Consider the following 69,475-nt stretch of genomic DNA (forward strand, 5'->3'; position numbering starts at 1 on the left):
GCAGCTCACCTGAAATAAAACCAGAAGTAGTGATGAGGAAGGGGCCTCTCCAAAGCCCGTTTGCCGGGCCAGGTTTAAGCACTGCTTGCCCTGTACCCCCCCAGCTCACAAGGGTGATACATGGGTACTCTACAGTTTTGGATCCCAGCAGCTGGGGAGGCTTCCACCTACTGCAGACTGGCCACACAGAGCCCTAGTGCCCAGGAACTGGGAGGAACAGGCCCTGCTATTTTTTTGTACAATGCAACAGCTCCCCCATCTTACAGACTAAAGAACTTAAAACACGGAAGAAAAAAAAAGAGTGCCTGGGAAACAGCACCAGGGAAGCTCAACACACTCCACTGCTGCTTCTGGAGGGAGAGCCCTGTGCCTGCAGTGTTCCCTATTCCCAGGTGCTCTGAGGAGAGAACCCACTCCAGACAGCATCACACTTGACATTTTGGTGATTGAGGCACTGAGGTTTCTTCTAGTAAGGATGAGTAAACACTGCAGTTTCCGACTACTCTTTGATGAGGTACAACAGTCTGCCCTGGAGAGACGCGCAGACTGCCTCTCGCCTTGGAGCTCCAGCGCGGACGGCACGGCGCCTCTGCTGCACTGCTGTCGCTGTCCTTTAGGGTGTACACGCAGCACGCTGTACTGCCACCTGTCTGAGATGCGTGGTGGGAAAGGGCCACACTGGCGGATGCCAGGCCTCTGCACAGCCATTCCCCACCCCTTACCCCTCCCCCCCCGGAAGAGGTATTTCTCCTTTCTTGACCCATGACAGTGCTCAGGTTTGCTTGTCCATCTTGAGGGTGCTCCCCTCTTCAGCTGCAACTCAAAGGATAGCTCCAGTTCATCAGCTGGGGCCAGGCAGGAGGTCTGAAGCAATGAGGGTACAAGCAGCCCCCTGTGCCCACCAAGGAGGGCAGATGTGTGGGTTTGAAAAGTGAGAGGAGCCAGCTCAGTGGGCTCAGCAGCACAAGCAGCCAGCTGCAGTGAGGTGGCACTGTGCCCAGGCCTGAGGTACCTCCTCTGTGAGGTGATTAAGGGTTAGGAAGCGTGCTTAAAAGCAGCTCTATGCATTATTTGTGCAAAGCTCTTTCTTTGGGAAGCTCTCCCTGTTTCAGCCAAAAAAAGAAACTATGAAATCACTTTAAAATGGTATCTGTACTGAAGGAAAGATTTTAGGTGACGGTGTTACTTGCTTAACCAGGAAAACGGCATCAATGATGTGCTTGGAGGCAAGGGTGACACACAACTCCCAGTAAGGCTGGTTAGGGAGGTAATAGGTAAGGTATGTGGGGCTTGAGCCCAGTGTGAGTGAGGGAGCCCCAAGGCAGGGCTAATCTTGGCCAGAGTTATGCAGGAGCTGAGCTGAGTAATCCTGAGCATCCTCAGACCTGGGGCCATGCAGGCTGGCACCATCCATGGGGATACACAGCCAGGCATGCTGTGGCTCCCTGGATGCAGACCTTCCGCTTCCCGGGGCACTGAGGTCTCTCCCAGAATAGCCAGGCTGGGGAACGTACAAGACCTGCAGCAGTCACATGTTGTCTCTTTGGCCAGTGTCCAGAGCCAGACTGCCCAGCAGCATCACCCACTGAGAAGCTGAGCTGAAGGCAAGTCACCAGATAACTATGGGTCCTCCAGACCCAGAGTCTCCAGTAGCTGCAGTGGTTTGCTTTCTGCAAGCAGGTCACAGCCAAGAGCATCACAATGCTTTTGGGGCTGCACTGCTTCCAAACCAAGCCCCCAGCATCAACTCCTGCTGCCCTGGGACAGTGCCCAGAAGGCAGCCCATTGAAGAGGGAGAGGAAGAGACATGTTGTGAGTACTCCAAATCAGAGTCATCATTGCTTACATCCATGACCTGATGGACTGTCTGTCCCTCTCACCCATCAGGGAGAGAACTTCTCCAGTGCATCCACAGCTCCCCACATGCCCACATGCTCCAGGGAGCAGCAGGTTTCCCATGGTATGTTAACAAGGCAGTGGCACCATTTCAATGCCAATGCCACATCCAAGGTGGCAAAAAGCTGCTGCAGTCCCCGCTCAGGAAGTGCAGGATATTATTATTGTAGCTGTCTGCAAAGACACATTGTTTCTGGGATGTGCTGTAAGCAGTTCAGAGTGGTCCTGAGCCAGTCCTCATGGGGTATTTGTGCTGGTTGGTAGCAAACCAAGGCGTCCTCAGGTATGTAAAAGACTCTGTCCGCTGAGTTTCCTGTGGGCTTTGCCATCTCCTTTTCCCCAGGGAAGCCATACCGGACTCCTGCTTGTTACCCCTGCCAGCCACACAGCTGGTGCCACCATCCCACCATTCATCCTGCTCCCTGGGTAGCAAAGGACAGGGCAGCACATGCTGGCACATGGAGCCTAGAAAGGCTGTCTGGTCTGGGAGACATCAGCTAAGGTAACAGACGTTGTGCCACAGAGCATCTTTTGCTCTCTCCAGAGGAAAGCACACTGTGGGAGCTGAATCACGGCCGAGCACAAGATCTTCTCCAGCTCCTGAGGACAGCCAAGCTACAGCTGTGTGTGAGGGAGAGGAACCTCAGAGCCAACCTTGACACAATAAGCTTAATGACATGAGCGCTCCCTCAGGAGAGCAGGAGATTCAGGCTAGTTCCCCACCCTCACCACCACTCCAGCCTCTCTACCCCTGTAATGTCCCAGACCAGCTCTTTGACACAGTAGCTGTGACTGCAGATGAGCACTAACCTAGAAGCCCCAGTCTGGTGGCCAGGCCCTGGGCTGTGCCAGAGGTGGTCAGAAGGGCAGAGGGTGGCTGCTGCTCTGGAAGGCGCCTTTGTCCTTAGACCACGGTCACAGGCTGCTGCGGAGAACACAAACCCAAACTTCCTTCCCACCTTGGAGTTTGCAAGGAAAGGTCTCCTGGGAGCACTACAGTGTTCCTTTTTCTCACCCATACTGAGACCAGACTTTGCATCCTGGGGCACAAACGTCTTCTGCACAGGATCAGCAGAGAGGCAAGGACTGTCACTGCTTCCTTTTCCTGGGATGGGGCTCCCCACACATGTCTCCCAGCAAAGCACCAGTGTATCCCAGCAGCATCCCTTTGAGCAGTTGATGAACTCTTCTCTGTGCCTGATGTGCTTCTCCAGCAGCAGCAGAGATCATCCTGAGTGCGTGGGCTGGCAGATGGGCAGCCCTGGGCAACCCAGAGGGAGGCTGTCCAAGGAGATGGGGCCCATTGCCAAGGTGGGTGCCCACGCCTCCCTTAAGGCCAAGGTCCTTCTGCTCCTCTTCAAGGCTTTGCAAGAACCATTCCTCTGCTGCGGATCCTTCCACATCACCAGCACCTTCCCACAAAGGAGCACCAGAGAAAGGCACCAGACAGCATGGAAGGGTCTGTCTCCTCGTCCGGGATCCCTGGGGACAGACAGCGACCTGGGCATCTCCACATCTCCCAAAGACTGACCCCAGAGCTGACCCAGCCTTCCTCTTCTGCCGGGATCTTCCTCTTCTGCAAGGCGGGTGTCTGGGGCCAGGTGTCCCAAGGCCGGGCAGGGTGCAGGCAGAGAACGATCAAAGTGTAAAGGAAGGAGCAGGCAGCTGCCCGCCTCCCGGAGGTGCACGGCAACCGATCCACTGCCATACAGGGCAGGGACGAGCCCCCTTTCGCTGCCCCGTGTCCGCTCCTGCCGCCGCCGGCTTGGTTCTGCGCTTGCGGGATAAAGAACCAGGTCAAACCCGAGCGCACTCGCACTGTCCCCCGTCCGGGGCCGCGTCCCGCCCGCCCCGGCGCTGATCCCCGCGGAGCTCCTGGCGGAGGGACGCTTGGTGAGCCCCGAGGACCGCTCGGTCCCCGTCACCTCAGCCCAGCCCGGGCGTGGCGGGGCAGGCGCAGGTGTGTCCGTGCTGATGCCCCTGTCCTTGCTGGTGCCCATGTCGGTTCCCATGCCCGCTTCCCGATCCCCGCCCGGCGGAGCGCAGCCCGACGCCTGCTCCCCGGTGCCGTTGCCCGCCCGGCGGAGCGCAGCCCGGTGCCCGGCGCGGCGGGGGGCGGCCCGGCGGCACGTCTGCGCGGCGGCCGGGCGGCTGCGGCTCAGCCGTGCGTGCGGCGGGGCGGGGAGGCGCCGGGCTGCTCCGGCCCGCCCCGGCGCGGGGGAGGCGGCGGCTGCCTCCATGCTGCAGCGAGCGGTGCGGCTGCCCGGGGCCGGGGCTGGGGCCGGGCGGCAGCCGGCGGCGCGGAGAATGGGCACAGCAGCCGCCGCGGCGGGGCGAGCCGCGGGCACCGAGCATCCCGCCCTGCCCCGCCGCAGCCCCCACCGCCGCCGCGGCCGCTCCCCCGCCTGAGCGCCGGTCGCGGAGCCGTATGGCCCCACCGCCGCCCGCTCCGCTGTAGCCGCCCCCCTGTCCCTAGCACCCCCGTGTCCGTCGGTCCGTTCGTCCGTCTGCCCCTCCGCCGGTCCGCCCGGCGCGCAGGATTCCGCCTTGGCGGCGCGGAGCCGGCAGCACTCGCAGCGAGGATTGCCCGGCGCAGGTACACGGCAAGGTCAGCGGCCGGCGGGCGCGGGGCCGGCTGCCCGCGGCGGGGCGATGCGAGCGGGCTCCCGGGGCTGCGCCGCTGCGTGCCCCGCGCCGCGCCCCCGCCTCCCGCCCGCCGCCGCCCGTGCGTGTGTGCATGTGCGCTGCCCGCCGCCCGCCGCGCCGCCGCTCAGCCGCATGGGGCCGTCCGAGCGGGCTGCCCTGCCCGCCCCGGCCGCGGGCCGCCGCCGAGCCGCTCTAGGATGCGGCTGGTGAGCGCCGGCACAGGGCGGAGAGGCGGCCAGCCTGCCCGCCGCCACGGCCCGCAGCCCGCCGCAGCTCGGCCGCACCTGCAGGGGAAGCGCTCCGGACGCCGTCCTTCCCCGGGAGGCGCCAGGTAATGGCGGGGGGAGGGGGGGTGCGTGCCGCGCCCGGCCCCATCTGCATTGCAGCCCGCGGGGCGCGGGGGAGGGGGGGGCAGGCGGGGGGCGGCGGGGTCCCGGGCAGCGCGAGCCGCAGCACCGGCACGGGGGTGGCGGCGGTACCGGGACGCCCCTCCCGGGAGGGCGGCGGCCGCGGGGTGCGCGGAGCGGCGCGGAGGCTGCGCGGCGGGGCGGGTGCCCCGCGGACGGGCCGGCCCGCGCTGCCGCTGCTGCCCGCGGGACGGCGCCGGCGGCCGCCCGTACCGGGGGTGCTGCAGGGCCGCGTGTGCCGCCGCGGCCGCCGCCCCCCCCATCCCTCCTCAGCCGCTGTGCTGCCGCCGACCGGGAAGCGCCGGCACGGCCGGGCCGGGTCCGGGGCGGGAGCGCGGCGGGGCCGTCCGCGTCTGTGCAATCTCTGCCCGCGGTGCCGCCCGTGGGGGCGAGGCGCGGCCGGCGCTGCCTGTGCCGGGACGATGCCACCCGGGTCCGGGGCTTTGCGCAGAGTCAGCCTTGGAGCTGCCGCGGGGCCGGGGCCGCGGTCGGCTCCCCGGCGGTGTGGGGTGCGGAGCTGATCCAGGGGGACCGGGCAGTTCGCGGCTCCGCGTCCTGCAGCTCCGGCCCCCCTAGCGGCCGCCCCGACCGGACCCCTGGCCGGGTACACGCCTCTCCCCGCTCTTCTGTCTTGGGGAGCTGCTGCGTCCCCGGCATCCCGCGATGGGGTACGCGGCTCTCCCTTCCTTCCTTTTGCCGGTAGCGAGCACTCAGCAGGAAGGCAAATGTAGGACAAGATGAGCCGCCTTTTCCTGCGGGAAGGTTCCCGTTTAGGGGCGATGGCAATGCCTGTGGCGGAGCTGGAAAGCCTCGCAGCCATGTTGATGTCGGGAGCACGCCGACGGCCTGACTCCCGGCAGCGGAGTGGGTACGGCCCGGCTCGGGGTGCCCGGGCTCGTCTGGGCTGGTGGTACCACGGACAGCTCCTCGGCGCTGCTGCCTGCGAGGCACAGGGTCTGCCGTGGGAGCCAGCGTGAGCAGCGCCCACCCTTGCTGCCAGCTGTGGCACTGTCAGCCGTGGTGCCACCCTGCACCTCTGCCTTCTTCCCCAGTCATGTCTCTGGGACAGGGGCTGCTCTTCACCATGCTGTGCGTCCAGAGCAGAACGTTGTATAGGTCTCAGCTGTGGCTATGAATGTGACCTCGCCAACTGCCCAGACAGGGGTGGGAAACTGGAGACCAGCAGTCCAGCCCTTGGTGGCCTCCAGCTGGCTGTCACAGAGCTGGACAGGCCAGGAGCCCCTGTGCCTTGGTCGTCATGCTGGCAAGAGTGACTGTTCTCACGCATGCTCACCCTTCATGTGTTCCTTCAGCAGCATGTTGTTGGCTCCTTCCTTCTGAGCATCCTCCGGTGGGAACTGGTGTGGCCAGGCCTGCTCAGGTCAGCACATCCAGCCAGCACACTAGTGGGGATGAGGTGGATCCATACGGGGTCTCTGGACCTGTTTTGGTCACCGTTTGGGTCTGTGGGTGTCTGACTGTGTGGAGGGCTTTGCCTGGCTCTGGCAGCACCCATCCTGTCTGTGGAGGTGTCCAGGAGCACAGTCCAGAGCTGCCCAAGTGGGCAGGATGTGCTGGACCAGTTATGCTGTCATATGGTGGGCTGTGCATGGGCTTTACCTAAGTGCCAGCCCCAGGTACTTCATGGTGCCACCACAGTGTGTCCTAGCAGTGGAGCTGTGATGGTGGTCTCCAGAGCAGGCTCCAGTGACCTTACTGCTGATCCAGGAGTTGTGTTTGATACTACACAAAAGCCATAGCAGAGGCTGAGTGTTCTCAGTGCCTAACACCTTCCCCATCTCCATTTCTAAGTATACACTGCACTCAGGGGATTGTGCATTTGTTTAAATGCATAATAAATGCATTTAAATGCGTAAGGCTGTATCAAAATACGTGCTGGAGCTTGCCAGCTAGGCCTCGAGTTGCAAGGCTCACTAAGAATCTTCTCCTGGCACATTAGCTTGCCTTTCTGCTTTCAGAAAGAGCAATGTCCATGGCCAAGTGGTGGCCAGTGACAAGCGGAGTCCCTCAGGGATCAGTACTGGGACCAGTCTTGTTTAACGTCTTTGTTGGCGACATGGACAGTGGCATTGAGCCACCCTCAGCAAGTTCTCTGGCAACACCAAGCTGTGTGGTGCAGCAGACACTGTGGAAGGAAGGGATCCATCCAGAGGGACTTTAACAGGCTGGAAAGGTGGGCCCATGACAACCTCATGAGGTTCAACAAGATCAAATGCAAGGTCCTGCATCTGGGTCAGGGCAATCCCAAGCACTGATATAGGCTGGGCAGTGACTTGAGAGCAGCCCTGAAGAAAATGACTTGGGGGTGCTGGTGGATGAGAAGCTCAACATGAGCCACCAGTGTGTACTTGCAACCCAGAAAGCCAATCACATCCTGGGCTGCAATCAAGAGAAGCACAGCCAGCAGGTTGAGGGAGGTGATTCTCCCCCTCTACTCCGCTCTGGTGAGACCTCACCTGGAGTACTGCATCCAGTTCTGGAGCCCCTATTACAGGAAGGACCTGGATATGCTGGAGCACATCCAGAGGAAGGTCACAAGGATGATCAGAGGGCTGGAGTTCCTCTCCTATGAGAACAGACTGAGGGAGTTGGGGCTATTCAGTCTGGAGAAGAGAAGGCTCTGAGGAGACCTTATTGTGGCCTTTCAGTATCTGAAGGGGGCCGCAAGAAGGCTGGGAAGGGACTTTTTAGGGTGTCAGGTAATGATAGGACTAGGGGGAATGGAACAAAACTAGAAATGGGTAGATTCAGATTGGATGTTAGGAAGAAGTTCTTCCCCATGAGGGTGGTGAGACACTGGCACAGGTTGCCCAGGGAGGTGGTGGAAGCCTCGTCCCTGGAGGTTTTTAAAGCCAGGCTGTATGTGGCTCTGAGCAACCTGATCTAGTGTGAGGTGTGCCTACCCATGGCAGAGGGGCTGGAACTAGATGATCCTTGAGGTCCCTTTCAACCCTAACAATTCTATGATTCTATGACTTAGTGGTTCGATCATGGCAGTGCAGTCAGTGGAAGTTAACCATGCATGCTTCAGGTGTCTACTGTGAGCTCACAGCCAAACAGGTTCACCTGTTCACCAGACCATGTGCAGAGGTGGACTCCAAACTGTGCTGTCCCAGTGAGAGCTGGTGGGCTGAGGGCTGCTGCCTTGGTCCAAGCAGAAGGTCTGGGCTCAGTGGTGGAGCACTGTGCAGGATGGCTTCCTAGGGGCCTGGTTTGAACAACTTGTACAACTTCTTGTCTGGAGAGACTCCTGTTTGCCACTAAAGGCATGAGTGGTGACAAACTGTGGACAAAGATGATCACAGATGGGTAAGGGATAGATGCCCAGCCCAGGAACCAAGAGGATGGGTGTAGGGGCCAAAATGAGGGAACCTAAGAAGAAACATGACAGAGTGGCATGGCAAGAAGAAACCAGATCTTCCCCAAACAGATCTCCTGTGGGCCACTGCCACTGCAATGGCTCAGTGTGTGGTTTCTGCCCCAAAGCCAAGGAGATGCAGAGGCCAGGCTTGGCAAGCAAGGGTTCCTGCAAGTACTGTGTGAAGATGGAGCACCCTGAGGTGTCTGCAGGGCTTGTCCACACCTGTGGCATGTGGAGATGTTTCAGGCATTGGAGAGCTAATGGCTTTCCATTGCTTATCAATACTGCTCTGCTTTCAGATGTGGTACCAGGCTGGTTTTACAGACCCAGCTTTTGAATATTCTCTGAGCAAGCAGCAGCTCCAGAAGATCGTTCTAATGGCTTTGCTATTAGCAGGCTGCAGAACCCTGGCCAAGTGGCAGAGGCTCCTCTAAGTGCTGCTGAAGCGTTCTGGGCCAGGCATACTCCATGCATTAGGGAAGATTTGTACTCCCTGACCAGACAGTGCTGAGTGTTGTCTATTTATACCCAGCTAAATATATCCTTTGCAGTCGTCAGACTTTTCTAGCTAGTAGTAAAATTACTTTTCAACATCTTGCTATTAAAATGTGCTTTCTGACACTATTTGGTGAGGTTTGTGCTAAGAGCCAAGTCTCTGTGTGTTTTAAATAAAACCTGTTCTTGAGGCAGCTACCTGAAACGCTTTGGAAGTAAAAGCATCTCGTCCATGTACATAGGTGGGCAGCAGGGAGAAATGTGGTTGAACAGAAGCATGGAGATGTGACTAAGCCTGGAAAGCCAAACCCACACCAGTGTCAGGCTTTGTTGCTTGTGAGTGAACCATTCTTTCTAGAAGTGTATGTCAAGTAATCATGTATGTGGCAACAAAACAGAAACATTTGCTTCTGGTTAGTCAGATACACCTTCTGGTGCCCCCAGGTTTGAGCTGGCAGGTGTCTTTGATTTGGGTTCTCCTGCCATGCATCCCATCCGGGGGGACCTCTGAGGTGAGACTCACCCTGTGGTGGAAGCGGGGATGAGAGAGGAGGGAGCAGCATTCTTCTTCATGGATGAGGTCAGTGGGCCATTCCCATAGAGCTGTGGGTCTTGCTGGGGAACTGCTCCTGGTGGAGCTGGTTTAAGCAGGAGCTCACTGTATGCTGGGATGGTAATGGCTGTGGACATGGTGTTACTGACCCAGGCCTGAATTCCAGGTGATCATAAGCATTCCCACATACCCCTGCTGCAGAGGAGTGAGCCTGTGTCTGTGTCTGCATTTCTCTGGAGCAAGCGAAGGCTTGAGCTCCTGAGAAGGTATGGAGACCTCTGAGGTGTTCCCAGGTAAGAAACAGGGTCCCTCATTGGGCTCTGGTGGTGATAGGAGTAGCAGGCTGGCCTGCCGCCTGTCCTGAGATAGCAATGACAATTGTTTTGTTTTCTCTGGCACCTCTCTGAGGGTTCTTTGAGGACTGAGGCTACAGAGGAAGGAAAGGGATTGGTATTCCCAGGGGAAGAGAGGTGAGGAGAGTGTGAAGGGAGGGCTCTCAGAGGAGCTCCTTGAGCTGGGTGGCTGTATGCCTGAGGTAGCCCAAGGACAGGTGCAATGCACCCAGGCTACGCTTCTGGCCCCTGGGTCTGAGCTCCATGAACCAGAGCTGGCTGGGGTGCAGGCTGGGCAGCTGCTCTCATGTGCCTGTGCAATAAATAACTCTACAAAGAATATTTGCCCTGAGCAGGCTGAACAATGCAGAAGGTAGTTTGTCAGCTGGCTTATGCGTGCCATCTTGGGAACCTCCGTGGATGCCTCTCTATTTGTGTAGCGTGTGGCCAGCACTGGTTCTGCTTGAGGCTGCGAAACCCCTGTCCAACGCCTTGCTTCGGAGGTTGCTCGTTTAGATGAAGTTTCTCACCAGGACCTGTCACTTGACAAAGCATTTCCATGCAACACGTGATCAGCTAGCTTTTCTTTAAGGTGGTATAGGGTTTTTTCTGTTCCATTGGAAATTTTGCTTAGGCTTCTCTGTCAAGATCACGTTGGACTTCTTTTGGATTGGAGACAGATGAGACTCTTCAGTTTTCATGGTCTCAGCTTTATTATGTTGCCAGATACCTGATACCCCCTGGGTATTTATTTCTGTCCCTTTGTTCTGCCTGGTCTCTGTGCTTGGCCAAGGGGGACAGAGAAGCAAAAGGCCTGAGCTTGGCCCAGGAACGCGCAGCAGTGAGCTGGGGCAGTCATGTGCCTCCCACAGCAGAAGGACTGACTATAAAGCAGATGTGCAAGGAAAAACACATGCAAGGAAGAAAAAGCAGGGTAGAAAAAGTCACACCCAGAGAAAGTCCCCAGATCTGTTTTCAGTACCCTGGTGACAATGTTGCTGCTCCCAGGATTTGAGAAGGTATTTCTTTAACAGCACTAAAAAGTTCTGCAATGGGGTGCATCAAGGAAAGTGTGTCCAGCAGGTTGAGGGAGGTTCTTCTCCCCCTCTGCTCTGCCTTGGTGAGACCACACCAGGAATATTGTGTCCAGTTTTGGGCTGTCCAAAAGAGACAGGGATCTACTGGAGACAGTCCAATGGAGAGCTATGAGGATGACTGGGGGGCTTGAGCATCTCTCCTGTGAAGACAGACAGAAAACTGGGACTGTTCAGTCTGGAGAAGAGAAGACTGAGAGGGGATCTTATTAATGTCCATAAATATCTGAGGGGTATGTGTCAAGATGAAGGTGCCGGTCTCTTTTTCGTGGACAAGGAACAACGGGTATAAGCTGGAACACAGGAAGCTGCACCTCAACAGGAGACAAAGTTTCTTTGGTGCTGGAGCCATGGAACAGGCTGCCCAGAAAGGTTGTGGAGTCTCCTTCTCTGGAGACTTTCAAAACTTGCATGAGTGCATTCCTGTGTGACCAGCCCTAGGTGATCCTGCTTTAGCAGTGGGGTTGGACTTGATCTCCAGAGTTCCCTTCCACCCCCTACCATTCTATGATTCTGGGAACACAGGGATGTCCTGATGCAGGTGGGTGAGGTGTGGGTTCAGCTCCTCAGGGTAGTTCCCCAGGGTTTTAGCCAGAGTTAGGAGCTGACCCCTTGGTGAAGCCTGTGCCCAGCAAGGAGAGGCATGTATAGCTGACAGCCCTGCTGGGGTGCGGTGAGCCCTGGTGTTTGAGTTTGCACCGTAGCGCTCTTCAGTGCTCCATGCAGAGCCTGGCTGCTGGGGCTCCGTGGGGGCGGGTCTGAATAAGGCGAGAGGGGTTTGTTGCCCTCTCAGCTGTGATTCGGAGGCTCTGCTGGGTACTGCCGTGTCACAGGCAGCCTTTCCTCTGCCGTGGTTTAGCGCCACCGTGCCTTACGTAGCTGTTTGCTGGGGGCAGTCTGCTCAGGGCTCCTCCAACGCCGCAGCCCTGCATCTCCGTCCCACCGGAGCCTGACTGCAGCAGTGCCGATCTGCTGGGCCTGGACCAGGCTCCAAGATGCAACTCCTGACAGGCCAGATGAGCCTCAGCCAGGGCTGTGGCTGCTTTGGGGACGACTGGCTGCTCTGCAGGCGTGCTGCTGGGGGTCTGCAGGCCAGTGGCAGCCGGGTCAGGGGAGTGGCAGGGCCCTGAATTCCACTGGCTTTGGAATTAAAAGCTGCAGAGCAATGGTTCTTTTCTTCTCCTGGCAGCATAAAGCAGTCCTCTGGGGTTTGTTCTTTAATAGTTCAATAGTTTAATAAAAACTTGAGCACTGTAGGGCGTAGCTCCTGTACCTCCAGTGCTGGCTGTAGTATAGCACTTCCACTGGAGGTGTTTCAAACTGGTGCAGGAGCTGAGAGTATGGCTCCTTGTCTCACTGCATCCTTGGTGAGGGCCCAGCTCATGGGTAGTATGGTCCTCCCAGTCTGGCCTGTAACATGCTTCTGTAGACTTGAGTCTGTAAGTGAGTGATGCCTCTGCAGTGGAGGGACTCTCAGAGAGCCTTGGGGTGTTTTGGGCTCAGTGCCCTCTCAGCTGTGTTATTGCCCTGCTGTCTGGAGGAGTGGTGCTGCCAGGATGTGTGGGGCCTTCTCTGACATCCCTCATTGTGGAGGAGCTCCTGGAAGCAGTGGAGGAGTTGTGCTTGCTGTAAAAGACTTGGCTCTTCAAAATTCCACAGAAAGACATAAAACATTGGCAGTGCCAGGTGCCTCTGTGGGGCGGGAGGTTTCTGGTGAAGTACATCTCTGCAGGGGCTGCCAGCTTAGGAGAAAGTTTCTTTGTGGGATGTATGATGGTCTTCAGTGACCGTTGGTCATTAATGTAGAGTCTGGAGGCATCTTGCTATGGTCCCCAGCCTGACTAGGAGCAGGGTGGTGCAGTGCACTGGCACATGCCCTGAGTGGTGACTCTGGCTGGCCTGCCCTGATGGACAGAGCATTAAGGGACTGGAGCATGTCCAGAGAAGGGCAACAAACCTAGTGAAGGGTCTGGAGAACAGGTCTGGTGAGGAGGCGCTTGGAGGAGAGGAGGCTGAGGGGAGACCTTCTGGCTTTCTACAACTCCTCAAAAGGAGGTTGGAGCCAGGTGGGGGTTGTTCTCTTCTTCCTCATAACAAGCTATTAGACAAGAGGAAAAGGCCTTAGATTACACTGGGGAGGTTTAGGCTGGACAGAAGGAGCAATTTCTTCCCCAAAAGGGTTGTCAAGGTCTGGCCCAGGCTGCCCAGGGCAGTGGTGGAATCCCCATCTCTGGAGAGGTTTCAAAGACTTGGAGGTGTGGTGCTGAGGTACATAGTTTGGTGGTGACATGGCTGTGCTGGATTAAAGGTTGGACTCCATGATCTTAGAGGTTTGTAAAAACAAAACTATGATTCCAACCAATTTCCAACCAGTTCCATGATTCTATGACTGCTCATCATGGGTGGGCACCCTCCTGGCTCTGCCCAGTGCTTGCCCCATTGCTGCTGTCCTGGGGATGCCAAGAGGGGCCCGGGGGTGTGGATGTCAGAGGGGACACAGCCAGGAGAGCTGAGGGCAGACCTGGCTGCTGCCCACCTCTGCTTCTCCCCTCCTGAAGCCCCTGGAGCTGCAGGGTGTCAGTGTTCTTGGGGCAGAGGTGGCCTCTGTGTTCATCTGCTGTGACACCTAGCTAAGTGTCCAAGGCATGTGTCAGGGCTGGGGATTCCCTGGGTGTTGAGTTGTGGTGCTGTGCTGTTCTCTCCCTGGCAGAGCCTGGGTGCTGGGCTGTAGGTGAGTGAGCAGAGCACACCCCAGAGCTGCTCCTGCTCCACCAGCCTGACCTGTGAACATTTTGATGCAGTGCTGGATACGGCAGGTTGCTTTCCCCAAGGCTCACATTTCTGTTGTGTTCATTATTGCCCATTACTGCCCTGGGTCAGACACTGCTGCTCAACTTGTTTTATTTAAGAAACATTCTACAAGCACCTTCTGAGGGCCGAGGTGATTCCCACGTCCTTCCCTGCTCAGAGAAGGAGAACAGGATAAATACTGCTGGAAAAGCCAGGGGAGGTCAGCAGGGGTGGCTGCAGCTGCCTGCCAGCTCCCAGCGACGGTTGTATTCATTTCTGAGGGCGGAAATTAGGGGGATAGTTTTAAACTGAGCTTTTCTGGCGTGGCACCGTGCGGCACGCAGAGATGAGCGAGAGATAAGCTGCTTAGGTAAATGCCCTTTGCTTGCGTGCGGCCGGGCCGCGTGATGCACGGCAGCTCTGCCCAGGCACCGCAGCCCGTGCTGCTCACCGGCGCTGGCATTGTCTTCTGCAGCCTCGCTGGGGGCTACAGAGAGCTGAGCTGAATAAGCTCAATTTCTCCTAAGCAGGGTTAAAGGAGCCTGCCTGATCCCCTGTGCCTGGTTTTTAAATGGCATCCGGAGAGCTCAAATAACAATGAGGGACAGAACTGTGGCCAGCAAGATGGGAATGCCATGCAGAGGTTGGACCCCCTCATCACCAGCTGAAATGAAGGCATGGAATTGGGTACCCAAAGGGTTCCCCCGTGGCCAGTGATGTGCTTTGAGTTCTACTGAGGGGTGAGGAGAGGTGAAGGACAGGAGAGGAGAGTGAAGGGCAGCAGTATTGCAGTTATCACACAGATCAGAATCAGTGGTACCCTGCAGGCAGGGTGAGTTCCTCCTGTAGTGCTGGACACAACAAACTCAATCCAGGCATCTCCCTGAAACAGGACATGTGTTCTCCAGGGAGTGGATGGCACCTGGTGCAGCATGGCATGGTAAAGGGCAGCATGGCAGACAGCTGGCATGTGGGGGTGCCAGCTGAGCCACATTGCCCTGTCCCTTCCTCAGTTTCTCCTTCTGGCCAGTGGTGTGAAGGTTGAAAGCAGTGCTGAGTGATCTCCAGTGTTCTCTGGAGAGATTCCAAATCCACCTGGACATTGTGATCCTGGGCAACCTGCTGTGGGTGATCCTGCTTTAGCAGGAGTGTTGGACGGGATGACACCGAAAGATCCCTCTCAACCCCCACCACTCTTCTGTGGTTCTGTGATCCAGATGTGAAAGTGGGGTTTTTATGCTAGAGGAGTGGCCCTAAGCTGATGTTTGTGTGTGCAGTGTGTCAGGGGGCAGAATACCAGGGTTCTGCTAAGCATGGTCATCCCTCTGCCAGGGCTCTGCTGCCTTTTCAAAGCATGCTATACTTTGTGGACATAGTCTTGGTTTAGGTTTGTGTAAGCAAGTTGTGTGGTGCAGCAGGAGAGCATTTTTTGGGTGAGAGGGTGGGGTGGTGAGCACCTGCTGTCCTCACTTGTGTGTGTTTGGGAAGTTAGGTGAGCTTTGTATTGGTGAGATCTGATGGACTGAGTGTGGATCCAGGAGGATGCAGCTCTCACTGACTCCATTTTGCCTGGAAGGACACCCATGTGCATGCTCTGGGACAGCTCCATGGTGTGCAATGCAGCAGTGGAGTTACACTGGGGTGGGCAGATGGCCTGTGATGGAGAGTGCCTCTGGCAGGTTCATCATGCTGGGGGAGAGGGTCTGCCTTGCCTGCTTAGTGGTGCCTGTGTGGCCCACGGCAGCAGTGCTGGTGCTGGGTGGCAAGGAGCGGAGCAGAGCAGGTGGGTGCTGGGTGGTGAGGAGCAGAGCCAAGTTTCAGGCTGTGCCACCCCTTATCTCTGCAGCTCAGCACTGCCATGCTTGGGGCACCCTGATGGATTTGTGACACTCCCTGTGGGACGTGTGCTCAAACCAATTAAGGGATTACATGGCTGTAATGTGGAGAGGGCTCTTTGTTTATTAAGCCACGCAGGTACAATTCAATTAGCGACAGCCTGACCTGCTGATGTCACCACATGGACGCCAGCCAGGCCTGAGTGCCCAGCTGGTGCTGTCTGCTCCACACACTGCATACCACTGCCCAAGGGAGCCAGGGCTGGGGGGACCTATCAGATACCCTCCTCGAATATCTGCTCCAGCTCCTAGCGGGAGGTGAGCCCAGTTAAGGCTTTGATCTGGTCCTGTCCCATTTCCCCGGCCCTTGCTCCTTGCCCTCCCGGGGGCTGCCCCAGACATGGAGGCAGCAGAGACAGAGAGTCATGGTTGTATCCAGAGGGTAGTGGTCAGTGGCTTGAAGGCCAGGTGGAGATCGGTGACAAGTGGAGTCCCTCAGGGGTCTATACTGGGACCAGTACTGCTTCCTATTTTTATCAGTGGTACAGACAGTACAGACAGTGAGATTGAGTGCACCAACAGCAAGTTTGCAGAGCACACCAAGCTGAGCAGGGCTGTCGATGTGCTAGAGGGATGGGATGTCATCCAGATGGACCTGGACAAGCTCTAGCAGTGGGCCCAGGTGAACCTCATGAGGTTCAGCAAGACCAAGTGCAGGGTCCTGCACCTGGGTCAGAACTATCCTCATTATCGATTCAGGCTGAGGGGTGAAGTGATAGAAAGCAGCCCTGCAGAAAAGGACTTGGGAGTTCTGGTGGATGAGAAGCTGGACATGAGCCAACAGTGTGTGCTTGCAGCCCAGAAACCGATGGTGTCCTGGGCTGCATCAAAAGAAATGTGGCCAGCAGGTCCAGAGAGGTGATTCTGACTCTTTGCTTTGATAAGACCTCACCTGGAGTCCTGTATCCAGCTCTAGTGCCCTCCACACAAGAAGGACAGGAACCTGATGGAGTGGGTCCAGAGGAGGGCCATGAAAAGGATCAGGGGGCTGAAACAGGACAGGCTGAGGGAGCTTGGGCTATTCAGCCTGGAGAAGAGAAGGCCCTGGGGAAACCTAATAGTGGCCTTCCAGTACCTGGAGGGGGCCTGCAAGAAGGCTGGAGAGGGACTGTTTCCAAAGGCCTGTAGTGATAGGAAAAGGGGAATGGTTTGAAATTAGAGAAGAGTAGATTTAGATTGGGTGTTAGGAGCAAGTTCTTTACCATGAGGGTGGTAGAAAACTGCAACAGGTTTTCCTGAGGGAGGTAGTTGAGACCCCATCCTTGGAGATACTCAAGGTCAGACTTGACAAGGCTGTCATCTAGCAGAGGATGTCCCTGCTCACTGCAGGGGGGTTGGACTAGATAACCTTCGGAGGTCCCTTCCAACCCAACCCATTCTATGATTCTCCAGTTTCTCCCCACAGGGGAGGTGTTTCAGCCCTCTGATCATCTTTGTGGCCTCCTCTGGACCTGCTCCAGTGAGTCCATGTCTTTCCTGTGTTAAGGGCTCCAGAGCTGGATTTGTTCCATGATCTTCCCAGGCACAGAGGTGAGGCTGACAGGTTAGTAGTCTCCTAGGTCTTCCTTTCTACCCTTTTCAAAAATAGGTTAAAAATAGGATAGATGTGACAATGTCTCACCCATCACCTCAACCTTCTGCAGTCTCTGGTGCTGCTGGGATGGGGAACCCCAGGTTGTCATAGAATCATAGAATTGTTAGGGTTGGAAGGAACCTCAAGGATCATCGCATTCCATGGGCAGGCACACCTCACACTAGATCAGGTTGCTCAGAGCCACATACAGCCTGGCTTTAAAAACCTCCAGGGACGAGGCTTCCACCACCTCCCTGGGCAACCTGTGCCAGTGTCTCACCACCCTCACGGGGAAGAACTTCTTCCTACCATCCAATCTGAATCTACCCATTTCTACTTTTGTTCCATTCCCCCTAGTCCTATCACTACCTGACATCCTAAAAAGTCCCTCCCCAGCCTTCTTGCGGCCCCCTTCAGATACTGGAAGGCCACAATAAGGTCTCCTTGGAGCTTTCTCTTCTCCAGATTAAACAGCCCCAACTCTCTCAGGCTGTTCTCATAGGAGAGGATCTCCAGCCCTCTGCTCATCCTCATGGTCCTTCTCTGGACACGTTCCAGCACGTCCAGTGCCTGTGGCCCTGGTGCCCTCAGTGGGAAGACGAGCTGCAGATGGAACTGCTCCAGCATGGGCTGTGCATACATGGAGTGGCAGAGGGGTGAGCAGGGCCTAGCCCTCCTGCTCTTCCAGAGCACAGATGTGCAGCCCCTGCAGCTGTGCAGCTTTGCTGGAGTACCTGTCCTGAGTTCCTGCTCAGCACCAGTTAAACCAGCAAGTTTTGTTAGGGCTTTTACCACCCTGTTCCTTTGTGAGGTGATTCCAAGGCAAGGTGGGTATTTAATGTTCATCATGGCTCAGAGTGTACTGTGCCACCAAACAGTCTCCAAACTGTGGTCTGCCTGAGGGCATGGCATGTACCCTTTGTACCCCCATATGACTGACCATGGCTGACTGGCTCCCTATCCCACTCCTGGCTCAGACTCTGCTGTTGGTGCTGCACCATGTTTGGCCTGCGGTACCAAATGCAGGCTTGGGAGCCACTGCTTGAGTGCCACTGTGTGGATGGAGATATAAACAGGGGCTAGAACATCTGTTCCCTCTGGTGGGGGCATAAATGTGGGGAACCCTTCAGGTCTGGGCCGTGTGATTACGTCCCAGCAGTCCAGGGAAGGCAGAGGGCTGTGGATGTGTCTCTCCGTGATTGTGTGGTCCTGCTCCTGGAAGGGGAGCTCAGAGGTGTGTGTTTGTGAGGTGTGGCACCAGGGCAATGAGCTAGGTGGGAAAGGGAAGAAATCCCTTCCATGAGTAAGATTGTACAGGAGTAACTCAAGACTGAAGCTAAAGACAGAGAGATGTGCTGCTTAGAGACGTGGTTTAGCACCAGCCTTGGTAAAGCTAGAGAATTGTTGGACTCCATGATCTTCAAGATCCAAAAAGGTTCTATGATTCTGATTACGTGGATTTGGAGATGTTTAAATCTTGGAGAGAGGCAATTTGCCCCCAGGCAAGACACATACTGTGAATCTTGGGCTGCACAACTCCAGTAGCTGGAGCTACGTGGGTGTGAAAGATGTCTCCAGACTACCGGAGCTTTCCAGAAAGGCCAGTAGGTTTCTCTGTTCAAAACACTGAATGCTGGCTAGAAGCATGCTCTGGTTTTCCATGCAATCCCATGCCAAAATTCCGCTTGATGTGTGGGACAGACCAGGGGAGAATTGTCTCTGAGAACTTGTAAGCCCTGGGATAGCTTGCTCTTGTTTTGTGGCACCCCCATTCTGAGTGGTGCTTTGTGGGGAGTTTGCTTGTCTGCCAGCTCCTGCCGGTCAGAGGGAGAGCCCAAACTGCAGCAGCATGGCAGCTGTCTGTGCAGCGACCCCAGTATGGGAGAGAGAGGAGGTTCCACCAAGAAAGTGTCCCCATGCCAAAAAAAGGGGAAGGCAGGGGTGCACAGGAGAGCAGTGATGGAATGATGAAATGAGAGGAAATGGCCTAAAATTGTGCCTGGGGAGGTTTTGTTTGGACATTAGGAACAATTTATGTCCTGCAAGAGTGGTCAGGCATTGGAACAGGCTGCCCAAGGGAGGTGGTAGTCACCAGCCCTGGATGTATTCAAGAAATGTGTGGACATGGCACTTGGGGACATGGTTTAATGGCCATGGTGGTGTTTCGTTAAGGCACTTGGAGCCATGGTTTAGTTGTCCTGAGGTGTTAGGTATTAGGGAATAGGTTGGACTTGATGATCTCTGAGGTCTTTTCTAACCTGGTTGATTCTGTGATTCTAGATCACTTGGTGATCTTAAAGGGCTTTTCCAACCCAAACCATTCTATGATTCTATGAGTGGGTTAGAGTGGCTGGGGATGCTTTGGAGCAGGAGCTGCCCTGGGCCCCACTGCCCTCCTGGCTGCTGCCCTGGCCCACAAAGAGAGGATGCCAGCCTTTATTTCCACCCCATCAGGCTGTGGGATGTGAGCTGGTGAGATCCTGCCTCTCCTTGCGGGCAACCCATGGCAGGAGAGAAGCCTGTACTTTTTTTGGGGAAATTACTGCTGATCTCCCAGCTGCTGTGAGGCTGTTCTGTGGTAACCATGGCAACCAGGCTTCAAAGACGAGGGGTTAAAATGCAGGTTTCCCAACTTCGGTATGGCAGAGGAGATGTCCTTTTGGTGCCTTTCCCCAGGAAGATGGGGGTTGTGGGGAGGAGGACGGGTGCAGGAGGGACAGCCTTCCTGGGACTGATGTCTGCCACGCTAGCAAATGGTGTAAAGCTCCCAGGTGCTCCTTCTCTCCATGAACCACAAGCAGCTCCTTCAAATCCTTTCCAAAATGACAAGATTTGAGCCCATTTCCTTGGAAGGCTGAAGTGAAAGCTTGGGCTCTGCATGGTCAGTCAGCCTGGCAGCATTCCTGTGGTGCTTGGTGCAAGTTCCATGTGCTGGCAGTGATCAGCTCTCCTGACATCCTTCCTTTTTCCATCCTTGTTTTCATTTTCCTCTGCCCTGCTGCTGCTTCCACAGTGTGCAGCTGGGTGAGTCTGTGATTGGACATGGGCTTGTTACCATGAAGAAGTCTTTGCACCAGTGTGGGACCCTTGTGTTGCAGCAGTTAGTAGCCAAGATGGTGGTGTATGAAGGAGTGAGTGATGGGGGATGGAGGTGGGAGACTGGCTACCAGCTAGTGAGGGGGAAGACAATGGAGGGAGGTTGGTTCCCCAGCAAATTAGGACAGGAATAAGAGCAGCATCCTGCTTATGTCCCTGAGTTGGTTTAACACTGATGTTCTCACTCTTGCATGGCACAGCTTGTCTCTGGGTTACTGGAGCAGTGGTCCCAGCTGTGCTGGTCCCATCTGCTTGTGTGCAGTTGCCTGTGTGTGCCCAGTCCCTGTGCTTCAGCCCCTTGCTCCCGGTGCCCACTCTGCGGAGCCAGAGGCTCACACACACGGGGCAGGGGGCTTCTGCATGACCATTCACTATGGGTTGGTGAGCTGAGCCTGAGCCTGGCTCCAGCTCCCTGCCTCCCACCAGTAGGCTTCTGTGCCAGGGGCTGCCTCATGGGGTGCATCACTCTCTGGGACAAAAGCTGTGTGTCTCCTCTCCTGCACCTGTCACCCTTGGGGACCTCAAAACTGGGGCCAGTTCCTGGGGAGAGCAGTCCCACCAGGCAACCAGAGAGCAGCCCTGCGTCTGCTGTAGGAGGGGAGCATGGCCTGGCACTTGGGGTTCAGCTGGCCTGGCACTCAAGGTTCAGCAGGTTAATCCATCTGAGGCTTTGGGCGAGGAGAGGGTCCTTGGGGTCCTGGAGGGCAAGTAGGATCTCAGAGGCAGAGCAGGATTTCAGCTGGTGAGCAGGATCCTTGCTGAGGTGGCAGGGGATGGCCAAGGCTTGGGCTACCTCTTGCGGATGAGCTGTGCTGGTGGGCCCTCCATGATGTTCCCACTCCTCTTGGCTTGCACAAACTCTTCCTTCCTGGCACTCTCACAGAATCCCAGCGTGGTTGGGGTTGGAAGGCACCTCTGGAGATCACCCAGTCCAATCCCTGCTATTAAAGCAGGGTCACCCACAGCACCTTGCCCATGATCACATTGTCTAGGTGAGTTTGGATTCTCTCCAGAGGAGACTCCACTACTGATCTGGGCAGTCTGCTCCAGGGCTGTGGCACCCTCAAAGGGTGAAGGATCTCAGACCAGGTTTATCCATGTTATCAACCTGGGGCAGGTGGCTGGAGTAGATTGCAAGCATTCGCTTCCTTCCTCTCCTTCAGCTCAAAGGGATCAGTTTTGTGTTCTAAAGGCCTCACTCCTGAGCAGGGCTCCCATTTTTCTGGGCAGTGTTCCTGGCAGCTCTCCTGCCTGCTCCTTCTAACAGCCTCCTTGTGGCTGCTCCTCTCCCAGCTCCTGCATAGCACTGGTGGAGTTTGGACAGCAATGGACCTGTTGCTGATGCCTCCAGGTCACAGCTCTCAGTGTAAGAGGGTGGTTCTGGGTTGCTGCTGTCTGGTGTTGTTCCTTGGCCCATCCATCACTGTCAAAGCTGAGCAGGTCCTTGTGCTGGAGCACGGACATACCTGCTGCTGTGGTGTCTAGATGTCACCCCATGAGTGGGCTGAGCAGTTGCTGCTGCTTCTGGTGGGGTTCTGAGACCACTGTGGCTGCTCTTGGTGCTGGTTGGGAGATGCTGGTCTGTTGCTACTGGATGTTTATGTGTTTCCATGGACGTTTCATGATGATTTTCAATGACTACAGAATCAGAATACATCTGGTTGGAAGAGACCTGGAAGCTCATCCAGTCCAACCGTTGACCCAATACTGGAGGGTCAACATTAAACCATGTCCCTAAGCACCAGGTCCACATGCTGCTTGAACACCCTGAGGGATGGTGACTCCACTATTGGCCTGGGCAGACCATTCTAATGTTTTATAATCTTTTCAGTGAAGAAGCATTTCCTAATATCCATCCTGAACCACCTCTGGCACAGCCTGTAACCATTTCCTCTAGTTCTGTCATTTGTCATCAAGACAAGACTAGATAAAAGCAAACCCAAGGGTCAGCTCATGCCCTGTTGTGTTTCTGATTCAGCATTGCTCAGCCTGGGCAACTCCATCCTTATGGTGGATCTTGGCTTGGGAGAAGTTTGTAACTGGCAGGTGCTGCTGGGGCTGTGAGAAGGGTGCTGGGTGGTTCCCTGGAGTGGTGGAGTGCTGGAGAGAAGGTGCTGATCCAGCATCCCATATTGGGAAGGGCTTGGACACTGAAAGGAGAAAGCAGTAGGCAAGATGAAGAGAGAGACCTTCTCACTCTCTGCAACTCCCTGAAATGAGGTTGGAGCCAGGCAGGGGCCAATCTCTTCTCCCAAGAAGCAAGTGATAGGACAAGAGGAAATGGCCTCAAGTTGCCTTGAGGAGGTTTAGGTTGGATATGAGGAGTAACATCTTCCCCCAAAGGGTTGTCAGGGCCTGGCTCAGGCTGCCCAGGGCAGTGGTGGCGTCCACATCCCTGTAGGAAATGAAAAGCTGTGTGGATGTGTTGCTGAGGGACATGGTTTAGTGGTGGCTTGGCAGTACTGGGTTAATGGCTGGACTTGATGATCTTAGACATGCCTCACAACCAAAATGTTTCTATGAGTCTGTGAAGGCAGTGGTGGGAAGAGGCAGACAGCCCTTCAGCAAAGCCAAGTGTGGCTGTTTCAGGAGCACATTGGGTCATTTCAGACTGGTGAGGTTTGTCCCCACCTGGCTGAGCAAGGCTGACGCCCAGCTGGAGCCTGGTACCACAGGGTGGCAGAGGCTATGCGGTGGTGGGTCAGTGTTTGACCCTGGACGGCTGAGGAGCAGTGAGGGACCTGGGCCTTGGCCACCAGCCTCTGGTTTGTCCCATTTGGAATGGCAGCTCCCGGTCGATCCTGATGTGACAGCCAGTCTCCTCTGTGGTGCCCTGCCAGTGTCAGCCTCTGTCTCCAGCCAGTTCCAGTATTAGTGGCCAGCTGGTGATGACTTCAACAGTGGTGGGGCTCAAGGCAAGGCTGGTGTGCAGGAGGGAAGCAGGTGGGGTGGCTCTTTCCCCATTATTAATTATGGAGCTACACAAGAGGGCCAGACAGAGATGCAAAAGGGAGAACTTTGATGTCAAAGCTGGAAATGAAAAAGACCTAAAGTTTTGAATCCCTTAAAATAGAACATTGTTGTCAGTGAGAGGGTTTCTATTAAAGAAATTCAATTAGCATCACTCCTTTGCAGCAGAAATTAAGCTCATGAGGAAGTATTTGCATATTCAGAGCTTTGGGTGCCACAGAAAGGGGAAGCTGCTCTTGCCTTTCTGTTGCTTTCTTTGGCATCATAAAACTTAGAGAAGAACCAGCAGCCAGCAGCAGAAATGGAAGTGGTGGCAAATGATTGTGGTACCTTTATGGTGGCAGAGGTTTGTGTCCCTGCCATGGAGGAGCTGGGCTTCCAGTTAAACTTTTCTGCCTGAGAAAGCTGTTTTCTGGAATACAGAATGCTCTGCTTGAATGTGTCCAGAGAAGGGCAACGAGGCTGGGGAGAGGCCTCGAGCACAAGCCCTATGAGGAAAGGCTGAGGGAGCTGGGATTGTTTAGCCTGGAGAAGAGGAGGCTCAGGGGAGACCTCATTGCTGTCTACAACTACCTGAAGGGAGGTTGTAGCCAGAAGGGGGTTGGTCTCTTCTCTCTAGCAACCAGCACCAGAACAAGAGGACACAGTCTCAAGCTGTGCCAGGGGAAGTTTAGGCTCAAGGTGAGGAGAAAGTTCTTCACTGAGAGAGTCATTTGTCATTGGAATGTGCTGCCCAGGGAGGTGGTGGAGTCACCGTCCCTGGAGGTGTTCAAGAGGAGATTGGATGTGGCACTTGGTGCCATGGTCTAGTCATGGGGTCTGTGGTGACAGGTTGGACTCAATGATCTTTGAGGTCTCTTCCAACCTTGGTGATACTGTGATACTGATACTGTGATACTGTGAGTGGTTTAGAGGTGATGACTTTTCCTTACAGCGAGGACAGGGTCTGGGATGAGGTGCCCCAGGATGATGGGTGCTGCAGGACCTGGCCACCACTCTCTGTGGATGCTGGGGATGGCTGAGCTCTTCCATTTCTGCTGCTGAGGACGCTGCTGTGCTGAACTCTGCCAGTCCAGAGTGGGACAGAGGTTAAAAAAACCTCGTGGCAAGATCCCCTGTTGTCATCCCTGTCCCACTGTGTGCAGTTGGGCCACATTCTGCTGCTGCAAGCACAAACAGGTGAAAGACTGAAAAATCAATCCCAGTAAAGGCTGTCCCATCACCCCTCTTGATTGCCAGCAACAACACAGGGTCAGAAAAGGATCATTTTTCATCCCAAACCCTGCAGGAGGTCCCTCTAGGTGGAGCTGGCTCTTCCCAGTCCCTTGATAGTGGGGTATTCATCTGCCAGCAGCAGGCTGCTGTCAGTGCTGCACCAGGGACAAGCAGTCCCATTTGGGTTTGTCTGTCCCTTTCTCTTGCTCCCTGATGTAAGTCTACTGGTCTCTGAGGTACAGGAGCAAGGTCTGGAATCATTTGGGTTGGAAAGGACTTTAAAGATCATTAGTTCCAAACCCCTGCCATGGGCAGGGACACCTTCCACTAGGTAAAACTGCTCAAGGCCCCATCCAGCCTGGCCTTGACACCTTCAGGGAGGATGCATCCACAACCTCCCTGGGCAACCTGTTCCAGTGTAAAGAATTTCATCCTAATCTGCTGTCTCAATCTCCCCTCTTCCCGCTCAAAACCATTGCCCCTCATCTTATCACTAGCAGTCCTTGTGAGAAGTCCCACCCCAGCTTTCTTGTAGGTACTGGAAGGCCAGTCTAAGGTATCCCTGGAGCATTCTAGGAAGAACTAGATGACTGGGCATCAAGGCTGGGTGCTGCTCCCTGTGCTGGTGCCACATGGGGCCACATGCAGCTGCTTGGGCAATGATGGTCAGTGGGTGACAGACTCTCCTGTGTGTCCTCCTCCTCTTCCTCCCTCTTGTTTAGCTCCTTTCTGAGGGGCCTGCTGGGGTGGGTGGGGAGGATGTGGCAAGAACCACATCACAGAGTGGTGCATCCCTAGCAGCCTGGGAGTGAAGTGATGCATTTGTAATGAGGGCCTTCTGGGGAGAGCCCAGAACCTCCTTTGATTCCTGTGCATAATTTAAGGGTAACTCAATTAGCCTCGGTAAAGTCATGCTAATTTACCTGAGGTGAAAGTTTGAGGTTTCTTGTTTCTACAAGCTTTTTCCTGCATTGTGCTGCTCCTTCTCCTTTGTGAAAAGGGAGCTGTGTAGTTTTCCTGATATTAATTAAGATAAGAGGGAATTAAACCTAAATCTGTTTGGTGGAAAATAAATCAGTTCAAAACACGCCCAAACTCCAGATTAAAATCCCTGGGTGATGGTGGAGCCCAGGCATCCTGAGCAGAAGGGTTCCTGTGGTGATGCAGCCAGGAGTACAGCTTGTGGAACTGCTTGGGAGCTACAGGGGATCCATTCCCATTTGTCTCTGAAATGGAAAGTGGGGAAGGCTCATGCAAGAAGTAAATGCCCAGAGAGTTGGTGGAGTCTTCATCTCTGGAGACACTGCAAACCCTCCTGTATGTGTTCCTGTGTGACCTTTATGTGAGCCTGCCTTGGCTGGGGGGTTGGACTTGGTGATCTCCAGAGGTCACTTCCAACCCCTACCATTCAGTGTAAGATGCATCAGAGAGCGGCCATGCTGTGACTGATGGGAGTTGGATGATGTCTGTGCTGAGAGGCTGCTGATGTCCTGCTGTGATGGTCCCTTGTGTGACAGTGCTAGGGGGGGGTCAGGGCAGCCCCTGGCTGCACCAGTGACAGAACAAGAGGACAGAGTCTCAAGCTGTGCCAGGGGAGGTTTAGGCTGGATGTCAGGAAGAAGTTCTTCACAGAAAGAGTGATTGGCCATTGGAATGGGCTGCCCAGGGAGGTGGTGGAGTCACCATCACTGGAGGTGTTTAAAAACAGACTGGATGAGACACTTAGTACCATGGTTTAGTTGATTAGATGGTGTTGGGTGAAAGGTTTGACTTGATGATCTCTAAGGTCTTTTCCAAACTGGTTAAGTCTGTGATTGTGATTCTCTTCAGGAGTCTCCCCCTGTGGGTGCACATTGCAGGGTGGTGGGCATGGGATGCCTTAGCTGGCGAGAGGTAAAGGTGCCAGCTCTGCTCCCAGGGAGCTGGGAGGTCTTGGGCAGCTTGGGCAGAGAAGTGAGCAGTGCCCAAGGAGGTGCTCCTTTTGGAGATTAGTGAAGGGTTTTGTTCTGAGCTGGCAACCTGCAGCTTGCAGAACAGTCCTGGCTGGTTTTGTTTACACCTGGTGTAATACAAGATCTGCCTTTCACCATTGGTCAGGAGTGTACCTTGCTGAACCTCTGAGCAGTGGAAATGCAGATTGGGAAAGTGTAGGGTTTTGCACCTGGGGAAGAACAACCCCATGTATCAGTATAGGCTGAGGACTGACCTGTTGGAGAGCAGTGAAGGGGAAAAACACCTGGGAGTCCTAGTAGATGGAAGGTTGACCATGAGCCAGCAATGTGCTCTTGTAGCCAAGAAGGCCAATGCCATCCTGGGGTGTATTAGAAGGGGTGTGGTCAGTAGGTTGAGAGTTTCTCCTTCCTGTCTACTCTGCCCTGGTGAGGCCACATCCAGTTTTGGGCCCCTCAGTTCAAGGTGGACAGGAAACTGCTTGTGAGAGTCTGGCACAGAGCCACAAAAATGATCAAGAGAGTGGAATATCTTCCTTCTGAGGAGAGACTGAGAGAGGTGGGGCTCTTCAGCTTGGAGAGGAGACTGAGGGGTGACCTCATTCATGTTTATAAATACATAAAGGGTGAGTGCCGAGAAGATGGAGCCAGGCTCTTCTTGGTGATGCCTAATGACAGGACAAGGGGCAATGGGTGGAAGTTGAGGCATAGGAAGTTCCATGGAAGCATAAAGAAAACTTTTTTCACTGTGGGGGAACACTGGAACAGGCTGCCCAGGGGGGTTGTGGAGTCTCCCTCTCTGGAGACACTCAAAACCTGTCTGGATGTGTTCCTGTGTGATCTGGTATAGGCAATTCCGCTCTGGCAGGGGGGTTTGGACTAGATGATCTTTTGAGGTCCCTTCCAACCCCTAACATTCTGTGATGCTGTGGGAAGGTGTGGGAAAAGGTCATCTAGATCTTCCAATATCTGTTTTCTCCAAGGCATCATCTAGACTGTGCTTTTGCCAAGAAAGGTCAGACCAGAGGATCCTTGAGGCCACTCCCAATCTGTTATTCTGTCATTCTGTGATTCTGTGAAACTCACCACAGGCTGTGGGGCATGTGCTGCAGTGCTTAGAGGCTGGCATGGTCTGTGCAGCTACTGCACAGGCTCCTGTACAGCTGGCCACAGGGAGATGATGGCATAAACCCAAGGTCTGCAGGTATGCAGCCCTTGGGAGGCATTGCTGAGGGCTCCAGCCAGGAGTGGCCTCAACCTGTGGTACGAGTGAGCTTGGAGAGGTGTAGGTGTCCATCTGTCGGCGTTCCTCTCCCGAGTTCAAGAGCAGTCTTGCAGCAGCAGCACGATTGATCAATCTTTGAAGCAGCAATTAAAATCTAAACTTCTTTGCCAGAACCTTAAGTATGTCTCTTATCTGAAATGCTCAGCCACATCGCTGAGTTAAGAACATTAGGACCAAGAGAGCCATTAAGTGATCTGGCGCAGGAGGTAGCTATAAACCCTGCCGGCCGACGGGATCCCGCCCTGCAGGTTTGGCGCTGTCTTCTTTAAGCACCAAAAGGTAGAACAGGAGGGAAAAGACCTTTCAGAATGACTCCTCTGGGCTAGCAGTTCTCAAAGCAGCTAAGGTTTTCTTCTTTCTCCAAAAAAATCGCATGGAAGATGGTTTTGAACTTGTCCAGCCAAAGGGAAACCCGCTCTGCTTGTGTTGGTTTTACTTCCTCTGTCCTACGAGATGTTAGATCTGGAAAGAGACAAAAAGGCACAGCATTGTTCTGTCAGCCCTTCCCTGATTAATTAGAGTGATCTGTGATAATTACATTTGGAAAGTGTTCAGAGCTGTAGCTGAGGGATGAGGTGAGGTCATAAAGATAAAGGCCGTATGGCTTTGCTGTGAACCAGCGGCGCTCAGCAGCAGCCCAGCCTCTTTGGGCTCCGCCACAGAAGCAGCCTCACGTGGAGGCTGGGCTTGCTGGCCAAAGCTGGGGGCTTCATGACTGGAACATGCCTGTGTCACACTCCCCTGAATAGCCCAAACAGTGAGGCTTGCACCAGAGGGTGGGGGGGTGGCCAGTTGGCATGGGAGACAGTGAGGTACCTGCTTAATCCATGACTTGTTTAAAGGCAGATCCAGGGCAGCTGTCCAGGAGCTGGGGTGCTGGTGGAGCTGGGGTGTGGGAGGGGTATGGTAGTGCTTATAGGATACTGGAAGACCAGGACGCTGGTGGGGTGCCAGAGGACTGAGGTATTTTCAGGGTGCTGGAGGGCTGGGGTGCTGGTGGGGTACTGGAAGACTTGGGTGCATTCAGGGTGTTGGTAGTGCTGCAGTGCTGCTGGGATGCCACAGGAACCGGGGTGCTTTTGGCATGCTGAAGCAGCTCAGGTGCTTTCAGGCTGCCAGAGGATCTGGGGTGCTGGTGAAATGTTGAGGACTGTGATGCTTTTGGAGTGTCAGAGGAGCTGGAATGTTGTCAAGGTGCCTGAGAAGCTGAAATGCTGGTGGGGTGTTGGAGGAGTGAAGTGCTGTTGGGACGCCAGTAAGCTGGGGTGGTGGAGGACCAGGATGAGGCACCAGAGGAGCCAGGGTGGTTTTGGGATTCCAGCAGGACCCTGCTGCCCCATGCCTTGGTGATGCAGGGGGCTGGCAGGTGCAGGCTTATGCCCAAGTTGAAGTGAGCTACCCTTTTGTGAGCCCCATTTCTGCCAAACTAGCCTTGGCCTGGCTCCCCAGGAAAGTCTCTTCACACCGAGGATCATTTCTGTGCCTGAATTTCTGCCTTCTGAGGGCAGTGGAAGTTCTCTAATTAAAATGTTAAACATCCTTGAGCCAGAAACCAGCTGCAGCAGGAGAATTTGAGACAATGGAAAGCCTGGCATGGACTGGACCCAAGTGTGGGCAAAGAGAGAAACACTACCCAGAGCGATGCAGGAGAGAGGGAAGTTCTCAGGAGTTGGTTCTGTTTGCCATTAGCAGGAACGCAGGGAGGTGCTTTCTGCTTCTGCAGGAGCTCAGGAAAAGGTTAAAATGTGACAGCTGAAGGCAGGCAGTGTAACAGTGGCAGGACTCGGTAACTGCCACCCAGGAGTATTAAAATAATTGGCCAAGGAGCTCCCTGAGACTGCGCCGGTTTATTTTTAACACATCCTGGACCCGGGGGTGACCCAGAGGAATGGGAGAAGGCTAATGGGGATTGATGGAAAAATTAAATGTGATGGAGTCCTGGGGAGGTTGTGCTGTTGGCTCCTCCTGGGACGGGGCCTCTCCTGCCAGCTTCCACCTGCTTGCACTCCTCTTTGGGGTAAGCTCTGGCTTCTCACAAGGACATCCCTGGCAGCTGGAGGTGCTCTGGAGGTGATCCCTGTGTCACGGTGCTCTTTTGGAGCTCTCGTTGACCAGCCCAGCACCCAGTTCCTCTCCAGGGTTGTCCCTGAGGTTTCAGTCTCATGGCTTCCCTTTCTACATCAGGACAGGAGCTGTCCCTTCTGTCTTGTTCCAGAGCATTCCTCTCAGCAGTCTGTGTTCCCCAGGGATAGTGATTGTCCCTCTGGTCTCCATAGTGTCCTGAGCCATGCTGTGGGCACAGAGTCTGTAACCAGCATGTCTCACATCATTTCCTTTCTCTGTTAAGCCCAGTTTGATGCTACTCTATTGTGACAAGTATTGTAGGGATCATTTCCAGTTGTCAGTCACAGAAAATCCCACCCATTCACTCCAGGTCCATGTCAGGGGGAGTTGCTCCAGCCCTGGTAGCCTTCACAGAAAGTTCCTTGTGGCTGTTGCTCTTGGGAGAGCTGCAGTTGTGTGACTTATGGTAGCAGAGGCTGTGTGGTGGTGCTCAGTCCTTGAGTGCTGGTCCTGTTCCAGCCCTGTGGGCTGCCACACCAAACAACTTCTGGTGTCCCTCTTCAGCAGGTGCCTGTTTGAGGTGGCAGTGTGATGGTGTCATCACAGGTACTGGCCTGGCTTAGCAACATCCCTAAGCAAAAGGTACATCTGAGGCTGGTTCAGTGTTCTGGTTCCCACATGTCCTGGTCTCTGCTCATGGATGTTCTTTGCAGCCTCCATCCTGCTCAAGGCAGCTGGCCTTACACATTTGGTTTAATGGCCATGGTGGTGCTGGGTTGATGGTTGGACTCAATGATCTTAGAGGTCTTTTCCAACTGAAATGATTTTGTGATTCTATGATATGTGTAGACCTCATGTAGTCTCTGGAGCAGGTTTGGCATCGTTCTTCTGTCACCTCTGAACAATAAGCTGGCAGTTACAGGAGAGCTGATGAGAACAGGCTGGGTGTGGGGTGTCCTGGCTGAGTGGTTTCTGCAGTGTGGCATCTGCTCTGTCCTCTGCAAAGTCACTCTTCACTTTGTCTGGGAGGGTCAGCTCCCTGCTCATGGAACCCAGCAGAGACACAATGAGCTATGTTGCGTGTTGCCTGAGGCAGCGACTCACCAGGTGCCACCAGCTGAGAGTGGTCAGCCATTGCAGGCTGTGCAGCCAGAGCTGGTGCATGTTGCCATGTCCAAGGTCTCCCTGACAGACCTGGCCCAGCATCCCTGTGCCCAAGCATCCCTGCAGCCAAGCATCCCTGTGCCTGAGCACACCTGCATCTGAGCATCCCTGTGCCTGAGCACATCTGCATCTGAGCATCCCTGTGCCTGAGCATCCCTGTGCCTGAGCACACCTGCATCTAAGCATCCCTGTGCCTGAGCACATCTGCATCTGAACATCCCTGTGCCTGAGCATCCCTGTGCCTGAGCACATCTGCATCTGAACATCCCTATGCCTAGCCCACCTGTGCCTGAGCATCCCTGTGCCTGAGCACATCTGCATCTGAACATCCCTGTGCCTGAGCATCCCTGTGCCTGAGCACATCTGCATCTGAACATTCCTGTGCCTGAGCATCCCTGTGCCTGAGCACATCTGCATCTGAACATCCCTGTGCCTGAGCATCCCTGTGCCTGAGCACATCTGCGTCTGAACATCCCTGTGCCTGAGCATCCCTGTGCCTGATCACCCCAGTGCCTGGGTATCCCTGCAGCTCAGCACCCCTGTGCTCACCTATCCTTCCTCTGGCAGGCAGCACCGGGCAGTGGCTGGTGCTCAGCACCTCTGCCTGCCCAAGTCTTTCATTTTGCCTTCCCCCCAGCTCCACCAGCGATCCCTGGTTTGCTGGCTGTCCTCCTTGCAGAGCTTGGCTAACATCTCCTGCAGCTGATCTTTCCTTCCCTCTGTTGTTTCTCCCTATATCAGGAAACCATAAATATGTATTTTGGAGCCGTCAAGCGTTTCTCCAGGCGTGCAGAGTGCGTTCCTCCTGACAAAAATCCCAGCAGCAGATTTTCAGCCAAAGGGAAGGTTGCAAAAATAGTTTCTCCCTTATGGCGCATCGCAAGTTTCTCTTTAAGGCGAATTTGCCCAACCCTGACAGATGTATCTGAAGTTTTAAAAATATATGGGTCCCAGCATTTCACTCAGACTGCCAGCCCTGGGAGGGGAGGGAAAACTCTCCTTCCAGCGTGCCTGTTGATTTCCTGTGGATCTGAGCTCTGCCCAGGATCCATTGGTTCCCGCTGCGGCTGCGTGGGTGTGGGCAGTGAGCTTGTGTTTGCGCGGCCGGTGGTGCTGTGCCAGCCTTGCTCCGTGGCCCAGCTCCAGCATGCAACCCAAGGGATGCTGAGGGCTCTGTCTCTGTGTCTTGCAGACAGCTGGGCATCAACTGCCTGCTGTGATCCTGAGCCTCTCCAGTGCACGCACCTTGGGGACATGGGGTAAAGCTGGTCTTGGCTCTTCACTGGGGGCTACAGCATCTCTGTTTGCTACCTGACCTTCAGCCAAGGGGAGGCAGCCACCACTCCCAGCCTCCTGCTGTGTCTCAGGGTCTCCATCAAACAGGGGTGCTAGGATGGGAAGTGCACTGCCTCTCCTGCCTCACATGCATGGGACCCTGTCCTGGGGGCTGGTTGCAGCTCTCCCCTCCATCCTAGAACTGCCCCATGGCTGCTAAACATAAACTGTGTGTGGTGATGGTGCCATTTGAGCAACCTGGTCTAGTGGGAGGTGTCCTTGCCCATGGCAGGGGGTTGGAACTAGATCTTCAAGGTCTTTTCCAATCCAAACCATTCTGTGATTCATGGTGTCACATGGTTGTCAGATGCTGGGTGATTGCCAAGTTGAGTTGTGGGGTGCTTCTGCATCCTAAGAACTTCCCATCTCCTGGAACAGCTTGGAATTTACTTCACAGTCAGTCAGAGCCTCTGCCAGGGACTCACCTCCTGGGGCAGTCACCTCAGACTTTCCCCTTGAGGAGTTTCCTTCCATGGGTTGTGCAGTGCTGAGGCCATAGTATCATGGCTTGAGGCAACCAACAGCTGGAGAATCAGCAGCAGTTCCCAGGGAAGCAGGTCCTGGCAGATGCTCTGCATCCTACTGGATCCCAGCCCTCACATGTGGATGTCCAGCAGGAGTGGGAGCATCACTCCCAGTGCTGTAGCTCCTGTCCCCACAGTATCCCTTCTCCAGCTTCACTTCTGATCACACAGTTCCTCCTGACCCTTAGTGCCATCTAGCCTATTGCTCCCAAGAGCCCAAGAGGGGCCCTGGGATGGGACCCTAACAACATGCTCAGCGTTGTCTGGAGGTGTGCTGGGGTGGCTGGGGATGGCTGTGGGGGGCTGTGGGGCTAATCAACCTGCTTGGGGCACTACACCAGCACTGCTGCCCTGCTTCATTGTGCTCTTCTGAGCCATGGCTTAAATAAGGCTGGGGGAAGGTGTTGTCATCACCTCAGAGCTCTGAGGGTTTAGTGTGAAGCATGTGCTGGGGGCTGGCACAGCTGCAGGTCCCCTGGGCAGCAAGGTGGGCTCGGGCTGAGCCTTGGGCTCCTCAGTGTTCAGAAAAACTTTCTGCATGGACCTATGCCCCAAGGCAGCCTCAGCTTTGAACTGTGCTTGAGTTGGCTTTGCCTCCAGGATGGCAAGGAATTTGGAAGCTCCAGGAGCTGCCTGGGAGCTGGGGGTGGGATGAAGGCTGGAGGGGAGTGGAGGTGTGTGGGAGCTGGGGAGGGGTGGAGGCTGGGGAGGAGTGGAGGTGTGTGGGAGTTGGGGTGGGATGGAGGCTGGGGAGGAGTGGAGGTATGTGGGAGTTGGGGAGGGGTGGAGGCTGGGGAGGAGTGGAGGTATGTGGGAGTTGGGGTGGGATGGAGTCTGGGAGGAGTGGAGGTGTGTGGGAGTTGGGGTGGGATGGAGTCTGGGAGGAGTGGAGGTGTGTGGGAGTTGGGGTGGGATGGAGGCTGGGGAGGAGTGGAGGTGTGTGGGAGTTGGGGCGGGGTGGAGGCTGGGGAGGAGTGGAGGTGTGTGGGAGTTGGGGTGGGATGGGGGCTGGGGAGGAGTGGAGGTGTGTGGGAGTTGGGGTGGGATGGAGGCTGGGGAGGAGTGGAGGTGTGTGGGAGTTGGGGCGGGGTGGAGGCTGGGGAGGAGTGGAGGTGTGTGGGAGTTGGGGTGGGATGGAGGCTGGGGAGGAGTGGAGGTGTGTGGGAGTTGGGGCGGGGTGGAGGCTGGAGCAGTGCGAGGGCTCTGGAGGCTCTGGAGCAGGGAAGGCAGGGGCAGAGCACAGCTCCCTGGGAGCTGCCTGCCAGGAGAGGTCCCTCCCAGACTCGCTGCTCCATGAGCCCCCTGGGCTCTGCCAGGGCCGATCCCTGGCCAGCAGCCCCCTCCCCGTGCAGGTCCGTGCCCGGCTGCCAGAGGAGATAAGGAGGCGGGTTCATTAGGTAGCGAGGTGCTAGCAGCAGTTGAGAAGAGATGAACTTGCTGGATGCCCCTCAGTTTGAATTTATTAAAACTCCTTTCTGTATGGCCTATTAATTTTTGATGACTTTAGATAAATTACACTCAGCCTGAAAATAAAATTAAAATAAGTGCATATAAATCATTTACTATTCTTGGCTTCTGCGAAACAAATTTCCATTTCAGCTCTTGTTGTCCTTCTTTCATTACATGTGTTCTGCTGGAGTACATCATCTGTTATTGTGATGGAAATGTTTTATCTCCTTGAGATTCCCTGCTTGTGTCCACAGAGCATCGAGGCTGCTGTGGACACAGAATCACAGAGGTGTGTCGGTTGGAAAAGACCTTTAAGAGCGAGTCCACTGCCAGGTCACCACTAAATCGTGTCCCTCAGCACCGTGTCTTCACAGGTTTGAAGCCCCTCCAGGGATGGGGACTCCACCACTGTGCTGGGCACATCTGAAATCATTCCAGTAGCCAATCTGCCCACATCTGATTTACCCTTTCTCGGGTCACACCTGGCTACGAAATAGGTGCTCTGTAGACAGGGGTCTGCAATTTATACTTGGTATAGTTTGACATTAAATTCAACTTCAGAATCCAGAACCACAGAATGGTTTGGGTTGGAAGAGGCCTTTATCCTTGCCATGGGCAGGGACGCCTCCCACTAGACCAGGTTGCTCAAAGACCCATCCAACCTGGCTTATGAACACCCTTAGGCTTGGTGCCTCCACAGCTTTGCTGGGCAACCTGTTCCAGTGCCTCACCACCCTAATGGAGAAGAATTTCCTCTAAATGTCCAATCTAAATCAAGCTTCTTCCAGTTTGAAGCCATTACCCCTCACCCTGTCACTCCATGCCTTTGTACAAAGTCCCTCCCCAGCTGTCCTGTAGTCTCCCTTCAAATACTGGAAGGCCACTCTAAGGTCTCCCTGGAGCTTTCTCTTCTCCATGCTGAACAGCCCCAACTCCCTCAGTCTGTCCTTACAGCAGAGGGTTTCCAGCCCTCCTATCATTGCTGTGGCCTTCTACTCCAACAGGTCCATGTCTGTCCTGTCCTGAGGACTCTAGAGGTGTCCCCAGCACTGCAGCTGGGGGTGTCAACAGAGCATAGCAGAGGGGTAGAATCCCCTCCCTGATCCTGCTGCCCATGCTGCTAAGGACCAGCCCAGGACATGGCTGGCTCTGGGCTGCAAGTGACCATTGCTGGCTCACATAGAGGCTCTCGTCATCCAGCACACTCAAGTCCTTCTCAGCAATGCTCTCCATCCGTTCTCCACCTAGCCTTATTTGTGCTTGGGATTGCCCTGACCCAGGAGTAGGACTTTGCACTTGGCCTTGTTGAACCTCATGAAGCTGGCACAGACCCACCTCTCCAGCCCTTCCAGGGCCCTCTGATTGGATCCCTTCCCTCCAGTGCAGCTTGGTGTAGTCAGCAAACTTGCTGGGGATGCCTCCACCCCACTGCCTATGTTGCTGACAAAGAACTTGAAATCCAACTGTTCTGTGAGTGAGGTGATGCTCAGGCGGGTGCAGAGGCCACCCTGATGCTCCCCGTCTGGTGCTGCCTGGTTGAGGTTATGAGATGTTTATGTAAGGGAAGGGTAACTGAGGGGAGGCTTGGCCTCAGCTCATCCCACCACGAGTGCAAGCTGTTACTGCTGGGACAGTAAATGTCCTTCTGGAGTAAATTGTCCTTGATTTGCTTTGCATTTGAGTTTGCAGGAGTGGTGCCATGGAGAAAATGAGTTGTCCTGCAGTGGCTGATGAGGCCTCCAGGCTGGGTGGGCTTGCAGATGTGCTTGTGAGGAACACCTGAGTTTTACACTGCACTGATGCAGCTCTTCTGGACGGAGCTGTCCCCCTACTCCCCTGGAAGGAGTTATCTCTCTGCTTGCTGGTCCCTCCTGTGTTTGGGGGGCAGGGGGGAGGATTTGCCCCCAGCACTCTGTACAGAGTGCCCCTTGCACCTGGACAGTCTGTCAGGGAATGTGGGTGTTGGTGACTCCAAGATGAATCCAGAGCTTCGTGCAGATGTTTGCTGTGCTGTTCTCAGGAGCAGATCTCCACAGCTGGAGCATTCTGCTGGGAGGCAGAACAGAAGAATCTCCATCCAAACATGGCAAGGAACTTGAATTTAAATATGATGGAGCACTGGCTGCCCAGAGAGGTTTTGGAATTTCCTTCTCTGGAGACTTTCAAAACCCACCTGGATGTGTTCCTGTGTGACCTGCCGTAGGTGACCCTGCCTTGGCAGGGGGGTTGGACTGGATGATCTCCAGAGGTCCATTCTAGCCCCTACCAGTCTGTGATTCTGTGATCTTCGGTTTGTGCTCATCTCTGCCTTGCCATGGCTTTTTTCATGAGGAACACTGTCCAGGCTGGTGGGGCAGATCCTGTGGGTGGCTGCTCCCAGCTGTGCAGGTGTGCCCACATTGTGGCCCTCTTCCTTTGTGAGGCCCCATTGCCCAGACCTCCTGGTGCTAGTAGATGTTGTTCTGGTCTGGAATGGTAGTCTCTTCTGTGTGCCTGCTTGCAGCCATGGGTGCCAGGGGTTGACAGGGTGCTTCAGGTGTCACTGTGCAGGGCTATTTTCAGGATCAAATTATGGGTGGAATCGTCCTTCTGGATGATGTTCCTGCTGAGCTTCCTGCCCACCTGTGTGTGGAGGGAAAGAAGGCCATTGTGATGTCCCTCATTTTGGGATCTGTGGATTCATGGTCCCTTTTGCTACCCTAGGCCCATGTGAGTAGGGACTAAAATCTCTCTCCTGACTCCTTTGAAGGTCCATGGTCAGATCCCCATGTGTGTCCATGTGCTACTGGGCATTTCTCCACCTTACCTCTGGCTGTGGCACAGTGCCATGCACTGGGGATGGAGCAAGAGCCTTTGAGCCAGATGGCAGGACCGAGCTTCAGCCTCCAAACCATGGGTGGGGAGGAAGGTAAAGCATGCCCATGCACTGATACCAATGTGCCAGGCCACAGGGGCGTGCTGAGCTGGCTGAAGCTGGGTGATGTCACGGCACCTTGTCTGTCTCAGCTCAGTGTAATGTTTGGGGGTTTCAGAATTGTCCAAGCTCAACTCTGAGGTGGTGTTTGAGCTTCTGAGATCCTGCTGCCTGGGAATCTCTGTCCTGTGTATGCTTTGTGCTCCTACTGCCTTCATTCCCAGCCTGAGGTGACAGGGAGCTGTAGATGTTGATGTTGGTGGTGGGGTGGAGGTGGTTGCTCTGCCCATGAGTCAGCCCCATGCAGCACAATAGCTGAGGGCAGCACTGGTCACCACTGCCTGCCTGGCACCAGGAGTACCCTGGGCAGATGGGGAGGCTGCTCAGGCAGGAGACCTGCCAGTGGGCATGAGTGTAGGATCACATAAAGGATGTGGCTGGGGGACAAAAAGCTACTTGAAGGAGTCCAATGCAGAGCCACAAGGATGATTAAGGGAGTGGAACATCTTCTGTACAAGGAGAGCCTGAGGGAGCTGGGGCTCTTTAGCTTAGAGAAGAGGAGACTGAGAGGTGACCTCATCAATGTTTATGAATATGTAAAGGGTGAGTCCCAGGAGGATGGAGCCAGGCTCTTCTTGGTGGTGCCTAATGACAGGACAAGGGGCAATGGGTGGAAGTTGAGGCATGGGAAGTTTCATGCAAATATGAGGGAATTTTTTTTCCCTTTGAGGGTGACAGAGCACTGGAACAGGCTGCCCAGGGGCGTTGTGGAGTTTCCCTCTCTGGAGATATTCAAAACTCACCTGTATGAGTTCCTGTGTGATCTGGTGTAGGTAATCCTGCTCAGGCAGGGGGGTTGGATTAGATGATCTTTTGAGGTCCCTTCCAGCCCCTGAAATTCTGTGATTTTGTGATTCTGTGATGACTGTTTGGTCTTGCTGCAGCATCTACTGCCCTTATCACCCCCACTGCTCCCTGGAGGGGCAGCAGGTGCCAGCAGGGGCAGCTCGAGCAGCTGGCACCGGCTGGGTGCTGCAGGCATTCAACAGGAATAATGAAATGGTGAGATTCCTCAGGGTGTGACTTGCCAGCAGGTGGGTCTGCTTTTTACAATGGCAGGGTTTGCTAAGAGGAAGGAGATTTTCCTCATGGGAGAAGTGGACTTGGGAAAGGCCACTTGCTGTCCATTGCTGTCGTGCCGAGGAATCCACCATACCACAACAGTGGTGGCCAAGAGTGGGAGAGGTGGTGGCACACTGGGCTAGGCAGGACCTCAGGGTATCCCTGGGAAGAAGCTGGATTTAGATGAGACATGAGGAAGAAATTCTTTGCCATGAGAGTGGTGAGGCACTGGGGCAGGTTGCCCACAGAAGCTGTGGAAGCTCCAAGCTGAGGTGTTTAAAGCCAGGCTGGATGAGGCCTTGGGCAGCCTGGTCTAGTGGGAGGTGTCCCTGCCCATGGCAAGGGGTCGGAACTGGCTGATCTTTAAGGTCCATTCCAACCCAAACCATTCTGTAATTCTCTTATTCTGTGATCCCCATGGAGCTTTGTGAAAGAAAGCAAGCCAGATCAAGGTATTTTGGGGATTTTTGGGGATCCATTTTCTATGGAGTTCTGTAACCTGGGATTAAAACTCCAGCGAAGCAGATCCACAGCTTTGGCAGAAGTCTGCTCTCCCAAGAATAGTTCTAACATTTTGATTTCATCAACTCCTCGTTCTGAGGAAGATCCTTGTGACAGTGCTGGTGAGTTGGGCTGTCAGGCTTTTCCTCATCTTTCCCTTATTTTCATGAGTTTGTAGCAGTGTCACTCACCAGGTTTGGGCTGAAGTGCTGGGTTATCGATTGCTCCCCTAGCTGAGTTCTGCTGGACATGTGGAATCACAGAGTAGTTTGGGTTGGGCCCTTTGGAGATGCTCTCCTAATATGATGCAGTGCCTTTCAGCAGTTTCTGAGATGACTTTCACTTATTTTTAAGTAGAAACCAAACTGGTGACTTCCTCTGGGGGGGACTTTGCCATCTTTCTTGCCTCATGCCCATTAGGAATCCATGGCAGGACTTTGCCAGGAGGCAGAGGTTCACTGGTGTGCTGCAGGGGCAGGGGGAGTGTGCATAGCTCAAGATCCTGTGTGTGGAATGGGGATGGCATCACCTTCCCTCTTGGGGCAGCTGATAAAACAGATGAGTGGTGTTGGGTATCATTCAGACAAGCCAAGGAGAAGATAAGAGCTTTCCACAGAGCAAGGTGTGAGCAGGACACAAATCCTGATGCTGCAAGTGAACAATCCAGATAGAATGTTTGATGGCAATGGTCAGGTGGGCACTGCCTATCCTGGTTCTTTGTTGGGAGGGATCTGTCAGCAGGCACCAGGAGTGCCTGGGGTGGGTTGTCAGCCTGGGTGGTGGTATGGTCTCCAGCCTGATTCCTGGGATCAGCAAGGCTGACCCTGCACCCCTGCTCCAGCTCACATTTGCTGGGCTCTGGCATTGGGGAAGGTATTTCTAAAACAGCTACCCTTGTGCTGAACTTCCAAACCCACCTCTCCTTTAAATGACAGTAAAAACGGAAAGCTGGAAGGGCTTGTTCTAGACTTGATGCTGAGGTGATAGCAGGGGAGCCTGTGCCCCTTGCCCAGCCATGGCGCTGCCAGCTCTGCTGCCCAGGAGGGGTGAGTGGCTTGTTTTAACAGGAGAGTGGCAGCTGCTGGGCCAGAGGTGCTGGGCTGGGGCAGCCTCCCTCCCCTTTGGCTTCTCACCATTGGAAATGCTCCATGTTTCAGGGATCTCTTGGCTCTCTGCACCCTCTGCAGCAGCTAGCCAGGGAACTTGGGTACCCAGGGTGCTCCTGTGAGGAGGTGACTGTGCCCACAGCCAGTGCCCTACCGCCCAGCTGCATCTGGTGCCTCTGTCTGGGCAGGCTCCATGCCAGGAATGGTCTAGGGTGCCTGCAGTAGCCCTGAGGAACCTCTTTCTCCCACAGCAGGGCTTGCCACTGGCTCCTCCTGGTCAGAGCACTGCTGCAAGGACACAGGGTGCAAGGCATGCTGGCCAGAGAGTGTGAGGTGGACATCAGAGGGGTGAGTGCAGCACCTCTGGCAGCCCCAGTGGCTGAGAAGCCTCCAGGCAAATCTCTTCGTGTGTGTGTGTGCTGGTTTGGGTGCTGCAAAAACATTTGGTTCTGAAAATGCCACAATATTCCAGTTCAGGGAAAACATTTTGCTAAGTTTGAAGCTGTTTTGCTTAGACAACTGCTGAGGTTGTGCTCTTGGGCTCACTCGCCCTGTGTCAGCGGCGCAGTTGGTGCTGGTGTGGTCTGACCCAGCTGGCACCCCAGCACCAGGCAGCTGCTTGCTCAGCGGGGTGGGGAGAGAGAGAGAGAAGTAAAATATGTGGGTTGAGATAAAGGCAGTTTAGCAGGATGGAAAGGGGAGGGAAAATAGTAATAACTATAATACTAAATAAATTAATAAAAATAATAATGGCATTTGAACACACAGCAAGTGATGCACAATGCAGCTGCTCAACACTCACCCAGCAATGCTGAACTTGTTCCCAAACAGCGGCTCCTGGACAACCTCCCTCCTAAGTTTATATACTAGCCATGGTCTCCTGTGGTCTGGGATATCCCTTGGGTCAGTTGGGGTCAGCTGTCCCAGCTGTATCCCTTCCCAGCTCTCTGTGCACCCCCCAGCCTGTCGCTGCTGGGGCAGGTGAGGAGCAGAAAATCCTCAACTTAGGCCAAATGCTGGTCAGCAACAACTGAACCATCCCTGGGTGGCTTTATCCCAAATTCCAAACACAGCCCTGAGCCATCTTCTGTCCCCACAGAAACCAGGCCAGCATTTAGCTTGTTTGTCCACTGTTTTGGATGGAAATACCTCAGGAGTCAGAAGATGCCACAGCTTGATGTTTCTGACTTTAAGCCATGATGCTTGCTTCCTGGGATGGTATCTAGGATGGGGTTTTTGTGTGATAATGGTACCTGGGGTAGGTTTTGGTGTGGTGATGATGGCAGCTGGGATAGGTTTTGGTGTGATATCTGCTGAGCTCCAGCCCAAGAGGGGCTGTGCCCGGGGGCAGGAGGGGGCAGGGGAGTTGTGCTGTAGCATGTCCCCAGCCCAGGAATTCCTGATGCACATTATATAAAGTGTGGCCTGGGCAGATGGGCACTCTGTCTGTGTGGGCCCAGCTGTGATGGCAGAGCTGTGGCAGGCAGAATATCCAGCAGGCAGCCCTGGCTGCTGCTGTCGTGTTGGTGCTCACTGCCTCCAACAGGTGCCAAAGGGTGATGGTGCAGAGGGGTGATGGAGGGTGCTGGAGGTAAGGCTGTTGCTTGCTGGTGGTTACTGGTGTAGAGCTGCCCTGGGCAGTGGGCTTGTCATGGGGAGGGAATGCTGCTGCTGGAGCATGAGGCTGGATTGCCAGGGATTTCTATTTCAAAAAGAAGGGGGAAGAGCACTTGAAGAAGCCAGGCCAGATTCCCAGCCCTGGGAGACTGCAGGCTACAGCCACAGCTCACTGTTTGGCACTGGGCAGAACAGAGAAGGAATCCCTCCCTGAAGCAGCAGAAGTGAGAAACCTGGACATGAGATGCCCCAGTGATCTGATTTGGTGTAGCAAAGCCCATGTTCCCCATTGGCTGTACCAGTTCTCACCAGCTGACTTTTCAGCAACTGAACATTAGAAACCACCAGTGTCTTGGTCCCTCCTCAGCCCCCTGATGCTCTGTGGCCAGGTTGGAAGCATCTGGATGAGCTGAGGCCACCTATGGGCTTGAGCACAGGGAGCTCACTCCAGCCATGGTGCTTCAGGGAGGGATCTCTATGTGCTCATGGGACAGTGTTGGAGAAGTGGACAAGGCATGAGTCACCAGCTGCTGCAGGAGCTCTCCCATGGGTGAGTGTGCCAGCCTGGGTGCCATGGCTTGGCAGGATGGATTGGATGTGCTCCAGGCTCCATCCCACAGGACGGGAGCTGTGCCTAGGGCTCCTGCTGTGTGTCATGGGCTGAGTTGAATCTGCTGCTGATACTCAATACCATGCTGCATCATGCCAGCTTTAAAATGAAAGTGCTGGCTGGAGGAAAGTATCATGGGCCTCAAAGTTCAGATTGTGACATGAGAGGTTTCCTGTTCCCAGCTGCTGCTTTTCAGTTCTGGGTTTGGGATGTTGGTCCTTTCTGCTGGGGGAGACTGCAGGTCAGGGGAGGTCACCAGCTTCTGCTTCTGCATTTTGCTGCACTGTTCTGCAGTAGGCTGAGGAATTGTGCACCTTACCATAGAACTCTCTTTACCTCAGCCCAGAGGATTTTTCATGTTAGTTTCCCTCCTGTCTGTGTGTAGAGAGGGGGCTCATGAGAGTGTGCTATGGTAACCCAGGACAGAGGATCAGGGACAGCAGCCAAGGCAGATGTCCACTGGCACTTCCTACTGCTCTGAAGGGTTGCCCAGGTGCTGGGATGGTCACAGAAGGATGTGGAGCAGCAAACACATGGGCAAGGTGGTTTCCCAGGGAGCTGTGGGCACGGTGGCTGCAGCCCAGGGGCATCCACGAGGAGGCAGGAGTTTGCAGGGAAGTTGGTGCCCTCAGTACATCACTGCTGTGTCACATGGGTGAGGTTCTGACACAACATACTGTGACACAACACTCCAGTGTTGGGGTTGTGAGGAGATCAGCAGATAGGTCAGTATGAGAGTCAGTGGGTGAGCTGTGTTTGAGGGTCACAAACAGTTGAAGGCAACAGAGCTGCTTATGAAACAGTGGAGCTGTGGGGGACACAAAGCCAAGCTGCTGCATCGCCTCAGTCCTCTTCTGGCACATGACAGCTTGGCTGTCTCCAGGGCAGATGGACAAGTGAAGAGTGTGTGAAATTAGCAGCAATAATGAGTTTAGTGTCTCCTGAATGTAGTTCAAGACAGCCTTTTTCCTACCACAGCAACCTCTTGAGGCTGCTCCACACTGTCAGGTGTTTCTCCAAGTGGCTGCTGAACCCCCAGAACAGCCCAGATTCCCCTCATATCTGTGTCAGCCCCCTTGTCTGCACAGGTGCTTGTGGCTCAATTACTCTGGTGGCCCTTCAGCATAGACCTCAAACCTCTCAGTGAAAGGTTTACATCTAGAGAATGTGGTGGGATGCCTCTTCCACCGCTAACTAGTAGCTAGCTCCTGCCTGAAGGTGCTTTTGACCCTTCTTGAGCTCCTCATCAGTTTGCTCATAGCTTCCAGCCCCACCCTTCCCCTGGGAATGTCCAGCTTCCAGTCCCCCCAGCCCAGCTTCCAGTCCCCCCAGCCCAGCTTCCAGCCCACACAGTCCTGTTTCCAGTCCCCCCAGCCCTGCTTCCAGCCCACCCAGCCCTGCTTCCAGCCCTCTGCCTGCTCCTGCCAGGGCTGCTGCTGGGTCCTGTTGCCAGGTGCCCCCCACCAGCTGCTGCCCCACTTTCTGCAAGCTCCAGAGAAGGGGTGCACCTCCCCTGGCAGCAGCTTGGCTGTCAGATGTTGGCTGGGTGTGTGAGGAGGTCTAGGGCTCACTGCAAGCAGTTCTGCTTTCTTCAGAAATCTCTTTAATTAAAACAATTGTCATTGCTGGCTGTAATCCTGCCAGTTTAGGGTGCCTTGCAGGCAGAGAGATGCCTGCCAGTGTGTTCTGCTTTGCAGGCCCATTATTATGGCCTCAGACTGGGGACAGTGAGAGCAGCAGGTGAAACTGCATCCCCATGCCAGGCTGTGCCTCCTTATTTATGGGGGGATGGAACCCCTGAAGCACCCAGACCATCCCTGCACAGCACCAGCCCTGTGCTAGGAAGCCCTGGAGCAAGCACCACCTGATGTCCTGCAGCTCTTTGTGTGTGTCCAGAGGTTAGAGGAATGCAGCTGTGTTTGCAGCAGTGTTTGCAGCCCTTTATCAAAGGCTGGACTGCAGAATCTCCTCCATATTGAATGGTGGCTGACCTATCCAGTCCTACAGTGGGTGATTCAAGCACCAAAGAACCAAAACAGCACATCCTCCACCCAAAGAAGAGGGGCAGGCTGCCTTGCAGTGAGGGCATCTTGCTGCCTGCAGCAGGAGACAGAATCACAGAATCATTTTGGCTGGAAAAGATCAAAGTTCTTCAAGATCATGGAATCCAACCATTGTCTAACTCTGCCAAGGCTGATGCTAAACCATGTCCCTCAGCACCACATCTCTGCTCTTTTAAACACCCCCAGAGATGGGGATTCAACCACCTTCCTGGGGAGCCTGTTTCAGTGTTGGAGAGATCTTTCAGAGCAGAATTTTCCTCTCATGTCCAATCTAAACCTTCCCTGGTGCAACTCACTTGTTGCTTGGGAGAGACCAACCTCCACCTGGCTCCAGCCTCCTTTCAGGGAGCTGTAGAGAGCCAGAAGGTGTTGCTTCCACTGGTGTGGGAGGCTTGTGGCTGGTGGAGCCCTTCACACACGCTGCGTGGGCAAGAGGCCATGGTTCTGAACTGTATGCTTGTGGTCCTGCCTGGTAATCCTGGGCCTGTGTTGGATGCCCTGGGTGGCCAGCACAGCCCCCAGGGAAGCCCCTGGGTGTGTGTTTGGATGGAATTGTCTCTATTCTCTTGGGTACTTGGTTTCTGATTCAGCAAAACACTTGGAGGTGTTTGCAAACATTGACCTTTGGGAAACTGAAGCTCCTTGCTCTCTTCTCCAGGAGCTGCAGCAGCTGGCACGGTGTACATCCCAGCACCTTCATTTAACTGCACCCGTTTCAGCATGGATGCAGGGTGCCTCTGGTGACTGGTGCTGCCTCTTTCTCCAGCTCAGGCAATGTCCCCGTGCTGGGATGGCTGGTTTGGAGCTGCTGGGACTTGGGTCAGCTCTTCAGTTTTCACATCTGTGTGACAATGAAAAATAGGAAGAGAGCTGAAGTGCTCATCCATGGGCTAGCCTCGCTCCTCTGGGGAACAATGCCCATGGGCTGGGACCTGCCATGCTTGGCTGGTATCTGTGCCCAGCCTGGACTAGATGATCTGTTGGCTATGCTGGCCTGCTCTTTGTCAGTGATGTGCCAGGGACAGCCCAGGGCCAGAGTGCTTGTTCTGCAGGTAGTCTGGAGAGGAGAAGTTGGCCAAGGTCTGCTGCTCTGTGTGAGGGTGCCTTCCACTTCTACCCAGCCTTAGTTGTCAGGGGTGCCCTGGTCTTGGCTACAGCTGCATGCCAGACAGCTCCTGGTGGGGATGGCCTCCTGCTCCCTCCTGCTGCAGGGCTGAACCTGCAGCTTCCTCCTCTGCCTGGGGCTGACCCTGCCTGTGGCTGCAGGCTGCAGCCATGGAGGGTTGTGGTGTGCTGGTAGAGAACAAGAAGGCAGACCAGGAATCCATGTTTGTTGTGGTTATAATCCATGTGGCTGATGGTTGCCTAGTTCTCTCCATGACCTTTCCATGAGCACCTTCTACCCTTGAGGAACTTATTGCCTCCTCCTAATTCATTGCCACTGGCAGGTGTGCATGGTGTGCACTCACCCCCCTGTCCAGGTCACTGATAGAAACACTGGAGAGGACCATGGCTCTGATCTGAGTCCTGGGGGACACTTAGTGACTGGCCACCAGCCAGGTCTTGCCCCATTGTCTGCAGCTCTCTGACCCTGACCCTTCTGTCTGGTTTCACCTATCACATTGTCCAGCTCTTGCTGTGTGCTGGGCATTCTGTCCAGAGGCTGCTGTCAGTATCAAAAGCTCTGCTAAAATACCCCCCCACATCCGCTGGTGGGTGACCTCACCACAACTTTGCCGTTCCAGCTATGGCTTAGGTCTCTGTCTCCTTAGGTTGCCGTTTCATGTAACAGCATTTCCAAGCTGGAAGGTTGCCTTGCTGGTTTGTATTTAATCTCCTGTAGCTCTTCAGATGAACTTGGCTCGGTCCAAGCTCATGACTTTAATCACAGCTACAAATCTAAATTAGCGGAATTAAGTTAGCAAATCTAAATGAGTGGGGTGTCGCCAGCCAGGACTCTCTGGGGATCACAGTGGCCCTGATGCGGATGCCCTGAGCTGCTGAGTCTGTTTGGATCTGGTGTGTGCCAGATATAGAACAAAAAAGGTCCTGTCTGCAAAGGATGGGGTCCAGCCCATGATGTGGCTGCAGCCACTGGGTTGGAAGGTGGCCAGATGCGTGTCACCACTGGTGTTTGAGGTTGGAGCTGCTGTTCTTCCCTGCCATGCTTACTCTGCTGCTTGATTTCACTAGTCTCCAAGTCCATTCCACCTGCCCGACTACCCCAACCTGCAGTGCTGGCATGGGTTGGACAAACTGCCATTGGTTTAGTTGATTAGGTGGGTTGGATTGGTTGATAGGTTGGACGCAATGATCTTGAAGGTCTCTTCCAACCTGGTCCTATTCTATTCTATTCTATTCTATTCTATTCTATTCTATGTCCAAAAAAACACCTTTGAAGGCCAACCAGGAAGTTTGATTTCTGCTACAGAAAAATGGCAGCAGGAACAGTGATGGTTACAGTGGTGGGTCCCAGCACAGAGGTTGTGACAGGCTGTGCCTGCAGCAGTGGACTCAGCTGGAAGCCACAGTACCACACTCAATGCTTTATCCAGTGGGGGCTCAAGGATCTGAGTCAGTAGTCATGGAGTCATAGAATGCTTCGGGTTGGAAAGGACTTTTAAAGGTCATCCAGTCCACCCCCGCTGCAGTCATCAGGGACATCTTCAACTAGGGCAGGTTACTCAGAGCCCCAGACAACCTGGTCTGGATGGGTTCCAGTGATGGGGCATATCCCACCTCTCTGGGCAACCTGGGACAGGCTCTCACCACCCTCAGTGTCAAACATTTCTCCCTTCTCTTCAATCTGAATCTCCATCTTTGAGTTTAAATCATCACCCCTTGTCCTGTCACAACAGGCCCTGCTCAAAAGTCTGTTCCCAGCTTTCTGATGGGCCCCTTAAAGCACTGAAAGGCAACTGAAAGATCTCCCTGGAGCCTTCTCTTCTCCAGGCTGAACAACTCCACCTCTCTCAGCCTGGCCTCACAGCAGAGGGGTTCAACCCTTGGATGAAATGGATGGACAGTGCTGAAGAGCAGGGTTTTCAGGGGGTATTTTCACTCATCCTTTTTGAGCTCATTGGCTCCTCTTGGTTTGCACAGCTCTGAGGATGGACATGCATGGACTGGACTGGCAGGAGCAGTAGTCATTGTTCTGACGTTATCTCTCTTTAAATATCAACAGTGATTCAGGACTCTTGTTTATGGCTAGCTGTGGAACTTTTATTTTAGTTCAGATGAGCTTCGTTAGCAGGTTTCTGGGGCGATGGTGCCTCTGCGTAACCGGCCTGTGCCGTGTCACCAGTCCAGAGGGAGCCGAGCGCTTCACTTCTGACGTGGGGGCCCTCCAGGCATCGCTGCTGGTGACTGCACAGGTGCCGGTGACTGCACAGGTCCCCTCTCAGACCTGTGGGGCTCCGCTCCACAGGCCTCTCCTTCTTCCCCCAGCTGCTCCCCGGAGGGCGGCCGCCATCCCACGCCACGGGGAGCGGCCGCCATCCTGCGCATCTCTCTGCGCTGTCACTGATGGATGATTTCATTTAGCTGGTGTGGGCGCTGCTGTTATCTCCCTGGTTTCCATACTCCGTGAGGATCCTGGATCTGGCAAGGCAGGAGATAAGGCTAATTGAAGTGTCAGGGAGAGGAGTGCAGCGCTGCTGGCTGTGGCAGCCGGGAAAACAGCGAGGAGCTAAAATTAGCCCCTGTTCCATTTTTATTTAGATCTGTGTTGTTGTGGGGGCTTTTCTTGGTGCCTTTTTTTGTGTGTGTGTGTGTGTTTTATTTGCATTTTTGGGGTTTGAATGACATAAAATTAGCTCCGTCTGAGTCTGTTCTGAAAATAGCATTAAGAGCTTACACGTTGGAGGAGATGGCCATAAACCCATTGAATTGCCATGATTTAGAGGCTGCTGAGAGTTGTAGCTTAGAAGTGGAGCACACATGGAAACATCCCCCCTTTGGCAGCACAGAAATGGCAGAGTAACATCAGGCTGTGGGGTCAGGAGCACCTCTTGGAAAACTGAGTGCCTGAGGGCAAGGTGGGTGGCACAGTGGAGACCAGTTTTGGGGGCGGGGAGGGGGCAAAGACATTGCTGATGCCACGTGGCATGTTCACGCTTCCAGTGGCTGAAGTGTCTGGGTGTCCCTGTGTGTGTGTATGCAAACACCTGCCTCTCAGTTGTTCTTCTGGAATCATAGAATCACGGAATGGTTTGGCTTGGAAGGGACCTCCAAGTTCCAACTGCCTGCTATGGTCAGGGACACTTTCCACTAGGCAGGTTTCTCAAGGCCCTGGTCCAACCTGGTCTTGAAAACTCTAAGGAGGGGGCAGGAAGGTAGCATAGCAGCTCCTGTGTCAGGATATGCAGGATGGTAAAGAGAAGATGAGGGTGATGCACCACTACATGCACCTTAGTTTCATGGTTTAAGCACAGACAGTTTGTCTTTGCTTTTTTATGACATCATCAGCTTATTGTGCAGAGACTAACAGACATTTGCTGTCCCTTGCAGGCTCTTGAACCTGATCTACAATGGAAAAACTGCTTTTGTTTCTGCTGTTCATTGGCATGGCGGTGAGAGCTCAGATCTGCCCCAAGCGCTGTGTCTGTCAGATTTTGTCTCCGAACCTTGCCACCCTTTGTGCCAAGAAAGGGCTCTTATTTGTTCCTCCCAACATTGACAGGAGGACCGTGGAGTTACGGCTGGCAGACAACTTTGTCACAAACATTAAAAGGAAAGACTTTGCCAACATGACCAGCCTGGTGGACCTGACGCTGTCCAGGAATACAATCAGTTTTATTACCCCTCACGCGTTTGCCGACTTGCGCAATTTGCGGGCTTTGCATTTGAACAGCAACCGATTGACTAAGATCACTAACGATATGTTCAGTGGGCTCTCCAACCTTCACCACTTGATACTTAACAACAACCAGCTGACTTTGATTTCTTCCACAGCTTTCGATGACGTTTTAGCTCTTGAGGAATTGGATTTGTCTTACAACAACCTGGAAACCATCCCCTGGGATGCGGTGGAGAAGATGGTTAGCTTGCACACACTGAGTCTAGACCACAACATGATCGACCACATTCCTAAGGGGACCTTCTCCCACCTCCACAAGATGACCAGGTTGGATGTCACATCTAACAAACTGCAGAAGCTACCGCCTGATCCTCTCTTCCAGCGAGCTCAGGTACTGGCAACCTCAGGAATTATCAGCCCTTCGACCTTTGCGTTGAGCTTTGGTGGGAACCCTTTGCATTGCAACTGTGAGCTCTTGTGGCTGAGGCGTCTTTCGAGGGAGGATGACCTGGAGACCTGTGCTTCTCCCACGCTGCTGTCTGGCCGGTACTTCTGGTCGATCCCTGAGGAGGAGTTCCTGTGTGAGCCTCCTCTCATCACCCGGCACACCCATGAGCTGCGGGTGCTGGAGGGCCAGCGGGCAGCACTGCGGTGCAAGGCCCGCGGGGACCCCGAGCCAGCCATCCATTGGATTTCACCCGAGGGCAAACTGATCTCCAATGCGACCAGGTCTGTGGTGTACGACAACGGGACGCTCGACATCCTTATAACCACAGTGAAGGACACAGGCTCCTTCACCTGCATTGCTTCCAACCCCGCCGGGGAGGCCACGCAGACGGTGGACCTGCACATCATCAAGCTCCCCCACTTGCTGAACAGCACCAACCACATCCATGAGCCCGATCCTGGCTCCTCGGATATCTCCACTTCCACCAAGTCGGGCTCCAATGCGAGCAGCAGCAATGGGGATACTAAAGTCAGCCAAGAGAAGAAGGTGGTGGTTGCAGAAGCAACGTCCTCAACTGCTCTGCTGAAGTTCAACTTTCAGAGGAACATCCCTGGGATACGGATGTTCCAGATCCAGTACAACGGTACTTATGATGACTCCCTTGTTTACAGGTAAGGCAGCCCCAGGATGCTGGTGCAGGGTCCTGCAGGCAGCTCAGGGCTCAGATGCTGCCTGGGCAGCCCCAGCAGGGCCCTGCCCTGGCAGCATATGTTGGGAGCCACAGGAAAGCCATGTGCAGGTCTCTGCTGTCCAGCAGAGAAATCACCTTGAGCGGGGTTGTTTGAGATAATCCAAAGGGCCTCTGAGTCTCTGAGCTCATCTGAATGCCCAAGAGGTTGTAAAAGGAGAGGAGTTAAATGGGTCTGAATGCTCTCAGCTTTGGCAAGGCAAAATTAAAAAGGTGCCTGTAAATATATTCCTCCCAGCACTAGTTCTGGTGGTGTTCATGCTGGTGTGCTGGCTTTGTGCTGCCTGGTGGGACAGTGGCACCCTTCAAAACTGTCTTTGCATGGTAATTTCTTCTGTGTTTTTGACATGGTTGCTGTCATAGAATCATAGAAAGATTTGGGCTGGAAGGGACCTTAAAGATCATCTAGTTCCAACCCCCCCTGCCATGGACAGGGATGACTTCCACTAGAGCAACTTTCAGGGATGGGGCATCTGCCACCCCTCTGTATAACCTATTCCAGTGCCTCACCACCCTGATGGTGAAGAACTTCTTCCTCATATCCAGTCTGAATGTGCCCTCTTTCAGGTGAAAGCCATTGCCCCTCATCCTATTGCAACATGCTGTTGTAAAAAGTCTGTAACTTTCCTGGTTTGTCAGTATTGCCCAAGAGAGGACATCACGGACTTTCCAAAAGTGTGCATGAGAGATGCAGCAATTCTGTACCAAACTGACTCCAAGACTGTGTCTGGCTCTGTGAACCACTTTTCCATGCTGTCATCATATGGGTTTTTTCGCTCTGTGATGAATGCAGTGGTTATTTTATCATAATAGTAGGCTTTCAGCATGCACAAAACCATCCATGAAGCACCAGAGAGAGACCATTTGTGCAGTGCACCACCTGAGTGCTTTTTCAGTGGGGAATCAGAGAACGGTTTGGGTTGGAAAGGGACTTTCAAGATCATCTAGTTCCAACCTCCCTGCTGTGGGCAAGTACATCTTCCTCTAAACCAGGTTGCTCAAAGCCCTATCCAGCCTGGCCTTGAACATGAGCCAGCAGCATGCCCAGGTGGCCAAGAAGGCCAGTGGCATCCTGGCCAGTATCAGGAATAGTGTGGCCAGCAGGAGCAGGGAGGTCATTCTGTCCCTGGACTCAGCACTGGTTAGGCCACACCTTGAGTCCTGTGCCCAGTTCTGGGCCCCTCCATTTAGGAAAGATGTTGACTTGCTGGAACCTGTCCAGAGAAGGGCAACAAAGCTGGGTAGGGGTTTGGAGCACAAGCCCTATGAGGAGAGGCTGAGGGAGCTGGGGTTGTTTAGCCTGGAGAAGAGGAGGCTCAGGGGAGACCTCATTGTTGTCTACAAGTACCTGAAGGGAGGTTGTAGCCAGGAGGGGGTTGGTCTCTTCTGCCAGGCAACCAGCACCAGAACAAGAGGACACAGTCTCAAGCTGCACCAGGGGAGGTTTAGGCTGGATGTTAGGAAGAAATTATTTACAGGAAGAGTGATTTGCCATTGGAATGTGCTGCCCGGGGAGGTGGTGGAGTCACCATCACTGGAAGTGTTTAAGAAGAGACTGGATGAGGCACTTGGTGCCATGGTTTAGTTGATTAGATGGTGTTGGATGATAGGTTGGACTTGATGATCTTGAAGGTCTTTTCCAACCTGGTTAATTCTGTATTCTGTAATTCTATGTGGAGCTCTGCCACATCCAGGTGTGCTGTGGGGCTTGCTGGTGACTCTGCCACCCCACTGCAGGTGTCAACAGGAACAGAGGAGCTGAGCTCCAGTGGTGTTCATCACAACTGGGGCTGTAGCAGCACACAGTGGGGAGGTGCATGCGGGTCTACCAGGTTCATTCACGCTGATCTCCTTCTTCCCCAGAATGATACCTCCCACAAGCAAAACCTTCCTGGTCAACAACCTGGCCGCCGGGACTGCCTACGACCTGTGCGTGCTGGCCATCTATGATGATGGGATCACCTCGCTCACAGCCACCAGAGTGGTGGGCTGCACCCAGTTCACCACCGAGCAGGACTACGTGCGCTGCCACTTCATGCAGTCCCAGTTCCTGGGGGGGACCATGATCATCATCATCGGTGGGATCATCGTGGCCTCGGTGCTCGTGTTCATCATCATCCTCATGATCCGCTACAAGGTGTGTAACAACAACGGGCAGCAGAAGGCCACCAAGGTCAGCAACGTGTACTCGCAGACCAACGGGGCGCAGATCCAGGGCTGCAGCGGGGCGCTGTCACAGTCGGCGTCCAAGCAGGCCGTGGGGCACGAAGAGGGCATCCAGTGCCGCAAGGCCAGCAGCGACGGCGTGGCGCAGTCGCCGGAGAGCGGCCCCGGCCAGGACTCGGCCACCACTACCTCCGCCCTGCCTCCCGCCTGGACTGCCAGCGCGGTGGGGCCCCCGAAGCAGAAGCGCAAGCCGGGGCCCAAGGCCGGCGGCGAGGCGCCGGGCGAGGCCACGGGCAGCACCGAGGCCCAGAACAGTAACAGGAACAACTCCACTGCCCTGCAGCTGGCAGGCTGTGCCCCCGTGCCCGCCACCACCCCCTACAAAAGAGCACAATCCAAGCCAAGTAAGTTCCTCACACTGCCGGCCGACGCCACCCGTGCCAAGCGCCGGCTCTCGCTGGGCGGGCAGCTGATGGAGCCCGGCTGCCCCGGCAGCGCCCGCAGCGCGGCCGGGCTGCGCTCCAAACGCAGCCTGTCCATGAACGGGATGCTGCTCCAGGCAGACAGCTCCGGTGTGGAGAGTGGAAAAGCAACTTTCTCCAGTTCTGAGTGGATATTGGAAAGCACTGTGTGACCTGCTTTTTTTTTTTTTTCCTTTTTCTTTCCTTTTTTCCCCCTCCTTTTTTTTTTTTTTGTGGTTTTTTTTTTTTGTAAACTTTGTTTTAGTTCTCATTTTTGATGAAAAACCGAGACGCCAAACGTGTGTGTGAGAAACTCCCTCTGCCCAGGGGAAGGGGTCTGGAGGTCCGCCGCTGTCCTGCTTGATTGATGGCTTGTTCGTTGTGGGGTTCTGTGTAAAGCCACCCAGAGCACACAGGGTTCATTTGGTTCGCCTTTGAGTTCGTTTAGTATCAAAGCCGAAGGCAACGTTCAGAGATTCAAAACAAAACGAAACAAAAGGAAAAAGAGAAGGATTAAGGGGTTAAAAAAAAAAATTAAAAAAAGAAAAAAAAGGAAAAAAAAAAAAAAGCAAAAAAAAAAGCATGAAACAGCACCAGTGCCTTCCCTACTCTAGGACTGGCTTCCTGGTTCTGCAGTGGCAGAAAAGAAGAGAGTTTTCACAGAAAAAAAGCCTTTTATAAAGGAAATGAAATTTCCTCCGAGCTAACAAATAACCACTTCTGGATCAATCAGTAAAATGCTATTTTTTAAAACGCCCAGACTGTACATTTCTTTTCCAGACAATGGTTGTTGCCTTTGTTCCTAGGCAGATGCTGTCCAGAACAACAGCCTGTCGTGTTACCTGGGGTACGAGAAGCCCTTCCCTCGTTGCCAGCCTCTCCAGGAGGAGGGCGTCAGGGCAAGGAGTCCCTCTGCTCCCTCTGGGGTCTGGCTCGCTGGGTGCTGGTCTACCCAAGTATTCTGGGGTATTGGGTCTGGTGGTGGCCTTCCACTTGCAGCACCCAGTCCAAGAGCCCAGGGTGCCACAGCAATGGCTGTGCCTGGTGCCAGCACTGGAGAAACACACTGTGTTCAGCAGCAGCCATTGGGCAGGAGCCTGCCCCATGCTCCCTGCTCTGCTTCCCGCCTCACAATCAGTGCCACGGGGGCTGTCCCATGTCCCCATCCCATCAGAACAGAGGTGGAAACATGAGCAGGGGGAGCTGATGGGAAAGGTGGGAGCAGCCCTGCAGCCCAGCTGCAGTGGTGGTCATCTCTGTAGGGCTGGGAACCTCCTGCAGGGCAGGGAGCCGTGGGATGGTCAGTGGTGCAGAGCAGGGTGCATTGGGGTGCAGGGTCGGCACATCAACCCCAGTGCTGCAGGGTAGGTCTGCACAGGCGGGTCCAAAGCCATTCAGGATCTCATAGTGATGGTTGACTGGGGTGATGATGGCCATCTCCTTCTCTCTTAGACTGTTGAGGCATGTTTCCTGTGAACTCTTAAGATTTGTTCTATTTCTCTTTAACCCCCAAGCACAGTAAAGGATCTGGGAGATGGTCTGGTTGATGACCTGCTGTTGGGCTGCACTGCCTGTGGGACAGAGCCAAGTTCAGGCTACTACATAAGGATGTAGCACATGGCACTAGCTGAGAGTCATGGGAAACCCTGTGTTGGGAGGATGGTCAGACCTGCTCCTGCTGCTCTGTTCCTTCTAAAGAAAAGGCATCAATTAGTATTAATTATAGTCAGATGGACATGATGTTTAAATTAGAGACACTGCACTTACTGCATTCTCAGGTGCCAACTAACGGACTTGATGTGGGCTTGGTGGCCGCTCAAGTGACAGAAGAGTTACATTTTACACCCTCTGCTTCTTCTTGAGGGCAGCATAACTGCAGCAGATGCCCAAAGATACCCTGGCTTTAACCAGGCCAGCAAGCCAGCCCAAGAGCAGTCATGGCAGGGGATGTCTGGTGCAGGGAGCATTTCATGGTAGGGAGTGTCTTGTGGCAGGGCACATCTGGTGGCAGGCAATATCTTGTGGCAGGGACTGTCTCATGACTGGGGACAAACTGAGAGAGCTGGGGCTGTTCAGTCTGGAGAAGAGAAGGCTTTGAGGAGACCTTATTGTGGCCTTCCAGTATCTTAGGGGGGCTACAAGAATGCTGGGGAAGGACTTTTTAGGATGTCAGGTAGTGATAGGACTAGGGGGAATGGAACAAAACTACAAATGGGTAGATTCAGATTGGATGTTAGGAAGAAGTTCTTCCCCATGAGGGTGGTGAGACATTGGAACAGGTTGCCCAGGGAAGCGGTAGAAGCTCCATCCCTGGAAGTTTTTAAGGCCAGGCAACCTGATGTAGTGTGAGGTGTCCCTGCCCATGGCAGGGGGGTTGGAACTCAATGATCCTTGAGGTCCCTTCCAACCCTAACAATTCTATGATTCTATGACACCTCATGGTAGGGAATATCCCATGGCAGGGACTGGCTTGTGGAAGGGCATGCCTCCTGGCGAGGAACTTCTGGTGGTAGGGATTGTCTTGTGGCAGGGCACATCTCCTGTAGCCTCACGAGTCTGTGCCCCTGAGTCTTTGCACCTTGGGGCTGACACACACTGGGTGACCTCAGCCGTTGCACTCAGCTGTCCTGGATGGTTCTCTGTGGTTTGTCTGCCTGTCCTGGGAAACCAGGGTCTGGTGGGGGTAGTGTAAAGGATGTAAATAAAAAGAGGATTTTCCTGGTTTAGAAAGTTGTTTTCCTTCCCTTAGGAAATCTGGAGACCAAAAAGGAAATGAAACCCTCAAAATTATAAAGCCTGCTTCCTGCTGGGAAAGTTAGAAATGAAATGAATAAACCAAGCTCTCCTTAGCTTTCTCTGAAGTCCACCTTCTTGTTGAGGGGCTGTACACAGAATTCAGCTACAAAGCAGGGCATGGTCACAAGCAGTGGTGTGTGCCCAGGGTCTGGTGGTCTTACAGTGAAGGTGCTGTCAAGTGCAGGAGGCACATGCCCCAGTGAGGAGCTGCTGTCTGCAGACAGTATCTTCACCCTGTGCTGGGCTATGGGAGAGCTCCGGAGGGGTTCTGTGAGGTGTTTGAGTCGTGCACTGTAAAAACATCAAATGAAAATGCTTTGTGTGTTGTCTACAACTGGGTGTAAATGTGTCTGATGTTTTGTGAGAGTGCTAAAGCATTCACAGCTTCCTGTGACTTGAGGAGGGTTATTTTCATGGGTTTAATTTTTTATTTTTTTTTTTACTCAAAGGAATCATCTTCTAAAGGCTGGAGCTGAGTGTTCTGTCCTCAGTGCATCTGTATAAGCAGCTTAGAAGGACCATATGTCCCTGCCTTTGATCTGCTTCTCTGCTAACAGCGTAGGAGTGGTTGGACCTGGGCAACAGAGGGTTCCCCTTGTGGAGATTCCTCTCTTGGGCGGAGAGGAGAGTCCCTTGGGCATGCCCTGGGCAGGACATCTGCCATTCCCACCAGAGTAACTGCAGCAGGGCATTTCACTTAATCCAGGCTCGATTCACAGTGAGGATATCCTTGTGGAGGAAGATATTCTCTGTCCTTTCTGTTCTGCAAAACCAGAGGCTGCCAGGTTGGAGGCAGAAGAAGTGCTGAGCTGTTCTGTGACCAGGGTAATGCTGGCCTGCTGCTGCCCAGAGCGCGGCAATGCAGCATTGCTCACTCTTTCAAAACCAGAGTGTGGGTTCAGCAGACCCAAGCAGGGTGCTCCCCGGGGCAGGTGGTGGTGCTGACACATTTATCAGTCTGGGGGTGTTGGGGATAAGGGGTGCAGCCTGCAGATGGGAGTTTGCAGAGACTTGGACCCGTGGGTGCAGACCTGTTCCCGGGACGTCCTCCAGCCTGTGGGTCTGCGCCCTGTGATGCTCCTGAAAAATCAACTGACCGAGGTTTTAGCCATGAGCTGGTGTCTCTCCATGGGCACCAGAGGAGGAGAGACAACTCCAGATATGTTCACTCTCATTAAAGTTGCTGGCACACGCTTCCTGCTCATGTTTCCCGCATCCTTTCCTCCGGGTGTGCGTGCGCTGTCAACAGTGGGCTGGGACCAGCCACTTCTGGTTGGAGAAGCAGGGCTCTGCTGGGTGAAAAGTCTGTCCTGCTGGTTGTTTTCTGGCTGCCTGTGTTTGTTACCATGAATACCTGGCACTGCTCTGTTCTGGGTGCCCACATGGCTTCATTTCTGCCACCCTGTTCCTGCGTGGCCAGCCCTGCCGTAGTCATGTGAGCTGGAGCATGGTGGCTGTGTGTCCGGTGCCTGGGAGAAGGGGACATGGCTCCTGGGCACATGCTGCTCTGCCTGGGAAGGGCCTGGCAGCAGGATACCCACTGCCCACACTGTCACGAGGTGCTCGCTGCTGGGGCACACTGTCCACTCAAGGGATCCTGCCAAGGTCCTGGTCTCACCCCTGCTGCAGAACTGCTGGAGGCTTGAGGCTGGCTGCCAGCAGTGCAGGGATGCTCCTGCCTCCTGGAGACCATGAAACCCCCACTGCCCCCACTGCTCAGTGCTTTGGGACTGCACAAAATGTCTTCTAGTAACTCCTCAGGCACCTGAATGTGGTTGCTGAGCCAGGAGCACATCTGGTGTCAAGCATCCTGGACCAGCAGAGTCACACTGAGCCATGACAGCAAATAGTCCCCGTCTTGGGAAGGTATGGCATGGCCCTTCCTGTGCTACTGCAAACCAGAGCCACAGCAGAGATGCTGCTTGGAGAGGGAGCAGGTCTCCTCCCCCAATGACTGCTTCAGCCAGCAGAAGTCATGGTCACAGCTGCTCTTACCTGCTATTGCTCCTCTTGCCTTTTCTGGAGATGACCTGGCATCTCTGTGGTGGAGATGGGAGCGTGGCGTGGGAGCATCCATCAGCGTGGCAGCAGCTCAGGAGCCTTTGCTGTCCTCTTCTAAGGTGCTGCGTGCAAGCAGGGGGGTGCTGCTGCTCTCTCATGGCAGCAGTGGCCACAGCCATGAGACTGCCCAGTACTGTCCCCTATAAGCTGGCAAAGTTCTGGTTTAAAAGAAGCAAAATGTGGCAAAGTCAGTGGGCTCCTGCTCACAGAAATTGTGTTTGCTTTTGCAGATGTGCTTCTCTGAGTCTCGCTGCATGCCAGGCTGTCTGGACCTGGCACCAGAGCTTGTGCTGGTGGGGCTGGGTATGGAACCCACCACAGCTCTGCCCAGCTGGGAGTTCCAGGCAGCAGTGCTGGTGCTCTCTGCAAGTCCTTCTGTGGTGCTACACCCACAGCTGCCCTTGTTGTCCCAGAGACAGATTGTCCCTCTGGTCATCAGGCACATGGGCAGGTACAGCGTGCTTGGCACTGAATGCCAAATTAAATCAGCTCTATAAATAGAATCCACTTGTTCTGCCCTGAGTGATGCCCACGGCGTGGGAGCTCAGGGCAGGACAACTCAACACCAGCAATCAGCATGCTTTCTCTTCAGTGATTTTAATTTTGATGTAAACTCCACGGAGACCAGTGCCAGCCCCCTGTGTGTTCCCTGCTCCCTCCTGGTGTTTCCAGTTCTGTGCAAGAGTTCTGAAACTGCAAGGAGCTGGAATCCCTGCCATGGAAAAAGGCTCAGGTCAGAGAGGGCAGGAGCAAATCTAGGAACTGGAAAACTCTGATTCTGGAGCAGGCAGCTTTAGTGGTTCTGGTTTGGGCTTTCAGGAGGGGGATTTGTTAGTTTGATTTTCCCTTGAGCGACAGCACTGCTGTGCCAGCCCTTCCAACTGCTGCTACAGCTGGTGGTATCTCTGGCCAGTGGTGGTACTGGCTAGTGGTGGCTCTGGGTGGCGGTGGCACCGAATGGTGATGGCACTGGCTGGGAGTGTTTCGGCTAGCGATGCCACGGTCTGGTGCTGGCGCTGGATAGTGATGGTTCCGGTCAAGTGCAGGCTGGGGATGCCAGGTGCCGTTAGCCCTTTCTGCTGTTGGCTGCCGCGCTTCTCCTGCCACATCCCAACCTCGTGGTGCTGGTGGCACTGGAGCCAGGGGGGTGCTCGGGCCGAGGACAGGCTCTGTTTGCCCACTCCCCACCCGGGCAGCTCTGCGGGCGGCCGTCGGTGTGGTGCGACGCTCGGGCTGGCCCCGCAAAGCGCCTCCTGGTGCCACCCACCCAGTGGCAGCTCATTGGCTGCGGGGAAGGGCCACGTCCCGCCGCTCGTCCCCTCACTGTCCCTGTTTTGTCTCTTTGCACAGAAGCCGGGGCCAGCCCGCAGGACGCCTGCCCTCCTCCGCCGCCCGACGGCGCTGGCACCGACGCTCTCGGCCGGCAGAAAGCCATTCGGTTCCAGCTCGCCGCAGACTGACGCGTGGCACCGTGCGCACCGGGAGCCGCCGAGCCCGGCGGTGCCGTTGGATAAACTTCCCTCCCCTCTTCACAGGTCGCCCGTCTGCCATCTGCCACATTCGGTCCAAATTCCTGGTTGTTGGTTTTTTTTCCTTCCCCTCTTGTCCTAAGGTTTTTATAAACTCAGCAACAAGGACTCTGGTGGCAGCAGCTGCAGGCCCCAGTCGTGGTCGGTGTCGCTGGTGGTGAGCTCACAGACTGTAATACATGGTAGCTTCTATCACCTGAACAAATAAATGTTTTACTACGATGGCCTGGGCATAATGCTTCATCTGGAGGGCCTAGCGGTGCCCGCTGCTGCTCTCCGCATCCAGGGCTCTGTGCTGCTGCTGGTCCTTGTGCCCAGCAGGCAGTGGTGTGGGGTCACTCATGCCTCTGCAGCCTGAGTGGGCGAACTGGGGCCTGGGGCTGCCAAACACAGGACTGGGGCTCTGCTGAGCAATGAGCAGCGAGTTGTGCCTGGTCATGGTCCCAGCCTGTGGCAATCGGTGCCACCTGCCTGGGGTAACTGGCAGCAGTACCACTGGAGATCTGCCTGGTTTTGCCCTTTGGTGCTGGGTGAGAATCACAGAATCACAGAAGGGTTTTGGGTTGGAAGGGACCTTAAAGATCATCTAGTTTTGACCCCCCAGCCATGGGCAGGGACACCTTCCACTAGACGAGGTTGCTCAGGGCCGCATCCAGCCTGTGTGAGGACATAGGCTTTGAGAGAGGAGTGAGCTCCATCTGCCCCTGCCCGCTGCAGGGAAAGACCTGGGGGCACCAGGCCTGCTGTCCCTGCCTGTCTCATGGCCAGGCTGCCCCCTCTCTCTGCCAGGCAGAGAAGCTGGGACATGGTGGGTTATAGTAGCACTGCGTGCCAGGAGTGCCACAACAAAGCACTGAGCACTGGGGGGCCACTAGCTCTTGGGCCATGTCAGCCCTAATGTGGGATTGATTGGGGTGGAGAGGTGGCTCTGGACCTCTTGCACAGCTGCATCAGTCTCTTGGCCAGGCTGCCAGCCCAGCATGACAGCGGGTCTCCCTGTCATGCCTGCTTCTCAAATAAGACTAAGGGTTTTTCTTTTCTTCCTCCTCAAGAAGCCCATCTGGCTCACAGAGACAATTACAGCTCATGCGAAGCTCCAGTGCATCAGCCAGCTTCAGAGGAGCTGCTGAAGAGCAGGGGACAGCCAGCAGAAGTAATTATTGCAGTGGGAATGGTGTAAAGGGCAGGAGTTGGAGATGCTCAAGCAGATGTGGTTCTCCCAGTCTGGCTGCTCCCCATGGGGGCAAACTGGTCCCACTGGGACCATCATTGGGTTGATGGACCTCAGCCTGGGCAGCCCATACCAGCAGAGACCAGCACCTCTCCGGGACAAGGCAGTCCATGGGAGAAGAGTTGGGCCTGAGCCAGGAGCCTGACCCTTTGGTTTCCTCTTGTGCTTTCTCCTCTGATGGCTGCAGAGCTTAATGTGGCAACTGGGGTTCACCTTACAGTGATGGGGACCTTGAGCTTGGCAATGGGGACCCCAAGCTCACTACTGGAGCCAGGCCCCACAGACCCCAGGAATAAGTGGTCCATGCTTCATCCAGTGCACAAGGATGCCATGTCAGGGGAGAATTTGTGGGGAACCCCCATGATTTTTATCAAGAGCTGAACTTATGGCTCTAACTCTTGCAAAGTATGAGCAGGGATCCATCTGGCTCTGCACATGACCTGGGTCTGATGTGGATTATAACAACAGCACCTATTGCTTTTCCATCCCCTCACTGTGTGGTGCAGCTGGGGTTTGAATGCTGGAAGAGGATGTGCACCAAAGAATCTATGTCTCCATAAAATGTTCAGTGGCAGCTGAGCCTTCAAAACTCATTTCCTCCCACTGCAGAGTGAGTTGACTTCTCTGGTTGCATTCCAGGGCCACTGGCCTTTTTCAGAGTAAGTAGATGGCACTCAGGCCTGCAGAGCTGCCAGGCAGAGCAGATCTGTCACCTGGAGGTGTGAGCTGCTGGAGGAACCTTGAGGCTGCTGCTTGCTTTTGCCACCCCATGTTAGCCTGTGCAGCTGCTGAAGCCTCCTTGATGCACCAGGCTTCCAGTTCCTGCTGCATGGCCTGTGGCAGATCTTGGGGGTCTGTCTCACTTAATGCCACGTTATCACCTCACTCAATAGCTCCAATTTCAGCCTTTCATGCACACAGCAGAGCTGCTTTTCCCTTGCTGCTTCCTTTCCACAACCCTTTAATTAATTGGCAAGATAAGTTCTACCTGTCAGCTCCATCTTGGTGGGAAACGTAGCTCTAACTGTGGTGGAGCTTGCTGATATTGCGAACCAGACTGTGGAGGAAAACCCTGGAGCAGAGCATGCCAGCTGTACCCTGTCAGGAGTAGTCCCATTGGTGGGACTACCAAGTGGGGCTGCTTCTCCTAGGGTAGCTTTTGTTGCATTTCACCCATACACTGAGAATTTAGAGGAGTATCATCATATCAAAAATGACCTATTAGGGAGACCCAGAACTTGGGCACTTACTGAAGATTCATGCAAATGATCTCAGTTAATAAAGCTGGAGGAAATTCTGGCTCACAAACAGCATTTTCTTAGCTCCTGGTGGTGCTGCACCAGATGATACATCCGTGTGTCAGCATCTTCTGCCCAGCCTGGGACAAAAGGTGTTTCTGTAATGCTTTGAAGGCTTTTTCTGTGATTGACTCCATGGGCCTGACACCATTCAGTGCTCAAGGTTTCACCACAGGTGCTCACCAAAGTAAATGAATGGGTGAATGCTTTTCTTAATAGGTGGAGAAAGGTCAGGAAATGGTGGCTATAGGCACTGAGGTGCTGGTGGCAAGGCAGTGGTCCAGGACAAGTAGATGGAGATGAAGCACACACACTTCATCCCAGCAGCCTTCTGGGGAACTCAGGCTCCTGGGCAGCCCGACATAGAATCATAGAATCAGTAAGGTTGGAAAAGACTTCAAAGATCATCAAGTTCAACCTGTCACCACAGACCTCATGACTACTAAACCATGGCATCAAGTGCCACATCCAATCCCCTGTTGAGCACCTTCAGGGATGGTGACTCCACCACCTCCCTGGGCAGCCCATTCCAATGGCTAACAACTCTCTCTGTGAAGAACTTTCTCCCCACCTCAAGCCTAAACTTACCCTGGTGCAGCTTGAGACTGTGTCCTCTTGTTCAGGTGCTGGGTGCCTGGAAGAAGAGACCAAGCCCCTCCTGGCTACAACCTCCCTTCAGGTAGTTGTAGACAGCAATAAGGTCTCCCTTGAGCCTCCTCTTCTCCAGGCTAAACAACCCCAGCTCCCCTCTTCGTTGTGGAGAGACCAGATGTTGCAGTGTGCAGTCAGCTCTTGCAGCCCCACAATGTGTGAGGGAGATCTAGCTGGGAACTGTCCCTTTAAGCCTTGTTTTCACAGAAATACAGATATTTCCCGGTCATTTTTGTCTACAAATTAGCTTTTGGACACAAGATCTGAGGTGGGCTGGTAGACACAAGCCCCTGGGTGGTGGTTGTCAGACAGGCTTCTAGAAGAGACCTACCAAACATTAAGAAATGTGTGAGACAAAGAGGATGTCACTGTGCTGCTGTCCCTGCCTTGCTGCAGACGCTTCACTGGTGACATGGCAACCCCTTTCCCAGTTCCACGGGAAATGATCTTGCCCTTTGGAATAATTCCAGGATGCTGCATCCACAGCTGTGCCCATGCTTGTGCTTCTCAACTCCCAAATGGTCATTCTCTTCTCTGTGGTAAAATAGTCATCGTTTGGGACTTTTCATCCCAAAAACCTGTCTGGCCTTTAAAGTCCTAAAACCCTGCTGATCTGCAAAATAGGTGGAATCTGACCTGTGCCCTGCCTGATGTCTTGCCACAGTCTGTCTCTGAGGACAAATGTGCTGGCAGTGGGTGATTCACTGCTGAGGCTGAACCTTTCCTGAACCTCGGTGAGATAAACAGGGAGTTTGGGTTTCAGCATTTTGTGCAGCCTCTGGAGAAGGCCAGGGAGAGGTGGGAGCTGTGTGTCCTGTATTGCCACACCAGCTGCTGACCCAAGGGTTGGGCCAAAAGGGTGTGGAGAGAAAAGGGCAAGAAAGTGGAGAGGAAAGCCTGTAAGACCTCTGCCCGTGGAGGTTTTTGAGAGCCCACAGAGCAAAGGTGTGAGCAACTTGGTTTGAGCCCAAAGCTGGTCCCATGCTGGGCAGGGGCAGAGACCTCTTTGGGTGTCCCATCCCACCTGGGCAATTCTGCTTTTCAGTGTAGGACCAAGGGGGTGGTCCTGACCAAAGGTAATGGCTATGCTGGGCTAGATCACTTCACTTTCCAGGGAACAATCCTGCCTGGGTCAGGGGATCACATCCCTCTGTGTTGACTTGGACTGATGGGATGGGGGTTACACAGACACCTGCAGAGGAGGTGACAACACAGCTCTTGAAGAATGGCACCTCCCCCTGCTTTCATCTCTCTGTCCACATCAGTTGCTTCAACATTTGGGCTGTTAGTTGTGTGGTTCTCTTAAATGGGCAGGTGTAGCACTGGTGAGTTTCTCATATCAGCTTGTCATCAGGCTTGGTGTTGTCACCACTTGGTAGCTGTTCATGGTGCAGCCACAGCTCACTCGTAGAGGAGAGGTGAGTCAAGGTGAACACCACTTCAGGTAACCCCCTGGCATCTTCCTGTGCTGTAGATCTGTGCTGGTGTATCTCTGGCCTCTTCTACAGGAACATTGGTAAGGGTCCCTTTCACACACAGGCCAGCAGAAGTCTTTGCCAGTACCAGTATGATGGCCACCATGGGGCATGGGGCTGGAGGAGGGCCAAAAGCTTCTCCCAGCCTGGCACAGCCTCAGGGGATTTTTTGGAAGCCCTTCCAAGGCCCTGTCCAGATGCAGTGTGAGTCTGGACAGGAATCAGTGGTGAGGCGAGTGCAGCATCCCCAGCAGCACCTGCATCTCCAAAGTCCCCCTGGGGTGCTTGCTCTATCTTCAGGGGTTTCACTCAGACTGTGATTTTTCCCAGGGTGATGGAGCCCAAACTGCTGCAGCTGGTGAGAGGGGTGTGTGTGGAAACCAGCTGTGCCACTGCCAGCCTGCAGCCCAGCCCACTGTTGGGTGTGAGTGCCCCAGCTGAAGCTGGGAGAGAGTCTGGATGAGTGGTAGGTTGGAGGAGTCTGCAGTGGGCAATTTACAGAGGGTGGTGGAGCAGCCTGACCCCCACGAGAGGAGCCTGCCTGCCTTCCTGGGATGAGAAGGAGGAGACACCATCCCAGAGCCCTTCTTGGGCAGCCCCTTTCTCAGCGGTGGGTGATGAGGACTCTGCCCAAGTGCTGCTGGTGCCAGAGGAAGGAAGACAGCCCCAGAGCCTTTGGTGTCTCTGACTTGTGCCACACTGCACAAGTGGGCAGGAACCTGTGCTCAGGCCAGTATTGGTGCTTTGGGAGGGTTTGTGTGAGCAGCTTCTTTCCAGCAGCTCTGTGACCCCAAGCCCAGCTCTGGCAGGTGCAGCTGCCTCAGGTCCTGCTTGCACTTATGGCCAGAGACAGGCTCAATGGAGAGCCATCCCTGCTCCCTACTGCTAGCAGATCCTGCCAGCACCTCCTGCCCTCCCTGGGTTTTCATCCAAGTGGAGCCTTGGCCAGTGGTGCTGGGGGGCTGTGCCCTGGCTTCAGGGATCCCCAGCATTTGATGACTCCTTGTGCCACATGGCTGATCCCTGCCAGGCTGACTGCTCTGCTCTGCTCATTCAGTGTGCAAAAGCCACTCTGCTGTCACTAGCTCAGATGCACACAAGTTCTGGATTTTGGGGTCCTAACAGATTGTGGGAAGGTGAAGATGCACATCAGTGAGGTTCCTGCATGGGCATCAGGGCTCCTGGCTCTGCTAAGTGCAATTTCAGGTACTTGGAGAGAAATGGTGCTGTGCAAGAGAGCCAGCTCCATCTGCCTGGGCCTCACCCTCGGGTGAGGTGAGGTGGGCTCCACTCCTTTGTGTGATGGAATGGTCCAAGCCTGTTGAGTTTGGGCTTCTGTTGCTGTAAAAAAGCAGGACTCCTGATAACCTATGTCTGCTGCTGGCCAAGTAAACCCATCCCACTGAGCTGTCTCCTTGGCTGTAGAAGAGAGGCTGAAGGATTGTTCTCCTCTTTGTTGGTTTGATTTTACCTTTGTGAGGGTGTGAAGGGTGGCAGTGCAGGGAGTCTGTGCACACTGGGATCATGGGGATGGTGTGAGGAGGGGCCCAGCCAGGCAAGCATATCTCTGGGTGCTGGCCTGGAGGCATCAGCTCCTGTGTTTCCTCCCCCTTCTCATACCTACATCAAGCTATCTGCAAGCCCCAGCACAGCCCATGGCTTCTCAGCAGAGTTCCCAGGCTGGGTGGGTGTGCAATGCTCTGGGCTTCCCTCCAAACCCTGCAGCCTTCACAGCCCCCTCACAGGAGAAATTTCTTTCCCCTACAAGTAAGTTGTTGTGACTTTCACCAAAACCAGAGGAAATTTTAAAATCAAATCTGTCTTTAGCATTTCTGTCAGGTTGAAACCAGTTCTAACAGGTAGGCGGAAGGAGAACACTTCGAAGAACATTTATCTTGCAATTGCATCAAAATACCTTCTGGAAAGCAAGAAGCTTTCTCAGAAGACTTCTAAGCTCTGACCTGGGGTTTAGACTGACCTGGAGCAACCTGCTCGTGTGGAAGGTGTTCCTATCCATGGCAGGGGTTTGGAACTAGACAATCTTTAACGTCCTTTCCAACCCAACCCGTTCCATGACTGTATGCTAAACTAAGGTCTAAAAGGTGCTGCAGGTGAAGAGGGGAGGCTTTTCTTCTGCATTGAGGGCATGCTGGGTTTGGTGTGGTTCACCTGTGGGGTCAGACCTGCCAGCTCTACCATCAAATGCCTCGAGACAGAAGGAAACACCGATTTTTGTGATGCTGAAGGGAGAAATTTGTAGGTGGAAACATTCAGAAATCACCTTGCAGAAGAACATGGGTTCCTTGCTGGGAGGGATCTGTCTGAGGTGTCCTGGCTGCTCTGGAGGGAATGCGGCTGTGAGGGGCAGCCAGCGGATTTCAGCAGGCTCTGCTCGTGTGGTGTGAGAGCTCCTGATGTCAAACTCCTACCTGGCCCCATCCAAACTCACCACACAGCTGTGGTTGTGGATCAGTTGTTCTCCCTGGATCAGTGAGAAGCCAAGGTCAATGTGTGTTTATTCCATGTTGGGTCTCAGACACAAATCTGTGTATCACAAACCCAGTGTGTTCTTTTGCTGGCCGCCCAGACACGCGGGCTTCAGCTGCTCCTGAACTAATTAATGCACAGCCATTAGCACCAACTGTGTGTGCCTAGCCCTGTCAGCAGCACTGCTGTGTGAGGAGGGGCTGTGACCCAGCAGGAGCAGCATGTGGCATCTTCATCCCGCCACGCTCTCCATTGCTGGAAGCCCCTCAGCTGCTGGGAAGCTGGAGGGAAGCCAGTGTTGGAACCTAATGTTTCATTCCTTTCCAGCAGGCCTTGTGCTTCCCAGTGCATGGATGGGCACTCACCTAAGCCTCAAACCTATTCTGACCATGGCTGCTCCTGCTCAGCCTGCAGCCCCACAGCCCAGAAGTGCTTCCATGGTCACACTCAGCACCTGGGACTACGTGGCTATCAAATATCATATCACAGAATCACAGATGTATTGAGGCTGGAATAGATGTCTGAGGTCATCAGATCCAGCCTATGACCCAACAACACCACACTGACTAGACCATGTCACTAAGTGCCACATCTAATCTTTACTTAAACACCTCCAGGGATGGCAACTCCACCACCTCCCTGAGCAGTCCATTCCAGTGTCCAATTACCCTTTCCATGAGGAAGTGCTTCCTAACATCTATCCTAAAGCTCCCCTGGCACAGCTTCAGGCCATGCCATCTTGTTACAAGTTGCCTGGGAGGAGAGCCTGAGCCCCACTTCACTACAACTTCACAGTATCACAGTATCACTAAGGTTGGAAGAGACCTCAAAGACCATCAAGTCCAACCTGTCACCACAGACCTCATGACTAAACCATGGCACCAAGTGCCACATCCAATCCCCTCCTGAACATCTCCAGGGATGGTGACTCCACCACCTCCCTGGGCAGCACATTCCAATGACAAATGACTCTCTCTGTGAAGAACTTTCTCCTCACCTCCAGCCTAAACTTCCCCTGGCACAGCTTGAGACTGTGTCCTCTTGTTCTGGTGCTGAGAGGAGACCAGCCTCTTCCTGGCTACAACCACCTTTCAGGTAGTTGTAGACAGCAATGAGGTCTCCCCTGAGCCTCCTCTTCTCCAGGCTAAACAATCCCAGCTCCCTCAGCCTCTCCTCATAGGGCTTGTGCTCAAGGCCTCTAACCAGCCTTGTTGCTCTTGAACTTCCCTTCAGATAGTTGTAGAGTGTGATAAGGTCCTCCCTGAATCTCCTCTTCTCCAGGCTGAACACCCCCAGCTCCCTCAGCCTCTCCTCATAAGACTTTCCCTCCAGTTCCTTCACCAGTTTTGTTGCTCTCCTCTGGACCCACTCCAGCACCTCAATATTTTTCGTTGGGTTTGAAGGGACCTTTGAAGGTTATCTAGGCCAACCCTGGGCAGCTAGCAGGGACATCTTCAACTAGACCAGGATAGTCTCATCCAACCTGGCATTCAGCACTCCCAGAGACGAAGCATCCACAACATCCCTGGGCAACCTGTTCCAGTACTTCACCACCTTCACAGTCTTGAGCTTCTTCCTAAAGCTACCCTTTTCCAGTTGAAGGGTGTTGGCCCTTGTCTCAACATCATATGCCCCTGTAAAAAGTCCCCCTCCATCTCTCCTGCATCTCCCTTCCAGTACTGTCAGGCTGCTCTAACGAATGCTCAAAGTCTCCAAAGGTGCTTGAGGGGCAAAAGAGGAGGGGTGGCTGAAAACGAAAAGCAATAACCTACTCGGTGTTGGTGATGGGTGGGGAAACACATTGTGGGTTTGCAGAGCAGGGGGCCTGGAGCAGAGAACTGAGAACTGCTGAGATGGTGGGGCTGGATGCCTGGGCCACCTCTCTCTGGAGGACTGTGAGGTCTTTAGGGGACTTCTTTCAGAGCAGACACTTCTACAAGGGTCTGCAGCTCTTCAAGGCTCTGCACAGGTCCTGCCTGGGCAGGGATCTCTGAGGCCATTTCCTGTGGTTCCATCTTTCTGCAGTAAGAAGAACTTCCCTTTAAACAGGAGCCTTCTTCTTTTGGAAGGAAACCAAAACAAACTGAGGACTTCTTCCTCCTCTGTTCACAGCCCCTTGCAATTGCCTTTGCTGCTCTTAAGCAGCGATTTTGCCCAGCATGCCAAATGAGGAGCACGAAGGTGGATGAAACCTCTTGTCACACTGTGCCACCCACAGTTTCCTTGAAGTGGATCCAGGGGAAAAGAGTCTGAAATCCCACTGGAAGTCCCTTTTGAAGGAATGTATGGGAAAAGGGAGCTCAGCTACTGAGACAATAGTGGTTTTCTCTTCAGAAGACAAAGTAGACACTTATGGAGCAGTAAAACAAGAGACCCCAGTACACAGGGCTCCTGTTGCTGAGCAACACACTGCCCTGTGGTTAAAAAGGCTTCCCTTTGTCCCATCTCACCACTCCAGCTGCAATGTCTCACCTTGGGCTGGCTTGCAAGATGCTGAAGTGGGTCTAGAGAAGGGCAATGAAGCTGGCAGAGGGTCTAGAGCATAGGTCTGGCGAAGAGTGACCTGAGGTTGTTTAGTCTGGAGAAGAGAGCCTGAGGGGAGACCTCATTGCTCTCTACAGCTCCCTGAAAGAAGATTTGAGACAGGGGAGGGTTGGTCTCTTCTCCCAAACAACAAGTGACAGGACAAGAGGAAATGGCCTCAAGTTGCACCAGGGAGGTTTAGGTTGGACATGAAGAACAATGTCTTCTCCAAAACAGTTGTTGAGTCCTGGAACAGGCTGCCCAGTGGTGATAGGATGAGGGATAAGGGCTTCAAACTAGAGAAGAACAGATTTAGACTGGATGTTAAGAGCATGTTTTGCACCATGAGGGTAGTGGAATACTGAAACAGGTTGCCCAGGGCAGTGGTGGAAGGCTTTCACAACTGTGGAGATGTGCTGAGGGACATGGTTTAGTGGCACCCTGGCAGTGCTGGGTTGATGGTTGGGCTTGATGATCTTAAAGGCCAGAAACACTGAAAAGACTGGGCTTGAGTCTTGGGGCCCCTTTCTAGACATATTTCACTGTACCAACAATGAGGTGAGTGCCTGTGATGCTCCACTATAGAACTCTGTGGGAATGACTGTGGTCACCATGCAGGTGGCTTTCAACTCATGTGACTTCTCCAGGCTGAAGGCTCTGAGGTCTGTATCTCTACTGTGGCAGAATCCTGCTGGGCTGTGTGAATGTGGTTCCCCCACATTTCACTTGCTCATGTGTTTAGGTACCACCCCAGAA

At 54.2% G+C, this 69,475-nt stretch overlaps 1 protein-coding gene across 3 annotated transcripts; it reads left to right on the top strand.

Moving 5' to 3' along the window:
- The first annotated feature begins 4,656 nt into the window (after nucleotides 1–4,656).
- On the top strand, nucleotides 4,657–59,268 carry LRFN5 (leucine rich repeat and fibronectin type III domain containing 5). 3 transcript variants are annotated; one of them, XM_054161620.1, is made up of 4 exons: nucleotides 4,659–4,873; nucleotides 48,557–49,964; nucleotides 51,905–52,178; nucleotides 58,876–59,268. In XM_054161620.1, the coding sequence occupies exons 2-4, from the start codon at nucleotides 48,577–48,579 to the stop codon at nucleotides 59,134–59,136; spliced, it is 1,923 nt and encodes a 640-aa protein (XP_054017595.1). In that variant the 5' UTR covers nucleotides 4,659–4,873; nucleotides 48,557–48,576; the 3' UTR covers nucleotides 59,137–59,268. The 3 variants fall into 3 exon arrangements, with proteins under 3 accessions (XP_054017593.1, XP_054017595.1, XP_054017594.1); XM_054161619.1 differs by having other exon boundaries at nucleotides 4,661–4,873; nucleotides 51,905–52,611; nucleotides 58,876–59,097; XM_054161618.1 differs by lacking the exon at nucleotides 58,876–59,268 and having other exon boundaries at nucleotides 4,657–4,873; nucleotides 51,905–52,871.
- The last annotated feature ends 10,207 nt before the right edge of the window (nucleotides 59,269–69,475 follow it).

The sequence above is a fragment of the Dryobates pubescens genome, chromosome 5, assembly GCF_014839835.1.
Source record: "Dryobates pubescens isolate bDryPub1 chromosome 5, bDryPub1.pri, whole genome shotgun sequence".
In the NCBI taxonomy this organism is placed as follows: Eukaryota; Metazoa; Chordata; class Aves; order Piciformes; family Picidae; genus Dryobates; species Dryobates pubescens.

Bases quoted from the DNA above. Each gene is read 5' to 3' on its own strand.
- LRFN5 (XM_054161618.1), top strand. From the start codon at position 48,577: ATGGAAAAACTGCTTTTGTTTCTGCTGTTCATTGGCATGGCGGTGAGA. The intron at 49,965-51,904 runs GTAAGGCAGCCC...CTTCTTCCCCAG, and splicing joins GATGACTCCCTTGTTTACAG to AATGATACCTCCCACAAGCA.